At 35.5% G+C, this 72,089-nt stretch overlaps 2 protein-coding genes, 1 non-coding gene and 1 pseudogene across 8 annotated transcripts; all 4 read right to left on the bottom strand.

Moving 5' to 3' along the window:
• Positions 1-3,152: 3,152 nt before the first annotated feature.
• LOC120273434 lies at positions 3,153-3,520 on the bottom strand (annotated as a pseudogene).
• Positions 3,521-16,296: 12,776 nt separating this feature from the next.
• Positions 16,297-16,403, bottom strand: LOC120274340. The gene has a single exon (XR_005540867.1). It is a non-coding gene; the product is annotated as a small nucleolar RNA R71 (small nucleolar RNA).
• Positions 16,404-39,026: 22,623 nt separating this feature from the next.
• On the bottom strand, positions 39,027-43,530 carry LOC120273553 (putative disease resistance protein At3g14460). 6 transcript variants are annotated; one of them, XM_039280189.1, is made up of 7 exons: positions 41,515-43,530; positions 41,336-41,390; positions 41,039-41,194; positions 39,932-40,925; positions 39,783-39,820; positions 39,650-39,695; positions 39,027-39,425 (listed from the first exon to the last, which is right to left on the bottom strand). In XM_039280189.1, exons 1-2 carry the CDS (start codon positions 43,196-43,198, stop codon positions 41,353-41,355), a joined length of 1,722 nt encoding a protein of 573 aa, XP_039136123.1. In that variant the 5' UTR covers positions 43,199-43,530; the 3' UTR covers positions 39,027-39,425; positions 39,650-39,695; positions 39,783-39,820; positions 39,932-40,925; positions 41,039-41,194; positions 41,336-41,352. The 6 variants fall into 6 exon arrangements, with proteins under 6 accessions (XP_039136123.1, XP_039136121.1, XP_039136122.1 ...); XM_039280187.1 differs by lacking the exon at positions 39,650-39,695 and having other exon boundaries at positions 39,932-40,171; positions 40,418-40,925; XM_039280188.1 differs by lacking the exon at positions 39,650-39,695 and having other exon boundaries at positions 39,932-40,633; positions 40,749-40,925.
• A 274-nt stretch (positions 43,531-43,804) lies between these two features.
• On the bottom strand, positions 43,805-44,705 carry LOC120273556 (putative disease resistance protein At1g50180). The gene is made up of 2 exons (XM_039280192.1): positions 44,296-44,705; positions 43,805-44,093 (listed from the first exon to the last, which is right to left on the bottom strand). The coding sequence occupies exons 1-2, from the start codon at positions 44,617-44,619 to the stop codon at positions 43,977-43,979; spliced, it is 441 nt and encodes a 146-aa protein (XP_039136126.1). The 5' UTR covers positions 44,620-44,705; the 3' UTR covers positions 43,805-43,976.
• Between the last annotated feature and the right edge of the window lie 27,384 nt (positions 44,706-72,089).

Raw genomic sequence — 72,089 nt, 5'->3', positions numbered from 1 at the left:
ACTAACTCATACTGTTTTTGTAGTTGTGCATTGACACACCCCTTGCATGTGTGTACCGCAAGTGCACGGGTTATCGAAATAATAAAGTACCCTGGTGAGTGGGTAGTCGTATCTACAAGGAATAGTGCTCGGAAACACAAGAATTGCTATTTAACTATAGTAAAGATGATTCAACAGTGATGTGAACAATATCAATGCAAATAGAAATAAAGAAAAGAAGAAAGAGACACAAGAGAATAATAGGAGAGGCAATTGATAAAAGATGGGGCACCCGGACATTGCTCACCCTAGGATTATTATTACAAGTGCAAGAGTAATCATTATGTCTCCTAACTGATGTTTAATGAGTTATGAAAATCCTTAAACACACAGTCCCAAACCTAAGGTCAACCGTGACTAACCCCACACTATGCCCAGCGAAAAGGAATACTCTTGACGCCTCACACTGTGCAAGGTGTCTTAAAGCTCTAGGGCCTCTAAGTGATAAACTCTATTCCCTAATATAGATCTAACCCTTTGGTCCAGGTGAAAGACCCCTAGTCATAATTAAGCCCCAGCACTAAGGATTACTTTAACACTTCACTCTGTTACTCGTGCAACTAAGCCACAGTGGAGTTTGTCTCTTACCACTTCACTCTATTGTGCCCGCAAAGAACTCTTGAAATATGGAGGTAGGATAAATCACACCAGAAGGGAAAGGGGACATTCTGCTACCTCTCGACTCACCCTCTTGACCCTCTCCAACCAAGCTTTGTCTAACCATAATGAAGTGTCACTCATTCACAAGGATTACCAATGTAGATTCTCAACCCTAGTGTCACTCTAAGGGAAAATCAATTCAACAAGCACTCAAGGTTGGAACTCAATTAAAATATCAATTAAAGAAACATAATAAAAGGTCAATGAAACAAAATCATCTTTGGGTTTACAAGTCCAAGCACCCACTAGGGGTTTAGCTCTCCATGGAGCAAGATACAGTCAATAATGAAATCAAATGTAAAAGCATGGAATCCATAAGTAAAACCCCCTCGTAGTCCGTATCGATGGTCTTGTGGGCTTGCCTCGTATTCTCCAAGGGTCCCCTCGTCAAGCCTAGGGCACACCTCGCCGAATCGATGCCGACGAAAGCTCCCCTAATAACTATCTTCTGAAGGAATGCGGTGTCAAAGGCTGTAGAACCACTCGAAAGACCTAGCCAAAGCCTCTCCAAACCCTAGCCGTGAATGCCTCCATTGATGAGAAAAAGATGAGAAAAGGATCTCCCAAAATGTCTGAAATCGCGGCTTTTATAAAAGCTGGAATCTGGCATCCACACGGGCGTGTGGAATTTTCACAAGTTGAGTTCCTGCGAGCTGTAAACAGTAACTGTTACAGTGGTTTGCTACAGTAACTGCTACAATACTTCGCCAAAATACTCACGAATCCACACTTTTCATCGAGGCCTCATGAATGGGCACACATCCATGCGGTAGATCGCGTCATGTCTTCAATAAAAACCACATTGACGAAGATCTTGCTAGCATTGCACAAGTCAGAACACATGAGTATAACTGTCTTTGTGCCCCTCCAATTTGTATGTTAGCTCAAGCACAATGGAGAATGGCACACACTCACATGTCTTTGAGCACAACTTGTGTCATGTTTGTTCAATCCAAGACTCCATCAAGAATTACATCCATGATCTACTTTTGGTTTCTTTCTTCCACAATCATCTCCACAACCCTACATGCACAAAAGAACACAAATACACATGCATAAGCAATAAAATCTAGGAAAAGTAATGCTCAATGTAAGAAAAGAATACTTCGTATTACTAATACACAAGCACTTATCATGCATGCCTCACCTGCAACTTGGCATAGTTACTTGGGTCATCCGCATCAACAACTACTTCTAACCATTATTAATAAAAATTGACTTCCACTTTCTTGTCATTCCTTAATTATTTTTGCAATGACTGTCAATTAAGAAAATCTTCAAAACTATTTCTTGTATTGATAAATAATAAAAGTAATGTTGTCTTGGATTTTATTTTTAATATGTTTGGGAAGCCTCTCCCTCTTTCTCTAGTGATGGTCATCGTTACTTTGTTATGTTTGTTGATCATTTTAAAATATATTTGGTTTTACCTTCTTACTCAAAAATCTGATGTTTTTCATGTTTTCCACAAATTTTTCTCTATGGTTGGCGCTAGTTTCATACTACAATAAAATACTGTTCAAACCGATTGGGGGGTGATGAATTTAAAAAACTCACAGAATATTTTTCAAAATTAGATACTATTCATCATATTTTTGGCCCTCATACCCATGAACAAAAGGGTATAGTATAACGACGGCATCGTTATATATTAGAAACTAGTTTATCCCTTCTAGCTCATTCTAGTGTTCCTAAAAAATATTGGCACTTTGCTTTTGATAGTGCAATTCACTTAATTAATTGTATGTCATCTAAAGTGTCTTCTTGCATTTCTCCCTTTGAACATATATTTCACTGTCCTCTGGATTATATCCTTTTAAAGGCTTTTGGTTGTCTTTGTTTTTAGTATCTTTGGTCATAAAACAATTATAAAATGGATTTTTCGATCTTCTCTTTGTATTTTCCTGGGTTATAGTCCTACACATCATACTTTTCGGTGTCTTGACCCAAGTATAAACAAGTTGTATATTGCAAGGCATGCACAGTTTCATAAGCATACACTCCCTTTTCACTCCTTCTCTAATCCACCAACAATCATTTCTCCTCTACTGGAAGGCACTTTTCTCATTGGTACTTGTCCTTCTTAGCATGCATCTAATGGCAATTCTCATTTCTCAACCTCTAAACAATCTTCTTTGCCTTTGCTGTTTCCACTACATACACCTAGAGGTGGGCATGGGCCGTTAAAAAAACCGGCCCAGCTTCTTATCTGTCCAGAACCATAACTGGCCCATCTACAAGATGGGCAGGTTGCTAGTTGACCCACTAGGTCAAACCCGATTAAGAACTAGGTTGCAACCCATCTCCAAACAGGGTCAAACCCAGTTAGGAGACTTCGGTTCCAAACCCACCAAGTTACACCTGCCGAGATTGAAGCCATTGGTTCCCCGATGGCTATTACAAATTACATTACAAAATCCTATCATCATAAATTACATTCCAAAATCTTAACCCTAAACCTCATCTTTGTTAAGCAGCATATTAGGAATCATCTTATTAATAGGAAACCTCAGGCCAGTCTCTTGGCACACGAGTGCCCCTTCTTCCACATGGATCTCTAACAAAGCGTGGTTGAATTTCTTCAAGAAATCCTCCGATTTGAGCATGTTGGCTTCAGCAGAGTTAGGCAAAGTGACGTAGCCAACCATCTAGGAAGCACTAAAGAGTGCTGGCCAGTCGATCTTGGGGAATATGTAGCGGAGAAAGTCGGCATTGAAGTTGACCTCCTTCTAGACCCAGGTGGAAGCTTTGAGGCACAACGAGAAGCCATTGACAACCCCTTCACATTGTTGGATAGCATGTTGTGTGTTAGAAGCCTCATCCTTTTTCTCTCATTCTCTAGAAATCTATAAAAAAGAGTGGAGGTGATGGATGGCAAAGGAGAGGAGGAAAGAAACAATGGGGTTTTAGGGTGGCAATATTTCATTTATCTCGTTCTCATTTTGGATAGGGTTTAGGAGGAAAGGAACGAAACTCAACCTGACTAGTTTGCCCGGCGGGTCCACCTGGTGGCTTAGCTTGGTCTGCTGGATCAACAGGGAGCAAGGCCGGTTCTGGGTCTGACTCCCTCTGACCTGGACCAGCCGGGTTATACAATTTAACCTGGCCTGGCAGGTTCTATACCCCTATTTGGCCGGGACCGTGTCAAGGTTTTGGTGAACCATAACCTGGCAAGTCAGGCCCGAGGGTCGGTTAACTGGCCCGTGCCCGCCACTACATACACCTATCCCTACTTCCTCTTCATCTGGCCTTTCCGAGTCCTTATCTATCTCACCATTATATGAGACATCCTTGGCTCTTCCTATGAAAAAACTTCCCATGTAACTTTGTCCTAACCCAAACCCAAAGTCTTATTTTCTCCATTTGTCTCCCAACTACTATATCCATCACTCCCTCTGAAACAAAACCCACATTGTTATTGCTAATAAGTCTGTTGAGTGGTGCAGGGCTATATCTAATGAGTACGAGGCTCTTCTTATGAATGGCGGATGTTTCCATGTTTTAAAATTCCATGAATGTTGTGGGTTGCAAGTCGGCCTACAAGATATAAAAGAAGGGCTAATCAAACTGTGGAGTGCTACAAAGCTGAGTTGGTTGCCAAGGGTTTCATCAACAACCAGGCCTCAGCTTTGGGGAGAGATTTAGTCCGATTGTTAAACTTGCGAGTATTCAAATCATTTTATCTCTTGCTATCACTCAAGGATGGCCCCTTCATTCGCTTGATGTCCAGAATGCCTTCATTCACGGATCTCTTAGTAAAACTGTATACATGTCTCAGCCTTAGCTATTTGTTGATGCTTCTCGTCTAAATCATGTGTGCCAACTTCACTAATTGGTTTATGGATTCCAATACTAACATATCCCTTTTTATTTAAGGTTTGACTAAACTTTTGATTTTAGTTTATATCGGTGAAGTCATTATAACAGGGAACAGTCTGCCCCCACATCACACGGGTTATACATGCTCTATCCTCTAAGTTTGCACTTAAGGATCATGGACCTCTCCATTATTTTCTTGGTATTGAGATTGTTCCATGTGGAGATGATTTATTCCTATCATAATAAAAACACATCCTTGAGCTCCTTTAGCGGGCCGATCTTTCAGATTCCAAGTTGGTATCAGCACCTCTCTCTCCATCATTGACTTTCTTCACTTCATCAGGTTTACTATTCTTTGACCCCACTAAATATTGTCAAATTGTTGGTGCTTTATAGTATGTTACTTTCACCAAACACGACCTGGGTATCACTATTAATAAGACTTGTTAATTCATCACCAAGCTACTGATGCTTACTGGTCAACAGTCAAACTTATTCTTCGTTAATTATGTGGCACCCACACCTATGGACTTTACCTCTACCATAAGTCTCCTCTCTCCCTTGAGGCCTTTTGTGATGCTGATTAGCTAGGTTGTCCTAATAATCGGAAGTCCACTTGTGGGTTTGATATTTTTCTTCAGGCTAAAATGATATCTTGGAGTTTTTGTAAGTAGTGTGCTATCTCTCATTCCTCAATAGAGGTAGAATACAAAGCTATTGTTGACATTGTTGCCAAGCTCTCCTGACTACAATCTCTATTTCGGGAACTCCGACTTTCGCATCGCACTCCTCCGACTCTATGGTGTGATAATCTTGGGGCCACATACCTCGCTGCTAATCCAATATTTCATGCTCCCACCAAACATGTGGAAATTGACTTTCATTTTGTTCATGAAAAGGTAGCATGTCATGATTTATAGTCCAATTCATCTCTAATCATGACAATTGTCTAATATATTTACTAAGTCACTTTCCAATGCACATTTTGACTTTCTTCTGTCCAAGCTTCAAGTTGTGTCTCGCCCTTAACTTGTGGAGGAGTATTGACATATTTAAGGAATTATTATATTTGATATTTTAGGCATTATTGCCAAAAGTATTCCTCTCTTTACTTAATTTCCTTATATAATTAGGTCTAAATTTAGATTTTATTGTCTATATAAATATAATGCCCAGAAAAATATTCATCTTACAATTGTTATACGCTCGAATAATTATGTATATTTTCTTGTGTTGATAGCTCAAAATATGAAATTTATGAATATAACCCTCATGTGGACATATTTTAATATGCACCCTTGTTAAAAATTTATATGCTATTCTATACCCTTGCCAGAGAAGCTTTAGCCACATCCATGACAACTAAAAGTGGAAAAAGATAGATAAAAGAGCCAAAAAAATAACCCCAGAAAACAAAAAAAATGGCACGATTTAATGGGTATAATAAATCACTTTGTATAATATTAGATTATTAAAAAGGACATAAACGACAAAAAAGAGAGATGAAGAATTTTCACATCCTGTTTCGTAGTACTAATTCTTAACTCTTGTAATTTAATAAAATTTACATCAAATATCCCAAATTTCTATAGGGATATAAGAAATAAAAATAAATGATACCGACCTGGAAATGCATCACAAAACAAAGTGGCTACTTGTTGGGCACTTACCTTTTCTTCCACTCAACTTCTATTATCATCATTTAAATAGAAAAATAAAATTAGAAGAAAATTGACATAAAATAGCACATGAATTCAGGATTAATTTCTTGGATGATCACTTAACTTAACTTTATTTTTAAAATGATCATCAAAGTTCAATTTGAATCAAAACAATCATTGAGTTTCAATTTGTTTTCATTGGTGGGTCATCTGGTTGTTGCCTGCCCCCTTTTCTAATGTGGTAGCCAGAGAAAGTTACTGAGTAGTCCAGCCACACACCAGGAGCTGATGTGGCCATCCAAGTCATTTAAAATCCTCCATATCAGTTGCAACCTGCCACATCACTGGAGGATTCTAGGTTGGCCAGTGTTCGTCTTCTTCCAATTGAGTGGCAACAATGGCATAGGTGGCCAACGGATGCCATGGAGAAGAAGATCTCAGTGATTCCATTTGTACAATAGGACAAATCACACATGGAGGAAGGCCTTCACGTGTCTTGGTGGTGGTTAGTGAGGGAATGAAGTGTGGGCAATCATTGTTGGAAGCCCTAATTCCTTCGCGTGTTTCATTGAACAGTTGTAGGGGTATGTATGAAAGGCCGTGAGAGGGAACTGTAGTTTGAGTGGGAAAGTGGGAGGAGGTTGTAATATGGAGGTATTAGGGTAAAGTGTCTGATTTCGGGCTTCTTCTTTGCTTTTTTTCCCCATTTGGTATCGAATGTGTTGATTGTAATCTAAGTTATTAAGATTGAATTGAATATACATTGTCCAGATTATAAACAAGATCCAGAGAAATTTTGATTACCATGAAACACTAAACTTTACTTTATCTTCAAATTGATTGATTTAGAGGTTGTAATTACAACAATGGAATGCATTATGATAGGGTGGGAGAAATTTCTTGAATGTCATTTTTCATATGTACATAATATGTATAATCTGCAGCTATAATATGAATAAAATTGTGAGAATTAATGTGCAAGTATAATCTGCACCTAAATCTGCACATAACTTGGAGATTTTAATCTGCACATAATCTATAGACAAAATATGCACATAACATGGCTACACATAAAAGAAAATGGTCTTAATTTATTTGCAGGAAGCCACATAGATGCAGTTTTGTATCCCCACAACATATTAAATGAGAACAACTTATCTGAATTGATGTAATAACTAAGAAAGGCTTAGAACTTTTGCTGCATTAAAATACAGTATAAAAGATTCACATTGAAGTGTTATCATATAAAACGTGGAAATTTCTATTGCCAAAATACAAAATAAGTTAGGATTGTGCAAAATTAATTCTCCACACACAGGGAAGAATTACAAGTTTGCTGTTAAGAAAAAACAAGTACACAAACATAACCCCCACTTGACTTAGCCATCTCCTTCTTTCCAATAGGCCAATTTAATTCCTTTATGGGACCCAAGATTTCCTTTTCTTTGTAGCATCAGCTGTATCCATGGTTTGTGTCATTTGTAAAGTATTGGCTTTGTCTCCCCTAGTATGCATTTTTTGTCTTAGTATCCTACTCCCTACAGAAAAGCCCCTGGTGGATTGTCCCTGGTTGGCTGCATTTATCACCTGTAATGTAACATAAAAAAATAAGGCTTACTGAAACTGCATTGTATCGAAATTATAGAGATCAAAATTAATATTTCCTTATTTGTGACATGGGTTCTTGAGAGAATAGGGGTTGGTTTGTAGTTGAGTGATGTTGATCACCTTTAATAAAACTAGTAACATGTAAATCATAAGTCACCCCCATTAAACATTTTTTTATTATGGTTATCATCTAAAATAACAGAACAAAAAATAAAATAAGATAAGGAACATACCATGGTGAAATGCTCATCCAGGACTTGTGAATCAATATTGTCCATTGGATTAGTGCACCCTTCTTCAATTTGTCCTGCATTTTGGGATACACCAGCTTCACTTTTCTCCTGGAATTTACAAAGTGTCAATTTTGAATTAATACCACACAACAAATGCAGAAAAATAAAATTCAGTAAAGGGGATATTAACATTTATTTGTGGTTTTCCATGAAATCTTTTATTATAACATCTAGCTCCACAAATGCTGCATTTGATTGTGCCCCCTTGCTTGCTAACTCTCCCATTTGTGTACCCTTTTCTTTCTTCACCTAATTCTCTTCTCCTCAGTATAGTCTTCTTGCTTTTTTTTTTCCTATTAACTGATTGTGGAGGAATCATAGGTCCTTGGGTAGATTTGGGCCAAGAATCCCTGTCATGGGTTGGGTTCAAAGTGTGCCTGTAGGTGTCCATGTAGGTGCTGACCTTGTAACAACTTTGTATATAGGTTTCAGGTCCTTCACTATTATAATCTATAACTGAAATCCCATGGCTACAAGGGATGGCAAACAGTTGCCATCTTCTACAAGAGCATGTGTCAGCACTTTTATCAACAACATATTGCCCATCAGGTCCTAGAACTTGATACTGGGCACCCCTGACCATGTTGTTGTGTAAAGGAAACTTAATTCCTTTAACTTTTCCAATTTCTTAATTATCCTAGGGTAGTGTGTAGATGTGATTTTTTTCATTGCATCTCTTCTTCTTTGTATATTTATCATGAGTTGGCTCCTAATCATTTAATTCATCGTCACAATTCCCTTAATCCTAGGCTCCAAAATATGCCCATTGAAGCATTAACACATATTATTCAGTAGTATATCACACTTGAATCTTGTTTGAAAATGGGAGCTGCTCTAGTGTTTGGGGCAATGTTTTTCATGCATTGACAGGCACCTTCAGACAAGTCTTTCATGTTGTCCATGGTTCACTCAAATGAAGCTAGATTTGTTGATGTCGCACATCTCCAAAGTAGGTCTTTAAGGGTTTTACCTTTATAGGTTTTCTTAAAATTAGTATGTATGTGCCTAACACAGAACCTGTGTTCACTATTAGGGAAAAGTTCTTCTATTGCAGAAATTAATCCCTAATTTTGGCCAACACCCACAGACACAACGGAAATCCCGTCAAAATGAAAACAATTAAAGTGTAAGACATACTATTTAAGAGGCTATAGAGACTTAAATAAATGTACAGTACTATTTTTCAACTAGAAATGTTGATAAATAATCATAACATTCTAATTAAATTTGAATGCATACAAATTGAGCGGATTAATTTCTTGAATGATCACTAAACTTTATTTTATTTCAAATTGATCATTAAAGTTCAATTTAATGTATATTATGTACTGATAAGTGCTTGTGCGATAAGAATGTGAAGCTTTCTTTCCTTATGATGAGCATTACTTTTGTCAGGTTTTAGCGCTAATACGTGTGTATTTATGTACTTTGATGCAGGTTGGGTTGTGACGCCGATTATTTGTGAAAGAAAACATTGTATATCGTTTTACGCATTATTTGGAGGAGATCTTGAGAAGGCTCAAACGCAGAGACATAAGTCGGGTTTAGAATGATAGAATGTATGCCAACCTCCTTGTATTCGAGCTAAGGCCATTCAGAGGGGGCACAAAGGCAGTTACATCCTAGTATTCCGGCTTGTGCATATTTAGCAAGATCTCCACCAACGTGACCGTTCATTGAAGAACCAAGACGATCTACGACGTGAACGTGTGGCCGTTTACGTTACCTCGATGAAAGCATGGTTTTGGAGTATTTCGGGACGTTACTGTAGCAGGGTATTATAGAAATCACTATAGAAATCGCTGTAGCAGGTACTGTTCACAGCCGGCCGAAGAAGGAGCAAAACAGAGGAGCCACACTACTTCCACACGCCCGTGCGTTAATTCCATAGGCCCATGTGGAATATCCACAGAGGCATGTGGAATCCCGATTTTAGCCCTATTTAAGGCCGATTTCAGCCCCGATTTCAAGATTTTTTTCTCCATCTTTTCCCCAACTTGAGAGAGGCCTGCGGCTAGGGTTTTGAGAGGTATTGGCTAGGGATTTGGAGAGGTTCTATGGCTCCGACATCATCATCTATTTGGAAGAAGGTTGGTAAGGGAGCCTCCGCCGGATTGATTCGGCGAGGCGTATCTTATACCGGACAAGGGGATCTTGCGACGAGTAGAGGACTCTCCACAAGACCATCTCCACGACTATCGAGGGGGTTTTCCTATGGATTGCTTTCTTTTACATTTGATTTCATTATCGTTTGTATTGCGCTCCATGGAGAGCTAAACTACTAGTGGGTACTTGTGTATTTGTGAACCCTAGGATGTATTAGTTTCATTGAATCTTTTTATTATGATTTCAATTAATTGATGTTATTGTGAGTTCCAATCTTGAATGTTTGATTTTTTGAATACTCCCTTAGAGTGACACTAGGGTTAATAGTTCATGTGGTAACCCTTGTGAGTGAGTGACACACCACGAGAGTTAGACAAAGCTTGATTGGAGAGGGTTGAGAGGGTGAGTCGAGAGGTATAGGAGCGTCCCCTTTCCCCTCCGGTGTGATAGATTCTACCTCCATTCCTCGAGTTCTTTGCGGCCATAATAGAGCGAATGAGCTAAGGGATGACCCTCCGCTGGGGCTTTGTTGCGAGTGCAACGGAGTGAAGCGTTGAGGTGATTTTAGCATCTAGGGCTTAATTGTGGTTAGGGACCTTTCTTCTGGACCAAGGGTTAGGTCTACAATTAGGAAGAGATTTATCACTTGGAATCCCTAGAGCTTAATGCAATCCTTCTTACGAGTGCGAGGTTGAGAGGTTGTTCAACCTCTCCTCCGGGACATGTAGAGGATTAGGCTTGGTTAACCCTAGATTCGGGGCCATGCATTAAAGGATGTCCCTGACTCACCATTGCATTAGTTAGGAAGCATAATAGAGAGTTCTTGCACTTGAAACGATTTTCCTAGGCGGATCAATACCCGGGTACCCCATCTTTATCGATTGCCTTACCTTCTACTTTACTTTTGCTCTCTTTCGGGTTGTTTTACTTTTGAGAATTGAATCTTATCACACATATCACTATTCATCTTTCATATAGTTAAGAAGCAAATTAAGTATTTTTATTCCCTTTTCCCTGTGGATACGATACCCCACTCACCTGGGATTTATTACTTCGATAAATCCGTACACTTGTGGGGAGCCTTGTCATGTACAAATTCATATTGTGATCAATTTGAAAATAAAGTATAGTTTAGTGATTATTCAAGAAATTAATCCCCAATTTTTACTTTATGTATCAAATAGAAGAAACAAAAAAATATAGAACTCTTGGCATGCTACTTTCATGATGTTGGAGATCTCTTGTTGCTTCCTATTCTAGTCGAGTAGAGAGGTTCATTAATGAGTGGTTTAATTTGGCTTATTTGTCTACTGTGAACTATTTGAGCACTTGATTACTTTTAACTAACCTAACTGCCACTTGACTTTCTTAAAACAGTTATCTCTAAGAATAGGAAGATTAGATTTTGGCATGTAAAGTGATAATGAGATGAAGATTTCTTGGTATTTGAAAGTGAAATTTGGATTTTTTTTTTTAAAGTTTTGATGAGCAATTTGAAAATAAAGTAAAGTTGCCTAAACATCTAATCTAATCTAATCTAATCCAATATAAGAGATTAATCCCCAATTACCCAAACATCTAATCTAATCAAATCCAATACAAGAGAGATTATCTATTTTTAATAGAATAAACAATCACAGGATGTATTAAGATCAAAGTCCTATAGCAAATTATAATCAAGATAGTTGTTTACAAAGAAAAGAAAATCAATAAAGTAGAACTGACCTTCTGCCTATCACTCATGAAGGCCCAGTGATATTTGTTATTCATTTGTAGGTCCTCTACCAGTAATTCCTAGAACATTTCCAGGTTTCCTTGGTTTCTCTACTCACAGTGGGACATGCAATTGGGTACATGGTGTCATTTGCATCCACTCCTACTATTGTCAGCAACTGCCCTCCATAAAGTCCCTTTAAATAGCATCCATCCACATTGATGACATTCCTACAACCTACCAGAAAACCTTCTTTGAGATGTGCCAAGAAACATACATTTCTTGGAATACCCTTGCATCACACTTGAATTTTATTGTTAAATATGGGTGGGTCCTCAACAGTTCCAACCTATAGTTATATAATCCAGCCATTTGACTCTCACCATCACCATCTATATGTCTAGTATATTTCATAAGACAGAACAAGAAATGGTTTAGTTAATTAAAAAAAATATAATGCAGACCATCAGAATAATAGTTACAAACTTTACTTAGAACCATAAAGCTTACCTTAGGGCAATGCATTTGGCCCTATATGTTGTTAACCTACTAATTTGAACTTCCTGATTTGTCTTCACTGCTCGAATGATACCTGCTATCTTCCAAGATGGGTCTACCCGGAATTGTTCCAAATATGCCTTTGTAATCCACTCAGCACTGACATGTCTGTTGTTGTGGTCCCTTATGCATTCAGGATTCAAATAACCTAATTTTATTTGCACTGTGGCCTTATCTTTGACCATTGGTAATGGCTACAAATAGAAAGGGAAACCTTTCTTATAGAATACCCTACACCTTTCCTTATCATTTTGGCTTGAAGTTCATCAACCTGTGCTTAATCCCATAATTCTTGGCTGCTTCCTTGAACTGCTTGAAGCTCCTAAACTTCAACCCAATTTTAAAGTGGGAATCCTTCATGTCACATTCCTCATTGAATTCAAAATAGCTTGGTTTTTTTTGGATTTTAATTCATCTTCATCAGTAGATAAGCATGAATGTAATTCCTCAGATCCTGTATAATCAGACTCCATTCCATTATTACTCCCCAAGTTTGTTAGGTTTCCACTCACAAAAACAATTGTCTTTTTTGTTACTATAATGTCTCTACCTTGGCCATCTGAGTCATAAGTAAAACTCTACTCAAATTCATGTATTTCACTGTCTTCTTCATCATTTTTTTATTATTGTCTTCTCCCATGTTAAGCAACCTGGCCTCTAAGTCACTGTTAGCATCTCTTACTTCTTCTTGTCCATGCTGCTCAACATGACATGCATTGTCTCCATCTCCATGCTCATAAAACCCCCCAACATTAGCACCTTCACTAATTCTAACACACACAAACACCTTCCTAGTTGAGTCACATTCTGGGCGATCATAAGTGCATCCATGTTATTTTTTATTTCCCTCGTAGCTTCGAACTCAGAGAAAGCATCCAACCATCATATACTATAGAGATCAACATTTAATTTGAACTTCCTAATCATACTAAGAAACTCAATCCTGGACATTTGATCAACGCTACAAAAATCCACATAACCTGCCAGTCTTTCTATCCCATCAATGGTATAATGCATTCTTATACTAAACAATTCAGCATCTAGCACTAGAATGGAAGTAATTATGATGTTATGCAGCTTATATGATTTACAAATTTAAGAGATTAATGGCAACACAAGCTAACTAGAGTACAGGACTTGGTAAAAAATAATAATTATGCTATGTAGGAATTGGAAAGATGATTAAAAAAATATGCAGATAGAACATGAATTGTGAACACAATCATGCTATTCAAACACCTATAATTGACCACGTTAATTGTACAGAGTGAACAAAAAAAAATTACCATGATACTTTAACTAACCATATTGACCAACTTTGAAAGATTAATGTAATAACAAACTCAGTAGTACAAAAGATGGGCAGTCACAAAAGATGACCAAAGTGGAATAATTTCAAGGATAAACTTAGTAACACACTATGCTTGGAAAAAGATAAAAAACTTTAAACCTTATGCAGATCATAAGGGAAAAAAAACGAAAACAAGTACATCTGGCATTGCTCTAAAAAAGCAATTTCATTCAAACCAAAGATGGATGACCAAATTACAAAGATAAGTTGAAACAATTTCATGATTACAGGCACAATTTGCGAAAAAAAACATCATAAGCTATGCATAAAAAAAGCCAATTCATCCAGTTATCTTTTAAGAATAAACACCATCTATAAAACATCATAAAGGAATACAACATAAATCAAAATTGGTTTAACACATGGATTGGGAAAAAAAACACCAAAATAACACACATTTATGGCACTATATCTTTACCAATCATATTTTAAATGAGGTATTATCATACTATTTTATAATTATCATACTATTCATGTATAAATCGATGATTTGTTGTTGTTTTATGATTTAATTGGTCTTATTCATGTTATAGGTCTTGAGGATACCCATGTGAGCTCGACAACACAAATGAGAAAGAACAACACCGAAAATGACATTTTAGAGCCCGGTACTACAACAACAATGTTGCAATTATTGTAGCACAAAGGATTTAGGAAACAACAAAGTCTCGAGTTTCGTTGACGGGTTTGCTGATGGGCGTGAAGATGCTAGTGAATCGGTTGAAAAATGCGCAGGTACTATAGTAGTCTTATAGTAGCATTTTACTATAGAGCTTTACAGAATTTTTGGGGAAATCTTGAGGCTCTTATGGATTAATTCACGCTCGTGAACAAGGCCGTGAAGCCAACCTTAGAAGGTCTTTAAAGAGAATTTTTAGGGCATTTTGAGAGAGTTTTATGTTGGAAGTCACCCTTTTGGTGGTGTTGTTGGAAGCTCTCCTTGACTTGTCTCTCCGCATTCACCACTTGAGGGAGTTTCATGTTGCTTTATTTGGTTGTTTTTGTGGATTTTATCATGTATTTTGCTAGTATGAACAACTAAACTCCAAGGTCACCGGATGTCGGTGAACCTTGGGGTGAACTTGTGTAGTTTGATGCTTTGATCTATTCTATTGCATTTGGTGTGTTTGAGATTCAAGCTTGGTGTACTTTGATGTATGGATATGCATGAGAACTCTGTATGTTGATTTCTAGGTTGTACTTGGGTACATGACCATCACCTTTGTACTAGACAAACCTAGCTTAGAACTGATCCATGTACAAATATGCCTTGACCATCGGGTATTTTGTGCCTCTCCAACATTATGGTTGGACCTAATTTGAGTATCGATCCTAATTAGAGAATTCCTTGCTTGCAATTCAATTGTAGGAGGATTTGGTTGGAAGAAATTTCGTATCAATACTCATATTAGATTAGGGGTCAATTGTCATGACCATCGGGTTGACCTATCTTAGGAATCTCTCGGTCCAAACCACCAGTTACACGGTAGACCTAGCATCCTTCTCACTTTAGTCACCCCAGGGGAATTCACATCCAGGACCAGCTTCATCCCTTGATTTGTACCCCGTGATTTACCTTAATTGTAGACATCCATCTTAGAGTTTTTTCTATTTCTTTGTAGTTCAAAACACATCACTTGAATATGTAGGCTAGACAACACATGAAGAGGAAGGGTAGCTCCTTGGGCCATGGGAATACGATCCTTTCGTGCTTGTGTGAGAAGTATTGCTTAACTACCTGTGTACTTGCGAGTGTCACACCAATTTTTTGGCGCCGTTGCCGAGGACCCACGAGGAATACTCAGAAAACTTAGAGCTTGTTGATTTGGCCACTGTTTCTTTTATTTGTTTCTTTTGTTTTTTTTTATTTCGTTTTACATATATCTTTATTTCTTTGCTTTCATTTCCTTTTCTTGTTCTCTTTTTGAATCTTAATTATTAGTTTTAAATATTGTGTAAGGTACCCATCTTATGACACGTGCTAGTCAAGCAAACTTGGTAGAGCCCAACAACAAGATTGAGAGGACCTTGCATCAAAGGTTAAGGGAAGAAGCAGAGTGTTCAAGACAACATGAAATTCAAGTTGAGTGTAGTGAACCCTCAATTATGGCCAAGCTAAGAAAGACACTGTCATATTATGAGAGACCACAGTTTACAGGTGATAAGTTCAGTGTGCAAACCCCGACAGTGCCAGTAAACAACTTTGAAATTAAAGCAAGCATAATCGGGATGGTTTAGAATTTAGTCCAGTTTGATGGGTTAGCTAATGAAGATCCTCATGCTCTCTTATCCTGCTTCCTCCAGATTTTCTCTATCTTCCAAATTAACTCAGTCTTAGATGATGCCATCAAATTGAGGTTATTTCGATTCAGTTTGAGGGGAGCAACGTATAGATGGCTTACTTCCTTGGCTCCTGGATCTATCACTACATGGAAAGAAATGGTGGAGAAGTTCCTTGCTAGGTATTTCCAGTCAAGCAAGGAAGCCAGATTGAGATAAGAGATTTCTGCTTTCGGGCAAGGTGATTTAGAGATACTCTTCGATGCCAATAAAAGGTTTAAGGACCTTTTGAGGAAATGCCCTCACCATGGTTTCTCTTCTTGGATGAGAGTACAAATGATGTGTAATGGTTTGAATTATTAGATTCAATAGCTCAATGATGCTATGGCAAAGGGTTCCTTGAGCAATAAATACCCTGAAGATGTTGAGAAATTAATTGAAGACATGGAAAATAATGAATGCCACTGGAGTACAAGATAGAAACCACCAAGGGCAACATGCACCGCACTGGCCGCAAAGGTTGAAATGTTGACCAAGAGCTTTGATCAGTTCATGATAGGGACAAGATTAAATCATGGGGCAATTTTATCTTGTGAAATATGTGGTACGGGCCATGCAACCGTACAGTGTCCAATTTCTATTGCTTTGGTTACCCCAATGGAGACAATTGACTATGTTGGCTGGGGACCAAGAGGGCCAAGAAAGCACTATGGTATGGTAATACATATAATCCGTGGTGGAGGAGCCACCCGAATTTTTCTTGGAATCAAGGCCCACTACAACAAAGACCTCCATTACCTCAAGGAAATCAATATCAACCACCACCGCGACAAGAGAAAAAAGTATACTACTGAAGATGTTCTCACAAAGTTTATGATCGACATGGAGGTGAAGTTTCAAAACATAAATACCCAATTTGAAGAATTTGGCATAGTGTTGAGAAATGTCCAAAATTTTATTCAAGTACTTGAGAATCAAGAAGGGTAACTTACTAGAGCTAATGCTGAATGTTCTCCTAGTAGCCTACTAAGTAATACCGAAAACAACCCAAGACACATTTGAAATCCATCACTCTTAGGAGTGGGAAGCAAGTAGAGGTAAGGGCCGACTAGGGCCCAAGTGCCAAGAATGAAAGGGTAACCATTCAGGAAGACCCTAAGCCAACTGAACATGTGGGTGAAAAGAGTGGAACAAAGCAAGATGAAGCATGCCCCCCAATCACTAATTTTAAGGGTTCTGGAATACAAGCCTCTTGTGCTTTCTCCGACTAGGCTTAAGCAAGATAAGGAAGATGCTCATTTCAAAAAGTTCCTCAATGTTTTCAAGCAGTTACACATAAAAATTCCTCTTGTTGAAGCCTTGTCTCAAATGCCCAAGTATGTTAAATTCATAAAAGACCTCCTTACCAACAAGAGGAAATTAGAGGACTTAGTGATAAGTGCTTATGCATGCATATTATTGAGCATATTGTAGTTATAATAAGCATTGCTTTTATCAGGTTTTATGGTTCATTTGTGTGTTTTTGTGTTCTTTTGTGCATTTAGGGTTGTGGAGGCAGTATAAGAAGAAAGGAAGTGAATATAGGTCATGAACGCAGTTTTTGAGAATGATCTTTGTGTGGAACAAATGTCAAGAGATGAGCCGTGATCAAACACATGAGAGTGTGAGCTAAATTCCAAGAATGTGCAAGTCTATCTACAAATTGGAAGGGCACAAAGGCAGTCACAATCTCGTATTTCAACTTATGCAGAGTTTTCGAGAGCGTTATTTGACATGACCCACCACACGAGTGTGTGCCCAACCGTGTGGCCTTAAGGGAAGAAAAGGAATTTAGGAATCACTGCATCAGCTACTGTAGCAAAGCACTGATCATGAATACTATAGCAGTTACTGTTTAAAACGTGAAATTCAGGAAACTTGAGAATTCTCACACCCGTGTGGAAAATCCACATGGCGTGTGTGAAATCCCGATTTCACCATTATAAATACTGCCTCAAAGAGTTATTTTAGAGGTCTTTTTCCTATCTTTTGGAGAGAGCACGGTTAGGGTTTAGAGGAGGTTTTCGCAAAGTTTTGGACCGTTTTTACCCAATTCGACGTCGATTTTCTTCGAAGGAAAGTTATTGGGGGAGCTTTCGATGGCATTATTTCGGTGAGGTGTGCCCTAGGCTTGATGGAGGAGGCCTTGGAGAAGGAGAAGTGGCTCTTGGAGACCATCATCACGGACAACAAGGGGGTTATTTTTATGAATAGTTTGCTTTCATCTTTGATTTATTCTTTGATCATGTATTGCTCCATGAAGAGTTAAACCCCTAGTGGGTTCTTGAACTTGTAAACCCTAGGATAATTTTGTTTCTTTGACTATTATTATGTTTCTTTTAATTGAGTTCTTAATTGAGTTTCAATCTTGTATGCTTATAGTTTGATTTTCCCTTAGAGTGACACTAGGGTTGAGAATCCATCTAGAAATCCTTTTGAATAAGTGACAACTTCATTAGGATTAGACTTAGCAAGATTAAAGATGGTTGAGAGGGTGAGTCGAGAGGTAGCAGAGCATCCCCTTTCCCTTCTGATGTGATTTATCCTACCTCTATATTCTATAAGTTCTTTGCAATCACAACCAGAGTGAAGTATTGATAAATCTCCTCCACTGGGGCTTAATTGTGTAGGTACAATAGAGTGAAGTGTTGAGAGATCCCTTCCGCTAGTGCTTAGTTATGATTTCGCTCGGACCAAAGGGTTAGATCTAGATTTGGGAATAGGGTTTATCACTTGGAGTCCCTAGAACCCAAAGCAGTCCCACGCAGTGTGAGGTGTTGAGAGTATTCTTTTCCACAGGAGCATACGTAGAGGACTAGTCAGAGTTGACCTTAGATTTGGGATTGTGTGCTTTTAGATTTCCATGACTCTTTGAAACTTAATTAGGGAATTATTATTTTAGTCTTGCACTTGAAACAATAGTCCTAGGGGGAGCACTGTTCAAGTACCATCTTTATCATTGACTGTTTCCTTCTCTTTACCTTTAGTGTATTTCTTGCTCTTTTATTTCATTAACATCTTAGATACAATAACAATCACCAATTGATAATCTCCTTAGCTAATTAGCAATACTACTTATTTCTAGAGTCTATTCCCTATAGATTCGAGTACCCACCCTTTGGGTACTTTATTACTTTCACACCCGTGCACTTGCGATACACATGCAAGGGTGTGTCACTGAGAGATAGTGACTTTCTCAGGGAATTGTTCAGCGGTGATTCAAAAGAAACTACCTAAGAAACTAACTGATCTAGGTAGTTTCATTATTCCTTGTGTAATTGAGAAAGGAATGCAAGAGAAAGCTCTAGCAGACTCAAGGGCTAGTATAAACGTAATGCCCTACAAGTTATTCTTGAAGCTAGGGTTAGAAGATTTGAGGCCCATGAGGATGAAACTACAGTTAGCAGATCATTCAGTGAGGGAACACCGAGGGTTGTTGAAGATGTTCTTGTGAGAGTGGATAAACTCATCATCTTAGTGGACTCCATAATTCTTGATGTAAATGATGATGTCAAAGTCCCTTTGATCCTAGGGCGCCCATTCCTCAACACTTCGGGTGCCCTTATCGACGTTAAGGGAGGAAAAATGATGCTGAGAGTAGGGAAGGAACAAGTGGCTTTCACTCACCCCGAGGCCATGAAACACACATTAGATCATGATAATACTTTATATTTCATTGATGAGACTGATTTAATCATTTCTGATTGTGCGCAGGAGGTGTTGACCTTAAATCCCTTGGATGATTACTTAGAGGATGTGGATGACAAAAGCAATGAAAGAGTTTCTACTCTCCCCACATCACCACAAGTGAACCAAGTAGAGATAAATTTATCACCTTGTGGTAAGAAAAAGAAAAACTTGAAGAAAATGTGGAGGAAAGCAAACAAATAGCTAAAGAAGAGTATGAATGTCACTATGTTGCCACCCTGAGAGGTAGACCAGTTATACTTCGAGGATCAAGGTAAATGCCAAATTTTTTCATATCTTTCGATGAACTTCCCGTGTGGCAGCATACCCAAGAAGGTCAATGGTAATTCTCCTCCATTTGTTCCATCTTAAGTAAGAAGGTATGTCAAGCTAATGACATTAAACAAGTGCTTCTTGGGGGGAAACCCAAGTTTTCATTCCATTCATGATTTTATCTTCATTATTTTGTGTGTTTAGTAGTTGTGTCTCTTTACTTTCTTTCTTTTGTTGTGTATCATACTTATGCCCTTCTTCTTTGTGTGTTTAATCTTTCAAACTTGTGCTCATTTACTTGTAGTGTTGTCTTCTCCATTGTTTAGAGTTTCATGTTTACGTGATTACCATTCCCATTTTATACATGCGTAGTTGCATGATTATTATCATTTCATGCATGATTGAAGTTTCTTAATGATTATTTATGGAGTTGGTGAGTGTTTGATGAGATTTCATGCTTTATTTGATGTGATCTTAAGTGTATTTAACTTAGTTGATGGTTACATTAGTGTCTTGAGAGGTTTGAGAGCTTTTTAGGGTTTCAAGGGGTGTTTCACGGGTATTTTTACCCGTGAAGGCTAGCCGAGAAGCTTGCTAGGCTTTTCAGCCTAGCAAGCAGGTCATGAAGCTCTTGGGTGAGCTTCAAGGCCTCCTTGACGCCCATCAAGGCTCCCCAAGAGCTTGATAGTTTGCTTGACCCGTCAAGAAACCTGTCAACGGGTCAGGGTACCCATTTATAGGGCACTTATCCACCACATTTTCTCTCTCTATCCTATCCTTCTTCCTTTTCTCATATCTTCCTCATTTCTCCATCTTTTCACTCATTTCTTCACCATTTTTCTCCAAATTTCTTGCTCTATATCACTCTCCTACTCTTGGACACTTGTTTTGCAAGGTTTATTGGGTGTTTCACCATCATTTTCATCAATTATCAAAGGTATGTCTTTCTAAACCCTAGTTTTGAAAATGGTTTTTCTTCTTCTTCCCACTCAATTTCTCTTGTTGAATGGTCTTCTTGTTGGGGAATGAATTTTTATCATTTTGGTGGGTTTTTGAGGCAATTTCAAGGCTTGTAAATTTTTTTTATTCTCTATGAACAAAATAAACACTTGCAAATTATTTTGGGAAATTACTGTAGCAATCCTTGAAAATTTTCATGCTATACTGTCATGATCACTTACTTCTTGTCTTGTAGATATGATGACAAAGTGTATGGCCTCCAAGAGAGCATGGAGGGACAATACACCTCCCATTATCGAACCATGCTTTAAGAATGATGACCACAAGACAATATACACGTTGTTGGCCTGAAAATCATTCGGCATGAACCGTTATATTGATTGGGATGTATTGAGAGCATTGGGCTTGGATGAAACTATCTCAAAGCACATATCACATAACAGTTAGGATAAGGTGTTTAACATCAAAGAACCTACCTACTGCGAGCTTACTTTGGAAGTCTTGAGCACAACTGAGGTGGTTAGGCATTGCAACTTTGTCCGACAAGAAAGCTCATTATCGTTTTAAGCTTTAAGGAAAAGGTACAAGATCGATCATGCCAACTTGGGTGTTTACTTAGGGCTCTATACCGATGCCGATATTCAATCACACGACTTTGTTCCTTACCTGTGGATTTCTCGTCTCACACTTAACCAAAGAGGCATTGGGCCACCATCGCTAATTCTAGGAAGAGGAAAGCATCCCAAAAGACAAACCCCACCCATCGCTACATTCATGAGCTACTAACTAAAGGGGTTGGGGGTCGGTCAGACTCTATAGGGGTTATGTCACGCACTAATCTTCTCATGCTCTATAACATCTTCGAGCGATACCTGATTCATATGCGACACCTTTTCGTAGACATTATCTCTTATTAAGGATAGTACGTGCACCTTGGAACCATCTTTACCGGACCCTATATCATGCAATTGATTAGAGGTATGGGATTGATAGACCTCACTCGAGGAATGCACATCATTGGTAGCACCACTCCTTTTGGGATGTCGACTTTATCTTCTATCAGGATAGTTGAGAGGAGGGATGGCACTTACTATCTAGTGCAACATCAGGGGACGAGAGAGCGCGAGGCTGGAATGTTGCATGAGCATGAGAGAGAGACTGAGACTGAGTCGGAGTGCTAGCCAGATGTTAGACTAGAGTTACTTGAGATTAGGCTCCAAGAGTTACAGGAAGAGACGTAGCGTCAGGTTAGTGTCCTTGAGCAGGGGCAGAGGGAGATTGTTGCATCCCAGGGTTGAGTCTAGCGAGACATGGCTAAGGTTTTAGCTTTCATTTGTAGATCTTCTTCCTTTGTTGGTACCACATTTGCCACCACCACATCTGTAGCACCACCACTCCCACCAGTCACACAACATGCATGAGTTGTTTTTGTGATGGTTTTGATTGACTTTGTAGTATTTTGTGTTATGTTTAATGTTTTGTACTCTATAGTTAGCAAGGGTTCAGTCCCTGCGAAACTCTATCTATTTTGATTCTTGTCAGATTACTTCTCCATATTTATGAGTCTTGAGTTGTGATATGCTTCTTGATCTTTACAGGACTATAATGATAGGAGCTTCACTTTCATCACCCCCATTTGGATAGAAATCTCCCGGTATTCATACACATATTGTTCAATCCTCACCAAAAATGGGGAAGTTTCTTTAGTCCATCTCCTTGTATTTATCTGATATATACTGCTGATTTAGGTACATTAAAGGTAATGTACCACTCAAGGTGTGGGTATGGGGTATCCTAATTAATTGCATGTTTGATTTACCTGTGATAGCTATGATGCTTAGTTTAGAACTTCCTAGCTTGAAAGAATGATAGATGTGAGTTGTATCTATATTTATGCTTTCATGGAAGTCTTGTTTTATCTCTAGTCCACCGTCATGCTTTGCCACGAAAACTTCTACCTTATACCCTCCTGCCAACCCATCACTTAGTTATTGGCATTAATTTGTTAAATTCTATGCTCAATTTTCTTTTAAGAGCTTTTGGTTCCTTTATTATTATTTTTAGATTTAGGTAAAGTTTTGTAGCAGGTTTCTATCCCAGAAGACATGCGATACAATGTATATATATGAAAAAAAGAGAAAAAAAAAAAGAAAAAAGAAAAAAGAAAGAAAAAGAGTCTATGACAGTATTCCTTTGCTAGTAAAGCACGAATGAATCTATGTAGACATGTAATTGAGTAGGTTGGGTGGCTCTTATGCCTAACCAGCATGTGCATCCTTTAGAAAGATTTTTTATGCTTTCTACATTAGTCGGACTCGAAAAAAAAGGAAATATGTATATGCACATTAAATACAATAAAATATCTCTTCTGATCTCCTGAAACCTGTTACACAGTCACTTGAAGGCTAGAGTTTTATTTAGGAACCAAGGGACTCTTAACTGACTATTGAGGATGTGTCTTTAGCAATTCTAACACCAGTTTTCATTGTGAGTAGGGTGAATGGGCACCCTTATGTAATCCAGGGTGTGGAGGATGAGGTTGGAAGTTTACACACACTCTTAGGAGCACTTTAGACAAAAGCAAGACTACTTTTCTACTTGGTTATTCATAGAACAACTCAATATCTTGATTTCTTTTTATTTGTGCTTGTGGAGTTATTTACTTTTGAGCTTGACTTCATACATTTAGCAGTATATCTTCTTGTCCCTATTCTTCATGGTTGTTTGCTTGTGGATAAGCTAACACTTAATTGTGGGAATTTTTGATAAACGCCTAAATGTGTGTATTCTATATGTATAATTATCATACTATTCATGTATAAAATTGATGATTTGTTGTCGTTTTGTTGCTTAATTGGTCTTATTTATGTAATCGATCTCGAGGATACCTAGGTGAGCTCAACAACGCAAATAAAAAGGAAAATGACACTAAAAATAGCCTTTTAGAGCCATGGCACTATAGCAGTACTATAGCACAAAGGAGTTAGGAAATGGGGTAAAAAAGATACAAGAAGACATTATTAAGCGTAGAAACTGAAGGAAGAAGCAAGATTCGGCAAGATCTCCCTTCACCTCCCATCGTAAAAGCTTGTAGAGGGCAAGGAAGTCACCCCTTTGGTTACGTCATTAGAAGTTCTCCTCGACTTGTTTATCCGCATTCACCACTTGAGGGAGTTTCATGTTGTTTTATTTGGTTGTTTTTGTGGATTTTATCATGTATTTTGCTAGTATAAACAACTAAACCCCAAGGTCACCGGATGTCGGTGAACCTTGGGGTGAACTTGTATAGTTTGATGCTTTGATCTTTTCTATTGAATTTGGTGTGTTTGAGATTCAAGCTTGGTGCACTTTGATGTATTGATACTCATGAGAACTCTGTATGTTAATTTCTAGGTTGTACTTGACCATCGCCCTTATACTAGACACACCTAGCTTGGAAGGGATACATGTATAAATACACTGTGACCATCAGGTATTTTGTGCCCCCTCCAACAATTAGGTTGGACCTAGTTTGATTAGAGAATTTGGTTAGACGAAATTCTGTATCAATACTTGTATTGGATTAGGGGTCAATTGTTGTGACCATATGGTTAACCTATATTAGGAATCTCTCTGTCCAAACCACTAGTTGCACCGTAGACCTAGCATCCTACTCACTTTAGTAGCCCTAGGGGAATCCATATCCGGGACCAGCTTCATCCCTTGATTTTACCCCCTGATTTACCTCAACTGTAGGCATCCATCTTAGAGTTCTTTCTATTTTTTTGTAGTTTAGAACACATCAATTGAATCTGTAGGTTAGATAACATGCGAAGAGGAAGTAAGGGTAGCTCCTTGGGCCCTGGGAATATGACCCTCTCATGCTTGCACGAGAGGGTATTACATGACGACCCCGTGCACTTGCTGGTGTCACACCACCACATAGCAGAACAAGTGCATCTAGGGCTAGACTAATTTAAAATAAAGGAAAATCATTTTACAGGATTGCAACCAAACACCAAACATGACTTAAAATAAAATGCATGACATTCATACAGCTAAGCAAAATAACACACCTTCATAATAAACTGGGTCGCTTCCTTCCTAATATCAATTCTAAAAAGAACTTAAACATACTTCTCTTGGAACTTCATAAATGTAATAAGTTCATCATCATCTACATTTTTTGGGCACAAATTTCTTCAAATTCTCAAACCTGACATAGCTAAACCCATTATATATAAGACTTTAAATTGCTTTATTACTTTATGTACACCTTTAGTCATCAAAGTTTAACTTATCAAAGAAATTCATCATATTCTACATTTTTTAAGTTGGGAACTACATTAGAGGGGACAACTCCTCAGTACGCACATGCTTTAGAAGACATTACATCACAAAATTATCACCAATTAGTATAACACACCAAACAAGACCAACACTCCTTAGATATAAAACAAAAAAATATCTTACAAAGCCCTAAATCTTAAAATCATCATTACAATGTAAACTATAAACAACCCTAATGCTAGGGTTTTCAGAAAATAATCCTTATAGTACTCTGAAGCTTCATCTCCTAGTGCCTACTTCTCCCAGTTCATGGCCATCTCCACTTGATGCAAACTCATCTGCTTGATCGCATTAGAGGTTGCAAAACTCAGTTGTCTCCTTCCTCATTTTTGAGCTAATGATGGAAGTCCAAGCAATCTTCAGACTAGTTTGCGGAGAAGTCAATGATCACCAACTTCTATGGCAGTGTATGTGCTCCTCGAAGATGGTGATGTTCGGTGCTGATGTAGCCTCCTTACTGTGCGAATGGAAGGTCATGGCTAACATGGAGCACTCAAATGACGTGGACTAATGAGTGACCTTCTCTAATGGCCACATCATAAAAGGGTTGGTGGGAGACAACCAGATGACCCACTAGTGAAAACAAATTAAAAATCAATGACTGTTTTGATTCAAATTGAACTTTGATGATCATTTTGAAAATAAAGTAAAGTTTAGTGATTATTCAAGAAATTATATGAAGAAAATAAAGTAAAGTAATAACTTCTTGTTACGTTCCCAACTTATAATTTCAAATAATCCAACAATGCACTAGTCTTAGAAAGAAAGAAGGCAAATATATGAAGAACATTGCAGCCATAAAAAAAAATAGAATCTGACCAAAACAGAAAGCAGGCAATGCATCAAGTCAAATTTTTAAGGCATACTCACATTGGCAGGGGTAGCTTCCTACCAAAAATATATGAAAATAAATGAAGCACAATAGCATTCTTTATTAAGATTCTTGGTCTTTCAGTTTCAAAGAAAATTAAAACAACATAAATATCCACAACCATCTCCCTTCCAAACTCATGGTCCATTCAAGTGAACAACTAGAAAAACATTGTGACAACTACCTGCAAGCTGCCTCACTCAAAATTTGGCATAATTTCACAGCAAGTTGTGCCCTTGGATATTTTATCTGCTGGATCAGTAGGTTCAACCGTGGTTGCTTCCTGAAATGCTACCAAAAACTCTATGTGAGCTTTTGTGGATTGAACAAGATGCTTAGCTTTACGATCAGCACTCATATTCACCATCTATCTAAATGCCAAAAAATTAAAATGAATTTACTATGATAATAAACAACATAGGATAGATGTGGGATGGTAAACAGTAAAACTATTGTAGCTCTTAGAAGGATTCTTAGAGTAAATTCTTCCACCATAACTACATTACACCTAGAAAAGCTCAAAAGAAGTATCAATAGATAATGTCAGATAAAAAAGAATAACATATTATTTAAGTTATGCAGAGACGTAAGAAATCATGTGCAAATTGATAAATTGAATTGTGAAACCATCTGGTTGATCTCATCAACAAATGTGATAAGTGCTTGTGTATAAGTAATACGAAGTATTCTTTTCTTACATTAAGCATCACTTTTATTAGATTTTATGGCTTATGCATGTGTATTTGTGTTCTTTTATGCATTGAACAAACGTGAAGACGCAAGTTGTACTCAAAAATATTTGGGTGTGTGCCAACCTCCGTTGTGCTCAAGTGAATACACAATATGGAGGGGGCACAAAGGCAGTCACACTCATATATCCTGACTTGTGCAACATTAGCAAGAGCTCCATTAATGTGGTTTCATTGAAGACACTACGCTATCTACCGAATAGATGTGTGCCCATTCATGTGGCCTTGATGAAAAGAATGCAATCGGGAGCATTTTGGCGAAGCACCGTAGCATTTTACTGTAGCAACAAAATAGATGTAGCAATTACTGTTCACTGCTTGCAGAAAATAGAGTTATGGAAATCCACATGGCCGTGTGGATACCCGATTCTAGCCCTTATAAATACCGCATTTTGAGGATTCTTTGGAACTTTTTTCCATCTTTTGTCGACCTTTGGAGGCGCTTATAGCTAGGGTTTGAAGAGGCTTTGGCTAGGTTTTTGGAGCAGTTCTACGGCCTTTGACATCGCATTCCTTTGGAGGAGATTTATTGGGGAAGCTTTCATCGGCATCAAATCGGCGAGGTGTGCCCTAGGCTTGACAAGGGAACCCTTGGAGAAGACGAGGTGACTCCACAAGTCCATCGATACAAACTACAAGGGGGTTTTATCTATGGATACCACTCTTTTACTTTCGATTTCATTGTTGATTGTGTATTGCTCCATGGAGAGCTAAACCCCTAGTGGGTGTTTGGACTTGTAAACCCTAGGATGATTTTGTTTCATTGACCTTTATTATGCTTCTTTAATTGATGTTTTAATTGAGTTCGATCCTTGAATGCTTGTTGAATTGATTTTCCCTTACAGTGACATTAGGGTTGGGAATCTATGTTGGTAATCCTTGTGAATGAGTGACACTTCATTAGGATTAGACAAAGCAAGGTTGGAGAGGGTTGAGAGGGTGAGTCGAGATGTAGAGGAACGTCCCCTTTCCTTTCCGGTGTGATTTATCCTACCTCCATGTTCCAAGAGTTCTTTGTGGTCACGATAGAGTGAAGTGCTAAGAGACAAACTCTACTAGGGCTTAGTTGCGTAAGCAACAGAGTGAAGTGTTGAAGTAATCCATAGTGTTGGGGCTTAATTGTGACTTGGGGTCTTTCATCTGGACCAAAGGATTAGATCTATATTAGGGAATAGAGTTGATCACTTGGAGTCCCTAGAGCTTTAAGCAACCTTACACAGTATGAGGCGCCGAGAGTATTCTTTTCTGCTTGGGCATAGTGTGGGGTTAGTCACGGTTGACCTTAGGTTTGGGACCGTGTGTATTTAGATTTCCATGACTCATTTAACATCAGTTAGGAGGCATAATGATTAGTCTTGCACTTGAAACAATAGTCCTAGGGTGAGCAATGTCCGGGTGCCGCATCTTTCTATCAATTACCTCTCCTTATTCCTATTGCGCTCTATTTTCTTTTCTTTATTTTTATTTCCATTGATATTATTCACACAACCCTTAAATCATTTTCACTATAGTTAAATAGCAATACTTGTGTTTCCAAGCACTATTCCCAGTGGATACGACTATCCACTCACCGGGGTACTTTATTACTTTGACAACCCGTGCACTTGCGGTACACACATGCAAGGTGTGTTTCAAAATGTTTGGTTGTTTAGTGTTCCAAGTTTCATGCTCAATCTAGAAAATGGCAAAAGTAGCAAAAGTATGAATGATCATGAATTATCTATGTTGAATAAAATTATTCTCAAGTATATATTCCTCTATGGAAAGGTAGGAGCTTGCCTGTTGTTAAGAGCATTGAATTCCTCCAATCATTTCCGAAAACTGGCCTTACATTCTTAGTCACTTAACTTGGCACTAACAACGTGGCAAAGTAGGATGAAGGTCCTTACTATTTCTTGCTTTACTACTTCATGAGAATATAACACTCTTTTCTGAGCTTTTTTTAGGGACAATTACAGTTTTAGCATTTAGATCTCCGATTGTTCTTGATACAAATAAACCACCTGGCCAACACCTAAGAGGGCCAACCTTAAAACCGATATATGATAAAATCATAGAAGACGGGAAACTAACATTATGATGTGAAGTTCAGAATTTTTTCATACTTATGTACCACCAACAATATGAAGACGCCTAACTTGAACTCCGCTTGCTATTAGAAGTTCCACTCTATTGAAATATAAATTTAGTGAACCAAAAAAGTTTGTAATAAAATAACAGAAACTAAACATGTATTGCTTACTATTTTTTATTAAATTGTAGACGATGATCTTTTGAGAGGAAATGAACAAAACCTTCTGCATTTTCTAGTATGCAAAGAGAATCACCAACTCATGCTATAGTTACTACCCACCCGTCTATTATCACAAATGTCACTATTATTCCTAAATGTTGTGCTGAAATGAAACATAAGAGCAACAAATGATTTATTTTACATAAGAATTATGCAAATCTTTCACCAATAACTCTAATGATTACTCCAATGTATTTGTTAGTAATTATAAAGGCAAAAATGTGAAAAGGCCCAGTGTGTCAGTTTATATATATATATATATATATATAAGATACCATCCAATAGACGAGAAGAAGATTTTTATACTAATTTGGAATTTTGGCCACAGAATAGGCATGCAATTGCACACTATCCAAGATATAAGATAATAAGAGTAGGCTTGAAATATTCCAGTGATGAATGAGCATTACTCAACAAGTTATTAAGAAAAATCCAATAACTTACGAGAACAAGACTAATTATTCATGTCATACCTAGAATGCCCATCATCAGAATTATAAGGCCTAACCCAAGTAGCAGCAGTCCGCAATGACCTCATGGAATGAGTGGAATGAGGTTGAGTAGTCTGAAATGATGAACTCTGTGAGAATCCATGGATTTTTTTTTTTATCAAAAGAGTAAGAAGCTAAGAAAGGAAAAAACGAAAAAATAAAAAAGAAAGATTTGAACTTCGGCAAAGCTCTTGAAGCCAACAGGGACGATCTAAGCCCTAGAAGTAGAGAGAAAGTTGTGAATGAGATATGGTATGATTTGCAAGAGCATCAGCAATTTGATTATCTTCAAGGTTGATAGTGATGATGTCTGAGCAAGGAGAAGTGTTCAACTTCAAATGGAGGGAGTCAATATCGGGCTTCAAGATCCAAGCTACACAATTTTTAAAGTGCTTCAACAAATGAGCGATGCCTGGATAATCAGAGAAAATTTTATTTGGAAGCCAACTTCTGGAAAAGCAGTTATCTAAAGTAAAATTGACAGCAACAATCTCAGTAGTAATGGGTGAATCAGTCATTAATCCAAGTGAACCTACAATAAGAATAAACCCAGAGTTAGTGGTTGTAATAAATCCTTGGCCACTACACACCATAAGATCAATCCAAGAAGCATCAGTATAAAGATTAATCAAAGAGGAGGGGCTGGAAGGGTTAGAGAACTCCCTGTGGTTTTTCTAAATAGCATTGAAGTAGTCAGTGCAGTAAGACCAGGCTCTAGAAAAATTAGAATGAAACTTAGGAGCCCATCCTTTGAAGACAAGATTATAGCGATCTTTCCAAATTATCCAGGCAGTAGTAGCAACAAGTGCTTTGATGAAGGCAACAAGGTTTTTGGAGGTGAATCTACAAGTGAGCCAAGCAAAAGAACTAAAATCCACAAAGTGGTTAGTATCCAGATTAAGGGCAACCAAAAGAGATACCCAACTTGGAATAATCTTACTGCAGTTCCAAATGAGATGGGAAGTAGTTTCAGGCTCCAAACTGCAGAAATAAGAAGGGGTTCTAGGACCAATATTTAAATCATAAAGGTAGGCACTAGTAGGGAGTCTTCCATGAGCTAGCTTCCAAACGAAAATTTTAGTCCTAGGAAAAACACATAATTTCCAAATGTGGCCCCAGCTAGACCAAGGATGCAGGTCACAGGAAACCAGATGATCATAAACCACAGAAGCTGTGGAGTTATTAAGGGAATGAGGCCCCAAACCAGTAATTTTGAGCATTTAAATCAATCTTAATGCTATTGATCCAATCCTAACCCATATTAGGGCCAAATATGCTAAGAACAAACTCAATATTAAAATTGCAATTCACTAAGAAATCAGAGAAAACTAGGTTCTCAAAGTTAATGGACATGTTGAGGAAAGTAGGTTTACTCACAATAGGCAGATCCATAAATCAAGGGCCCTTCCACATATCCAGACAATGAGGATTTGCATACACAATTCTAAAATTCATTCACAAACAGAAAGCAGAGTGAGAGATGGATTTAAAAAACCAAAAAAAAGGATGAGAAGGGTCAGTGTCCTAAGGATTCCAATTGGGATATTTAAGCTTAAAGACATTCACCCAGATTTTATTATAAGAGTTTAAGACAAAATATTCTTGGTCATAAGAGAGTGCTTGACATGCCTCAGATTCCTAAGTCCTAGCCCCCCTCCCCTTCAGACTCTTTTGAGTGTAGTAACTGTCCAACTAATAGTGTGGAAACCCCCACCATTGCTGCATTACTCTAAAGAAAAGTTCTAGCAAGTTTGGAGATTTGATCAAGGATTGAATTAGGAAGGTTCATAACAGAAAGAAAATAGTTAGGAAGAGAGAAGATGGAACTGTTAAGAATAATAACTCTGCCATCAGTGGAGATCGAAGCATGATTCCAAGAATTGATGCTACGCTGAACTTTGTTAATTAGGGTATTCAAGTGAGAGGTAAGAATCCTATTTGTGGAAATAGGAATACCCGGGTAGTTAAAAGGGAAAGAACCCTAATTAATACTTAGGATGTGGGAGATTGAATTTGCAAGTTTATTGTTGCACCAAGAAGGAAAGTAGACTGCAGATTTCCTGAGGTTAGGTTTTTGGCCTGTAATAGAGTGGTAAAGGTTAAGACACATAAGACAACTTTGAGCAGTTTTATGAGAGGCTTTAGTGACAAGAAGGAGATTATCGGCAAACATGAGATGGTTGGTATTATGAGAAAGAGACGAGTTGAAACCAGGAACAAGTGTTAACGAGAGAGCTTTTTTAAGAATAGCAGACAGGTTTTGGGTAACCAGGAGAAAAAGAAAGGGAAAGATAGGGTCTCCCTGCCTTATTCCTTTACTACTGGTTATCCAAGCTGAGTTTTGACCATTCAAAAAAAAAGAAAAAGAAGCTGAGGAGAGGCAGATGAATATCCAAGAGATCTAGAGATCCAAGAAAAGCATTCTTCAGAGGGTAGCAATGATGGAGTTCTATTCTACAGTATCAAATGCCTTTTTTATATCCATTTTAATGAGTATCCTAGGGGGACAAGAAACTCAATCTCAATGGAATGAACAATTTCCTGGGTAGCAATAACATTATCGGAAGAGCCACAACCAGAGAGAAAACACGTTTGCTCAAGACCGATAAGTTTATGGATAAACTTTTATAAGACAATTGGCCAAGATTTTTGAAATAGCCTTATAACAGACATTGCAGAGAGAAATAGGCTGGAAATCAGGGATAGAAAGAGGATTTTCCTTTTTTGGGAATAAGGGCAATAAAAGTTTTACCCTAAGGGGGAGGGGGATTATAGGTTTGAAAAAAATAAGAAACCGCTTTAAAAAAAATGGTCTCCCAAAATGTTCCAATAGAAAATGTAGAAATCCACGTTAAAACCATCAAGACCCGGACTTTTGCCTCGAAGCATAGAATTAAGCGTTTGATAGACTTCTCGTTTGGAGATCGGTCTAATCAAATCAACTCTACGCACCTTTACAAGCTCCCACGGAATTTCTTTTTGATTCTCTTGTCCACATACATCTCCACATAATGGAAAGGCTGAACGTATGATCCGAACGATTAATGATGTCCTTCGCACCTTACTTTTTCAAGCTCACATGTCTTCCACTTAGTGGGTTGAAGCTCTTCACACAGCTACCTGTCTCCTCAACTTGCGACCTACCAAAGTGTTCCACTCCCTCACTCCCTATCATCTTTTATTCCAATGTCCACCACATTATGATCACCTTAGAGTGTTTGGATGTTTGTGTTTTCCTAATCTCCTTGACACCTCACCCCACAAATTGGCTCCACGTTCCACACCTTGTGTATTTCTTGGCTATCCGGATGAGCATAAAGGCTATAGGTGCTTTGACATCCGTACTCGCAAAATCATTATAAGCCGACATGTTATTTTTGATGAAACCACGTTTCCCTTTGCTAAAACAGGTGCCACACAGCTGCCTTCCTCTACTGCCGAAGATCCCAATGTGCTATCCTTCTTACATTCAATGCATCTCCTTGCGACTGCCATGACATCACTTAAGCCAATTCAGTCGGCTGTGCAACTCGAGAACACTCCTACCGAGCCTGAAGAACCACCTACAGGCTTACCAGCTTCACTGCAACCTGAAAACCCGAGTGCACCTTCCATGCCCTCTCCTGCTGTTTGCCCCACGCATCCCCTAGCCACCCAACACCCCATGCGAACAGGGGCAAAATCAGGGATCTTTCTCCCTAAGAAAATTTTCAATCTCTCTACTACACAATCCATTTCTCCTATTCCTACATCCTATCGTAATGCCCTTAAAGACCCTAACTGGTACAATGCCATGCTTGATGAATATAATGCTTTGATGAACAACAATACTTGGACTCTTGTCTCTCGTCCTGCAGTTGCTAATGTTGTTACAGGGAAGTGGATTTTTCGGCACAAATATAATCCTAATGGCACGTTGTCTTGCTACAAAGCTCGGTGGGTGGTACGCGGTTTCACGCAACAAGCTGGTGTTGATTATCATGAGACCTTTAGCCCCGTTGTCAAGCCCACCACTATTCGTGTTGTTCTCAGCATTGCAATCTCTTAGTCTTGGCCCATACATCAACTTGACGTCAAAAACGCCTTTCTTCATGGTAACCTTTCTGAAACAGTTTTCTCTCAGCAACCTTCTGGTTTCATTGATTCTTCTCAACCTACTCATGTTTGTCGTCTTAATAAGTCTTTATACGGTCTCAAACAAGCACCTCGCACTTGGTTTCTTCGCTTCATCTCTTTTCTACGATCTATTGGTTTTGTGGCATCCAAATTCGACTCATCTCTTTTTGTGTTTTCCCGTGGTTCTACCATTGCATATCTTCTCCTTTATGTTGATGACATTATTCTCACTGCTAGTTCTTCTACTCTTCTTACTAGCTTTATTTCCTCCCTTCGTCATGAGTTTGCAATGACTGATCTTGGTTCTCTTAAACATTTTCTCGGCATTTCGGTCACACCAAACCAATCTGGCCTTTTTCTCTTCCAAGAACAGTATGCCTTTGATCTCCTAGAACGTGCTAACATGGCCGATTGTAATCCTTGTGCGACTCCAATAGACACAAAGTCTAAACTTTCCTCCTCATCCGGCAAACCAATTCCCAATCCCTCTCTCTACCGAAGCCTAGCTGGGGCTCTTCAATATTTAACTCTTACTCGTCCCGATATCTCCTACGCCATTCACCAAGCTTGTCTTTTCATGCATGATCCTCGTGATGCTCATATGAATCTTGTGAAGCGTATTCTTCGCTATGTTCATGGAACTCTTGACTTTGGTTTACAGCTCTTTCGTTCTTCCTCTACTGACTTGGTGGCCTATTCGGATGCGGATTGGGCTGGTTACCCGGATACCAGGCGCTCAACTTTCGGTTATTGTATATATCTTGGGGATAATCTTGTGTCATGGTCATCTAAACGTCAACCTACTACTTCTCGTTCGAGTGCCGAGACTGAATATCGAGGCATTGCCAATGCTGTTGCTGAAACCTGCTGGCTTCGTCAATTACTTATTGATCTTCATTAGTGACCATCGAAAGCTACAGTCGTCTATTGTGACAATATCAGTGCCATGTACATTGCCAGCAATCCCGTGCAACATCATAGAACCAAACACATTGAGATAGATCTTCATTTTGTAGGGGATAAGGTTTCTCTCGGCGAAGTCAAAGTACTACATGTGCCATCAACAACGCAATTTGCAGATATATTCACTAAAGGTTTGCCGACGAGTCTACTTCATGAATTTCGATCCAGCCTTCACATCTTTTCTGCAGATGCTATGGTTGGCCGGGGGGGAGGGGTGTCAGCAAGTTGTTTCCGTTTCACAATCTAGTCACACAAAGCCTCAACGCATGCGTTAGTGGGCGCATTTCTAGGATCGTAGATCCTCTTCTTCCGCTTCCACTTCTGTACGTTATCTTTATATGTAACATGTAAGCCTATTTAAGGCACCCCTGTGAATGAATACAAACAAGCACAATTGCTCACTTGCAGAAAAGGATGAAGCCGATCAACTCCTCCTCTCACAACTATAGACTGATGCTCAGTCGAGGAGGCCCCCACAGTTGAGCTTCGACCCTTAGCTGGCGGTCGAGCTCTTCTCCTCCTCGAAAGTGACGGTAACTCAACCCAACACCCAGCGAGCCATATGCCCCCCACCCCACATCGTTTACACGTCAAGAGATGTCGGCATTCCGATGGACAATGCCCACAGGCGGGTGGAGACCTTTGTCGTTTGCTACCCACTAATGAGGAACCCACACTTCTCTCGAGCCCGTAGGGCTCCAACGGCTGCCTCAGCCTTCTCTCTCCGGTTGGTAATCGTCACCCATTCCCTGCCTCCGAGTATCCTCAGCCGTCACCTTCACCGACCGACCTTCCTCCTCGCCCCTTAGCTCCCTTGGGTCGGGTCGACGCTTGAGCGAAGGAAGTATCCGACCTTACTAAACTAATTTTTTTGAATCTAGTCGCCCCTCCAAAGACGGTGAGCTCCTCCCGAAGGTTGCATACGTGAGAAACCCTGTCTTCTTCCTTGTCCTCCTCTCCCTCCATGATCCCCGCCTCTCACTTCACCCGAAGGTCGTCGTGGAGCGACATCTCCCTACCTCTGCCGTGTCCACCGCCCGATCAAATTTTTTATCTCATAGTTTAAAAAATTCGTATAAAGTGAATGAAATTTAAATTTTTTATCATTTTGAATTTGTTAATATGAAATTTTAAATTTTAAATTTATTTTATTTATATTGGGTCAATAAATTGGTTAATTTAATGCTTAATCAATTTCATATTTATCCCAACTAATTTTTCCAATACCATATTGTTTCAGACTATTTCTTTCAATATAATATTTCAAAAGTCATGTCATTATAACATAATATTTAATAAGCTATGCAACATCAATAAATTTGAGAGTCTCACGAAGATAACTTGTATGTTTTCATGTGCAGCCGTGATGATCAATTCAATATTTCAGATCATAAAGCTTGTTAAAGGCCAGTTGTAGAATTTATTTTGAATAATATGAATCTAAATTGGATCAGTATTGACGTATGTCAGAGACATCGATGCCGATTAATGTCTTTTTTCCATTATGTCAGAGAAGGAGGGGGCAATCAATTATTGCTAGCTCACCCAAACAACATTTTATCTTATAATCTTGTAATTAAGACATGTCGAATCATCACATAATGTAGCTTTGTCATTCCTATTGAGAACTTGAGGCTAATGTTCATCCAACACTCTTTTTTTTCATAATATCAATAATCAAGCTAAAGAATTATAAGATACAAGCATTATTTGGAATTATTTATAAATACCATTTTTTTTTTTACTCTTTTAACCATGCATGTCACTTTGTTAATTAAAAGGTAGAGATTTTATATGTAATTTGATCTGTGTATATATACATATACTTTGCTTCTGTACTTTTTATTTATTATTATTATTATTATTATTATTTGTTTAGCTTCCTAAATTTATGTATAATTTCACATATTTACTTATTTAATTGATTAAATTTTATTTTGTTTTGGTTGTCTATGTTTCTATTTCTCAAATGAATGGCAGGAAGTGTAACAAATATTTAAATTATATAACTAATAATCAATTATAAAATTTATTTATACCTAATTTATTTATACATATTAAAATTATAAAATTTTATTCTCAAATGCTTGGTTTTTGAATAGTTTCACAATATTTTGGGTTTTTAGTGTGGATTTCTCCATTTTTTTCACGTGGTGTCGGTAGGTTATTACTAAATGATCAGTTAAAAATATAAGTGATAGCTTGGTATGTGGCATGATGGGGGTTTTTGACTATATTCGATTAGGTCATAATTTGTGAGAGATTTGGATCACTTATCATTTTTGGTCATATTAAATTATCGAACTTCTTTGAAAGAAATGGCTTGGAATCAAAATGTTCTTGAGCACTTAAATGGGGATAAAAGAAAATTTCACTTGGAATGTTAACAGGGCAGAGATTCACCAAGATGTATTCCCCAGCCTCAACCCCTACTTGTCAAACCCATCTTTGACCCGTCATTGAACCTGAGTACAGGGAAAAAATTTTCCCCATCTCCGTCCCCGTAAGGATTACCCTGGTTCAAGGATTTTTCGATCATTTTTTTTTTTATCTATTTTGTCACTTTTACTATATACATACATCAAATATATTATCTTTTAATAATATATATTGTTTAATATAAATAATTTTCTAACATTTTATTTATATATACATAATATTTAAATTTTATATTCAAGGGCTGGGAAAGGGATTCCTCATCCCCAACAGGGATTTACATCCCGGTATGGCCCCAACCCATTCTCTGAATTTTAGCCCCACCCTGCCCCGTTGGGATGGGGAATTGGGTCCTGTCGGAAGCAAATTAACAACTCTAAATTTTTAAAGTTCAGCTTGCATAATTGACAATGTCTATAGGACCATGTTTTTTTTTTGTTTGTTTATTGTTGGTTAAAATGCAGAAAGTGTTATTGTCTCCTATTTAGAATCTGATTAATGTATGGGTTGCCAAAAATCAATCTGTTAGAGATGGCTTTCCACGCCTGCAAAGCTTCATTGTCAATAATTCTTCTTGCATGACTTGTCTTGAATAATTTGCAAATGTCTTAACCTTAGGTTTTTTTATCTTTTGCTGATTTTTTTATTGGTCTTTGTTAATTTGTTATTCTAACATTACCCAATTGCGTTGTTTTTCTAGGCCTATGCAGTAGAGGCTAGTAACATTGCAGAAAATGTAATTTCTTGTGCTAGTGTATTCTCTCTTGGCATCATCACCAAATTTTATATTTAATTATGCTAAACAGTATCTTTCTAATGATATGAAATATAAGCCTTCTCTTGTTAACCCTAAATATGTGCACGCATGTTAGCTTCTTGTACATAGCATGTAAGCACGCAAGGATACAGTTTGTTGTATTATGTCTTTTCCTAAATCCTCATCTTTTCTTGGTTTCGTCTTTCCCTCAGTTGATGCTGGCTCAGGTTTGGACTTAGCTGTAATAAACGAGGTTAGGTATTTGAAAGTTTGAATTTGTTTTGGAGGGAAATTTACATACCAAGTTGATTCAAAGTTAGATTGAAATTATAATTAAAAACTATTTTAACTTAATTTATATTACTTCAATTAATGATATATATGTATTGATAATATAATCATCTCCACGGCCCTGGGTTGAGAGTTTGATTCTCCCTCCTTTCGCCATCTCCACCCTCAAAGTGGTTTGTCATCATTTCTCAACAATAATAACCATAATAATTTTTAATATTAATTAATCACTTTACTTATTTAATTAATTAAAATTTATAGCCAAGTTATTCTTTGGAGGATGTTTGATTGGAGGGGTTGAAGTAACTTGTCATAAACTGGATTTTCCCAACTTATTTTTACAACCAAACACATCCTTATTGTGTTATGCATATGACGACTTCAGGGTGATGCTTTTGACCTACTAATATTTCCTATGTGCTAATTCCTATGCGGTACTGCATTTAAACTCGATGATCAAACCCAAAGCAGATGATAATTTACTTGGATAAAAAAAAAAAAATTAGTTGCTTTTCAAGTTTAATATCAATATATCACAACATATGATATCGCAAGACCATCTATTGAGCCGGAATCTGATTACAACATTTACAAAGTGCCTGCTATATATACAGAGACATACACATCTCACAATCAAGCACTTTACATCAGTTCACATATCTTTGTACCTGTTGTCAATCTCTAAATGAAATAAAATTAAAATAAATAAAATTGAGATTTACAACTATAAAATCAGGGACACTGTCTTTGGTTCATGCTTTGCTTACATAAGAAATAAGAGCTTCATATATCCTCTACAACTTGAGAGTTGGTATTTTATTTCATTTTCCAACCAGACTTGAGTTTTATCCATGGTTTCCCCATATTTCTCTTCAAAATAAAAAATAAAAAGGGTTCTGTAATAGATACAAATTCCGCCCCAAAGTAAACACCAACACTTAAAGCAATCCTCTTTTCATCAATTCTGTTGTGAGCCAGAATTAGTGCTGTATCTTGGTTTTGATCATGATGTGCTTGCACATTGGATTCATTTTCATCGTTTTGAAGTTTAGCCAACGAATTGCATAGCCACCAATCAATTCTGTTGTTCAATATCAAATAGACATTTCAATTTTGACATGTGATATTTCCACCAGCTCACACATAAATGAAAAGAATATGTACCATATTCTGTAACATCATGAGTTTCAAAGAAAAAAAGCATTCTATATAATTAACTCGTATGAAACTGTCATTCATTAATGTTCAGAAAAACAAGTATGTTCACAAAAATGAGTAAAGGAAATCAAATATTAAAGAGCTCACATGCCGTTCTATCAATCTCCAAAACTCACGGTGCAAATTAATTAATCTGAAACAAGGAGGTTATCTAGTTTCAAGTTCAACTCACATTGGAAATCAAAGAAATCAGTAAAACAAAAACTAGTACTCTGTTCACCTGAGCCATTCCAAGCATAATATGTATCCACCGAAACTCTGTTCAATAACAAATAGAAGTTTTATTATTATTAGCAGCTGATTTATATATTTTCAGAACATACGAACAAGAAATTGGAATTAATTATTAGGCTGTCTCACATTACTTACAAAGAAACAACCTATCCTTCCCCTCCAGAGAGCTTCGATTCATCAGAATTGCATATACAAAAGCCATGCTCCATAATAATTTCTGAAGTTTCTATTGGACATCCAACACTTAAATATCAGCGAAGATATAACTGCCTCAGAAGAACCCAAGTGATTTGTACTCTCAAACAGCATGTCATGCAGTTGAGTAATAACAAATTCACATATTTGTCATAAAAATTTGTTAATCTACCATTCCACCTGTGAAAAACAATACAGGGTAAACAAAATAGAATTAAATAAGTGATGCGCTTAATTCCAAATCATAAATTATATAAATAAGTAACTCAAAAGTTATTGAATGAATACACATAAGACATACATATGCAGCAGCTATGCAACCATGAGGCATGCATATCATAATTTTGATCCAATTAGACACTTTCAATATATAGGCATGAGAGAGAGAAAAAAATAAATTGAACAAAGAGGTTTCATGGATCATACCAATTGATATATTTTCACCAAGATTTGTTTGATAGAAAAATGTTTACTTGGAGTACTTAAAACACATGCTTCCGCCCTTTGCATAGGCTACAAAACAGGGTACATTCCAGAGGAACAATCAATATGGACACACTTGCAAACACTGATGAAGTGCTCAAGTGGAATTCATTGTCATGAGACTTTTGATATTGTAGTATATGTCCACCAGAGTTAGGCCTGCACCAAAGCACTAGAGTTCTCGGCAAGAACATACATATCACAATTCTAAAGATATGAAGAACTATCTTGTAGTAGAAATGTAATGAGTCATACAATATATATATATACATACTAATCATTATAAATGTCCACATCTCATTATCTGCATAATTAAGCCATCAATCAGACATAAAATTCTCCTGAGAATCCTCTTCATCAGATTGAATTGTTACTGAGGGATCAATCAATAGCACCATTCCTTGCATGTATGCATAGTCGCACATCATATAATTAAATCCACCAATATACTCTGCTCAAGATCAAATTGGAATTTTAATATTATCAACAGTAGATAAACATATATATATATATATATATATATTGGTAAACATGAAAATAAAAATTAATTATTACATTACTTACAAAGAAACAAGAACACTCTCCCTCCAGAGAGCTCCATAAGCTTCATGAGCTCAACTCACTTTGAAAATTGAAGAACACTTGCACATAATCTCAAGTAAGTTGAAACCATCATGTTATTATAAACTTGAGTTTTAATCAAGTCACATATTATTTTGGCTGCGGAAATTAAAACAACAAACACACACATGTTACAATTCATTCTAAAGACAAAAAGAACCAGCTATCTAGCTAGCGATGAGCTCACTTCCTGATCATAAAATAGCTAAATAAATAATTCAAAACAAACTGAATACATACCAGTAATGGATAATGATCTAATTCAAAGAAAGGATTTCATGCTCCTGATCCTCATCTGCATATATAAGCCACCACCAATTAGACATAAAATTACTATAATTCTGATAAACAATTAGGCACTTAAAAGTTGTACAAAGGATAGTAGAGACATTATGAGTAATAAAGTCAATAACATATACCAGTGATGTTGGTTTCATAATAATATGGTTCTTTAGTGTACTTCAAATACATGTCTTGGTTCACTGTATAGGCTGTGAAGCGTGGTACTTGCTGGAGTAACAACCAGTATCTATGACCTTGCAAACAGTCATGCAATGCTTGGGCACTGCACACCAAATGCAAGATGAACCGATCATAATGAGGCCTTTCACGTTGTAGGAGGAAAAGGATGAGCCATTGAGGGAGAATAGTGTTATTCTCTTGTTGATCAAACAGCGTCAAGCTCTGCAGAGACTCGAGCTTCTCCACACACTTCAGCATTGGGCAATCATAAACTTCCAGTTCTTTCAAGGCAGGGAGATAAGAGACCCTTGAAAGACTGTGAGCGCTTCTAATGAACAAATGTGGGATATTAGCCCGATTCAAGCCACTTGGAAGATCTTTCAGCTTGGGGCAGTTGTCAATGAAAAGTTTCCTGAGACGGGGGAAGAGTAATAGCCTGCTGGATTCATGCTCATTGTCTCCTTCTCCACTAGTCAGTGACCATTCCTCCCAATTAATCATGTCCAAGAATACTAAGTATTCAAGATTAGGGAAGGCACTGGCTGCAAGTTCTCCATTGCCGAGAAATTCAGGGCCAATTGATACTACTGCAGTTGCTCCCTTGATCCTTAGATACTTGAGTTGGGGCAGTTGGCCAAGTTGGGGAAGCTGAGGACAATTAGCGCAATCACGAAGTTGCAAATAAGTCAGTTCAAGAAAAGCAGTACTGAAGGAATTTGATAACATCCACCGTGGATATCTCCCACCAAAAAAGTTTTCAATTACTAGATCGTCAAGGCTTGGTGGAGGACATAACTCATCAAAGACTTGTACAATCTCATCCATCTCTTGTTGTTGATTATGACCACCACTATCGGGCGTGCAACGAAGCATTACAGTTTTGAGGCGAGGCTTGTTTAAGAGCACTGGAGTACTTTTACTTGCTTTCTCTAACTTATCTATATCAAGGTGACTGAGGTTTTTAAGCATTTGCAGCTCTTCCAAGTTGCATCCTTCTCCATCACCACCATTGTCTTCAACAATAAATCCTGACACATGATTAAGATGTTCTAACTTACCTATTCCCCTTGGCACATAATTTAGAGGGGTGTATTTAAGATTGAGCCTCCTCAAATTGCACAACCTAGTTATGCTTCTCGGAAGGATGTATAAAGACTCACAATCACTGAGTAACAAGAATTGCAAGTTAATAAGGTTTCCCAAAGAATCCGGTAGCTTGCATATTTTTGTACCCCCTAGATTTAGAAGCCTTAAGTGTAATAAATCCCCAATGCTGTCAGGGATATTCTCAATCTTGTCTCCACAAAGGGTCAATACACGCAAGTGTTTTAGGCCTCCGATCACTTGTGTGTCCAAACTTGGAGGGGTATAAAGCCATAGTCTTCTAAGGCAATCAAGATGTGGAATGCTCACACTCTCCCTATTACTTGAAATTGTTAAATGACGTAATTTTATCATAGAAGTGTTGCTTGGTGCTGCTTGAGGATCTCCTAAAAGACTTTCATCACCTACTAGAAACATAGCAAGAACTCTAAATAAATCATGCATTGTGCATCTCACTTGACGAGCTTCATAAGGAGAAGGTTGTAAGAAACTCCTCCAAATTAGTTCCCTATAATAGCCTTTTGCAACATCCTCCATCGATACATTTCCACTATCTTCTATAAAACCTTCTGCAATCCATTCAGGAACAAGTTCTTCAAGATAAAATTCACGATCATAGGGGATAAGAAAGCAATAGAGGAAACAATGTTTAAGAGCTGAAGGTAAGGATTCATAGCTCAAGTACAACGCTCCTCGGAGCTCTTCTGGAAGTCCTGTAATAGTCCAAGCATTGTTGTTAAGTACATCCTCCCATTCTCGTTTTATCTAGATCTTTTGTTACAAGAACACCTGCAATGGCTTTTATTGCGACAGGAAGACCATCGCATTTTTCAACAATCCGCATCCCTATCTCCTTCATTCTTTGAATATCTCTCGACTCTCACCATTATTTGTGAAAACCTTTTTGCATAATAATTCCCAACCAAAAATTCAACGGCAATTTGTTGACATTATGGATGTGAATTGCCCCCATTTTTTTACAGCAGTATTTCTATCTCTTGTGGTGACCAAGACTCTACATTTAGTTGTTGCGCTTTCTACTGGATTTTTTTAATTAAATTAAGCCATACATCTCCCTCCCAAACATCATCCAAAAACCAGAAATAAGCTCTTCCTATGCAAGACATCACAAAGTATTTTTGTAGCTCCGCAACTGTGGTTGACTCTCCACAAGTACCTCCAACATTTCTTATGAGTTCCTTCAGCAAATCAGACCTTGATGTGTAGAATTTTGAAACACAAATCCATGAATGCAACACAAAATCATCATTTATCTTGGAATCATTATATATCAACTGTGCGAGTGTGGTTTTGCCTATGCCCCCCATGCCGATAATGGCAAAAAGACGGCATTTCTGTTCATGCTGATAGGCCAATAAATCAACAAGACTCTTGGTAGCATCTCTAATATCCCATCCCACAATGTCAGATTCTGGTAAGAAGGAACTATGGAGATAAGAAGCTTCATTCATGACATATGCATCGTTTGATGTAGAAGAAGTTATGAAATTAAATTTATCCTTATCCTCGGATATCTCAGTTAATCTATCATTGAGTCTTTTAATTTTATCAGCAATCTCATAGCGAAATCGCGCACTGCGCGCACAAGAGAGAAATGGAAAGTGCCAGCATACCCTTGTTGAGGCAGTAGCACTTGACTCAGCCAGAGAATGATGATGATCATCTTGCAAAAGCCCAGTACCCTGTATCATGCAAAGATCTATGATGTCATCGGCATCGTACATCAAATCTTTCAGCTCATCAACCCATAATTTGACAGTGTCGTCTTGGATCTTCTTCTTCTCGGCGTCCTTGAGCACGCATGTGATCCTCTTCATCCTTCGCTGAAGCTTTTGGAGGTCATCTTTGACGCCTAACACCATGATGGCCTTCTCTTCAATGACATTTGTGAGCCTCTCCACCAGCTTCCCAGCAAATGCATCCACTATCATCGCCATTGCCTCGCAACTCTCTCTCTCTCTCAAGTCTCAACAAGAAGTCTAACAACAAGTCTCAACAAGAAGTCTAACAACAAAGATTTTGATGGGTGGAATGAATGGATGAGAATGAAAGAGCATATTAGATATACAAAGTGAACAGTGAATTTCAGTAATAATTATTATTCTTGGGCGTGGGTCACACGACACGACTCACACTTGTTCAATTATTTCTTGGGATGGCAAGCCACTGGGCAATAACAAAAATGCTTCGTTTTTTGCAAGGGAACATAAATGCTTCTTTACTTACGACTTTACCTGCCATGAACTTGAAGGTTAGCCAAAGGAAATGACAGGACAGGACGTGGGATTCACTTGATTAATTTTTAAATTTTGTTTAGTTTCTTAAATACCTTTGTTATGTGTGGATATAAATAAATATACAGAAATATATTTTTAAAATATAAATTTATTTTATAATTAATTAAACCAAAATATATATAATTAATTTACATATATATATATATACATGTGTTTTGAATAAAGTGAATGAATTATAATTTAATATATATATATATAACTTTTAAAATTATATGAAATATTAAACAAAAAATTATACATATAAAAGATTAAATGATATTTCATATATCTTCTATCCATTATTATCATATAATAATAAGTTAGCTTATTACTTGTGAGTGTGTATAAAATCTTAAATTATCTTAATTGTATTATATAAGTTTTTTTTTTTTTCATAAAGTAGACAAATCACGTTAGGGCGTGCACAACATTCAGCTAATACCTTAACACATACGTGCATTTACTCTATATAAGCTAAAGTTTGAACTTGCCTTTTTTGAAGACAAACACTTACATATACAGACTATGAGGTTGTTAGTGGGGTTGTTTGGTTATCTATAAGTAAAATTACACGTACGTGCTGCAAGTGAAATTACAGTGTAAGTAAAAATGTTGTATTTCAACTTACATCATTATTGTTTGGTTTGCTGTAACTAAGAATGATACATTTACTTATTTGGTTTGATGTAAGTTTAAAGGTATAGTTGCCATAGTGAGTTGGTGAGATTACTCCATTACCTATTATTATTATTATTATTATTATTATTATTATTATATTAATATTCTTCATTAAAATTAATTTAAATAAAAATAATTAATTGATTTAATTAATTTAAAGTATTTAATATTTCTTTAATTTTATTACTTGAAAAAAAATTATAATTAATTTTATTAAATTTATAAAAATAATTATTATAAATATTAATTATATAAATACTAAATTATAAAAATATAATATTTATTTATTTTTTTATAATTAATTTTTTAAAAACATTATAATATTTTTCATAATAAAAAAATATTTTTTTCATAAAAAAATATTTAATCATATAAATATTATATTATTAAAAATATTTAATAATTATTTAATTTTATTACTTAAAAAAATATTTTTTTATAATTATTTTTTAAAACCATATAATATTTACAATAAAAAAAATATTTTTGTCATAAAATTTTTTAATTATATAAATATTAAATAATAAAAATATTTAATGTTTCTTTAATTTTATAATTTATTACTTAAAAATATTTTTATAATTAAATTTAAAGATAATTTACTCTATTAAATATTTTTATAATTAAATATAATGGTGAGTGGATAACACTTATTTTACTGCATTTCAACTTACAACAAAATTTACTGTAAGTTGAAATGATGTAAAAGTGGGTGAGATGTAAGTCCACTTATATGAGTGGAACTTTTACAGCAAATCAAACAGTCATTTACATGTAAAACGACTTATATTACAAGCTACTTATAGCTTTATAGGTAGCCAAACAAAAATGTAATACATAAGTTGTATAAGTCAAATGAGTTATTCAAATGTAAAAACTTATTTATAAAATTTATAAAAGTATTCATAAATGACACAAATTCATTTTATCTAAAAACCATGTACAAAGATTAGCTTCATTGTTTATAAAGTTTACTACGAATTTTATCTAAAAAGAGCAAAGTACGGGTTCAATTTAGCTCTAAAACCTAATTGAGATTACTCTATCTCATTATACAACTTTTCGAAATCCTTCATAATTAATGTCATGGATAATCAAGCTATATGTTCCTTTGATGATTTCAAATTATATATATATATATATATATTAATCATATTAAATTGCAGATGAGAGTATTTTCATTATTAGTGGCTGTTATGTTATTTGTTTCGCTTCCTCTGTATTTTCTATAATTTTTTCTTTAATGTATATAATTTTTTTTTTTAAATTGTAAATGAGATATTGCACATCATGGCAACATTTGGTTGTTGGATGAGGGTTGGATTGGGGATTTCTTCATTCACAATGAAATAGGACAAATGACGTGACAAGAAATTCATGGAAAACCGTCATCCCATAATTATTTAAAAAATAATTTATTATAATTAATTAAAAAAATATAATCTTTTAAAAAAAAGTACAAAAAGTTTTAAAAATAAATATTATAATCAATTAATTAATCACAGTGAAAAGGTCATTTTTATAAACATAATTATTTTTATTAATTATAGTAGAACAACTAACAAAGCATCAATAGGTATACATTTCATATTTTCATTTATGCTAATAAAATACGTGAAAGTCTTTCACAACCTCATCCAAAAGTATGTTTATCCAAAGATAAACCCATTTAAATAACGGAACACAAACCATGTACAGACCAACATCCTGTTCACACTATTATTATTATTATTATTATTATTATTATTATTATTATTATTATTACAAACAAATAATATGGGCATGTGGGTGGTGAGAGTTTGAATCCTCGTTGAAGAAATTAACTCACTGGTGATGTTGCACCTCCCACGAGGTGAGAGCACGTTCGATGGAATAACTCACCAGTGTATGCCCCTTGATAGGCGCATTCAAGACAACAACTTACACGTGATAGAAATAAAAACAGGTCTTTGTTGCCTTTGACTAAAAAAATAAAAAAAAAATTATTAATTTATATATAGAGATAAATATACACTAGAAAGATTCAGTAGTCGTATTATTTGCGAAATAGGGGGCTTGGCATGCTTCAATCTATTTTGTGAATATCTATTAATCCTTTAATGTGGGAGTCAATGTTTTGAAAACCGGACCGGACCGGCTGGTCGGACAAGAAAAACCAGGAACCGGCCCATAGCCCGGTCCGATTTTAGAATTAATGTTGACCAAATTTTGAACCGGTCAAACCCGGCCAAACCCGGTGAACCGGCCGGTCGGACCAAAACCGGATGGAACCCGGTTTTCAATTTTTTTTAAATTTTTTTTTGTTTTTTTTATTTTTTGTTGTTTTTGTAAGAAATGACTTAGGGCATGAATTGGCTCTTTTTTTCTTTTTGATTTCATGATGCTCTTTGAGTCTTGATTTGTCAAAAATATTGTTTGGATTTTTGGAACTTTGGAGTTTAGAGGTATGAGAAAATAAACAAAAAAAAGAAACTTGTAAATTGTTTAAGAGGTATAGATCATTTAGGACTTATTTTATTTTATACTTTTATTTTAATGGTAATGATAATCAAAAATGAGAATTAAATTAATCATACTTAGTTCTAGTTTTGTTTTGAAGTTTTTTTTTCATGCCTTGTCTCATCCTTACATAATTAGTAATTTAATTAGTGGTTTAATTTATGTAGTTATCATCATCCATTTATGATTAATAGGTTAAGAAATAAAAGGTTTAGGGAGTTGTATTTGTTGCTTTATCTAGATTAATTATTTGAATTTTCAACCATTTTGATGATAAAATCATAATGATATTAAAATAAATATTTAAGATAATTATGATTAAAAATATAATAAAATTTGTTATTATATGTATATAATATATATATAGATATAATATTTAAGATAATTATTTATTTATGACATCATCCTAGTTCGAGCTAAAACGGGTCATCCCGAGTCGAACCGACCGACCGTGACCCAAAATACGAGATCGGTTCACTATCCCGGTCCCGGTTTTAAAAACATTGGTGGGAGTCAAACTCTCTCAATTATTTCTTGAGGGGTTGTCTTTTTATCGCTAGGATTTTTCACTAGATATTATAATAAAATGTACTAACATATTACCGACTATCAAAAGTGCCACAACCAAGTTTAACCCTACATTAGTTATGTGCTACGAGATCTTTTGGGTTTATAAGAGGTTGTACACACTCTTCATCGTGGCGCCTTTTTACAATATGTTCGGATGAGGTAATCATCCCCCAGAGGGGATGATTATTATCCCAATGCACACCCATGTTTGGGTGTGCATTGGATTTTTGATTACCCTCCATGGGGTGATGTTATCACCCCATGGAGGGTGATCATCATTCCCCCCAATTTTGGGGGGAATGAGGGGAAGGGAGAGGGTAATGGACATGAAATGTCAATTTTTACCCTCTCCCAATGTATATATATATATATATATAATATTAATATTAAAAATAATTAATTTATAATAATTAGATAATAATTCTATATTAAATAAATAAATATTTGGGGGTAATGGGTATTTTTTTCACGGAAAATTTTTTATTTTTACCCTAATCCAAATTATTTGTATTAAAAAAATATTAATTTAATTAGGAATTAGTATAATTAATTCCAATAATTATTAAATGAAGATATGTTATTTAAATATTGAATTTAAATATTAAAATTAATAAATGATATTTAAAAATATTTATAATTAAAGAAAAATTTATTAATTAACCGTTAATTATAATAATTAAATCATAAAAGTGAGAAAAACTAATTAAACATTTAAACATAATTAAATATTTTTATAACTAAAATAATTGATTGATTTTAATTAGTTAACTATAATAATTAATATGAATAATACAAAAATATTGTTATAAAATAAAAAAACTATTTATTATTAAAGAAAAAAACTCACTATATTATTTAGTATTATTTGTTTATATTAAGGGCACAAAATGTAATTATACACTATCTTTCTTTTTTTATTTTTATTTCTAATAAATTACTTATATACTTTTCTCATTCCCAATGAATTACTCTCTCAACCAAACAAAGTTTTCATTCCCATCCCCCTCTCCAAAGTTTTCATTCACATCCCCCTCTCTAAAGTTTTCATTCCCCATTCCATCATCCAAACGGTACCTTAGTGTATGGGCACAATCCTCTTACAAGTTGTATCAAAGCAAGCCCCGCAACCTAGAGGTGTGGGCTCAGGGTTCCCTGCAAGGCAGTGCTCATGAACTAGTTCTTGAGGTGGGTCTAGCCATTGTGACCCTAGATGTGGGCATAGGAGACTATGTCAAGGGAATCTGTCATAGTGCCACAACTATGTTTAGTCCCGCAGAAACTGCGTGATGGAAGATTTTTAGACTTATTATTGAACACAGATAGAGCCGAATTTCTTATAAATATTTTCCTAGAACTTTTTATACTATATATAATTTATATAAAAAAGGGCCGAACAATAAATTTTTTGTAAAAAAAATTGTTATCATATAACCTAATTTATAAAATGTTAAGGGAAAAAATAAAATAAAATTTTGTAAAGATTTTTTTCTTCTAAAACTATAAATTTTTTTAGGCTATATTTACTAATTAGTAAAAAAAAATTGGTCAAACAATAGATTTTTACAAAAAAAATTATACTATATAAATCAATTCGTAAATATCAAAGAGCCAAACATTAAACTTTTACAATTTTCTTGTAAAAGTATAATTTCTCCTAGATTATATGCATCAATTTGTAGGAAAAATAATATTTTCAAAAAAAATAGTGAGAAAAGAAGAAAGGGGTGCCATGACCCTCAAGTAAATTTTTTGAGTGGGTACCGAATTTTGCCATGTTTTCAATTTGAGCACTGACTTTCAATTTCTATCAAAATGAGCACAAAGTTTTAATTTTGTTTCTTCACCAGGGAAATTGGGGGATTCCGATCACAATCCAGTGATGTGGACGCCAAAAATGTGACGTGGTTGTCCAGGAACTCCGTTAGCAGCTTGCCACCTCAGTGATTTATATATGGTTGCTTTTTTTCCTTCACATGGTTGCCACATCACCACCCTCTTCTTTCCCTCCTTCTCCCCCTTTTCTTCACCACTTCCCTCCCGACCATCGGGCTGAGCCCCTATGCACCATGCCTCTCTAGACCACCACTGAGAGCACTAACAGGTCGCTTGTTCTGGAACCACACGACCACTTGTCGTAGCTATAGCCTAAGCTATCGCGCAAGCTCCGTCTTCCTCTTGAGGTCTAACTTGTTCTCCTCCTCAAAGCTCCTTTCTAGCAACCGCATCTCTGAAAAATCACAAACAAAAACCACTCCAGTCAGCTCAAGCGGCATTTCATCAAACATATAAACTACAATCTTTGTTCACCCAATCATTACCAATTTTTTAACCAAAAAAAAGGTCAAAGCTTTCCCATCACCATCACTCAGAGAATCTGAAAGAGAACCATAATGGATTTTTTTTAAAAAAAAAATAAAGCCCTCGCAAATTGGAATACTTAATGGCGAGATTTAGACAAGATAGGAGATCTATTCGAGGGTGAGGCGCCGCTTCTTCCAAAGAATGTGAAGAACAACATCGATTTCATCCTGCAACGTAAAGAACGGGTGTTGCCACTTCCCCACCCTATCCTCCACTTCGGCTACAAAACAACACCATCGATTTCACTCACATCCACCATTAATTCACTTAAAAAACCTTATAAAAAGTTCACCATATGGTTGGGAAAAGAAAGAGGTGAAGAAAAGGAGGAAGAAAGAGGGAAAGAAGAGGGTAGTGATAAGTCGCTGAGGTGGCAAGTCGCTGACGGAGTTCCCCGGCATCTACGCTACATTTCGGTATCCACATCAACTGGATTGTGACCATAATCTCCCAATTGCCGCACCGGAGAAACATAATTAAAACTTTGTATTCATTTTGATACAAATTGAAAGTTAGTTCTCAAACTGAAAAACATGACAAAAGTTCGGTACCCACTAAAAAAATTTACTCCATGACCCTCCTTAGTTCTATCTTTGATTATACAGGTTTTTTGGTGTGTGGACCAAATCCTCTTATACTTGCCACCTAAAAATCACATTCTTTGAGAAGACCCATTGAGATAGTTATTCATACATGTAAGAACTAATAATTGGTAAATGCCAATTCACCAAACCTCTTTGTCCATATAATAATAAAAACGTGTAATTATATTAATTTTTTTATTTTATCATAAGAGAATCAATGAATTTTTCTTATATTTTTTTAATAGTTATATTTTTAATATAGAAATAATAAAAAAATAACTTATTAAATATGTAATAAATTTTTCATACTAATAAAAATTATGAATTTCTCAATCTATATATGAGTCACATATTACTTGAGAGCTGGATCCCCACTTAGCATTTGCTCTAGTCTATTATATATATATATATATATATATATCGCGAGAAGTAGGGATGGCAATGGGTAGGGTATGGATAGGGTATGTCAAAACTTTTACCCGTATCCGTAAGCCCTACCCCATACCTGTACCCTTACCCGTATCCTCTAGGATAAAAAAAAAATCATACTCTTACCCTTACCCGCAGGGTACAAGTACACCCGCAGGGTACCCGCTTACCCGTTATTCAAATTATCAAATTAAATATAAATGTAAGTATAAATAATAATAATAATAATAATAATAATAATAATAATAATAATAATAATAATAATACATTACAATACAATCTTTAAACACATGTCCATAAATTCAAAATTGCAAGTTGATATATATTTGTTTATCTTGACTTATATAATCACATAAAAATTATATGTAACAAATTAATTTATATAAAATAACAAGTTTATTGATTTTCATTGGTGTCAATGGTAACTCTATCTATTTTTTTTGTTTATGTTTAACTATCTTGGTTTTTGTTTTTAATTATTTCATATATCTATTATTTATATTTTATATAGTTCCAAATTTTATAAATATCTAGTGAGATTTTGAATATAAAAAACATTATAAGTAATTCTCATATGTTATATTCAATTGATTTTTTATTAGTATCTTATTTTTCAGGATGTTCTTATATTTTATAAAATAAATTATTATAAATTATTTTTTATATTTATTTTATAATGTTTGATTTTTTAAGTTAATTATGATTCTTAATATGTATCCAAAATCCAATTTTGATAATATTATGCTTTTATCAAATATATATATATATATAAATTAAATAAAAATTTAAAATAATATATTAGCTGAAAAATTTAAAGTATTATTTTCAAATTAATCACAATAAAAATAAATCTTGGGTAAATTATGGGTAAATATTTATCTTAATAAAAAATTATATATATATATATATATATGAGGGTAAGGGTAAGGGTATGGGTACGGGTTTTACCTTTACCCTTTTTAATGGGTAAGAGTAAGGGTACAGGTAGGGTAGGGGCATACCCTTACTCGATCCGTACCCACTCAAAAAATTACGGATAATACCCTTACCCGTCAAGTAGGGTACAAATTGCCATCCCTACAGAGAAATCAATGTGGTTGAGTTAAGACTTGGTTGTTTTTGCTATTTTCTGAACCTTTGAGTTTGATTAAAATAAAAATTGTTTTAATAATAGCCATAGCCACTATATTTATATTAAATTGTTTCTTTAGCTTTGATTATCTCAATAAAAAAAAATTCAATGCCACTCGGGGATATTTTGGAACCTCACTTCCCATGGTTGTCTTGTCCTTGTATCTTGTACCTTGTATTTAGGCCTTTTTTTTAATATTGCTTTTGTTTCTTTTTCTTTTTTTGAATGTTTTGTATCTCTTTTTAGTTTCAGTTCATCTAATGCACATGGTTTATTGATTTTTATTTTTTTGAAATGAATTATTTATAAAATATTTTTCATCTTTTTTGTGGATAAAAACCATATATTTATTACTAGAGTTGGAATTTGATTTGTGTAATATTGATTTAATATTTTTTTAAGTATCAGTTTTGAGAAGATTTATTTTTCCACATGCCTATCAGCATATTCATTTTATAATTGGCACTCTCAGATAGAGATATAGATTAGAAGATAATAAAGAAGGCGTGGGATTTGCTCAGTTATTTTGCACACTAGTCTAGACCTGTCTATGGGTCGAGACGGGTCGGGTTCGGGTCAGGCTGAGACTGGTAATTATAAAATTTAAACTCACCCAAACCCGGTCCAGCCCGATAATATGGGCCTTATATTTTGCCAGAACCCGCCCAGATTTTGTAGCCTTAAACCAAGGCCCACCCAAAGCCCGCCCAAATAAATTTTTTAAACAAATAATAAATTAATTATTAAATGTTCAATGCCTGAGACATTATTCTATAACGCATTACACTGCCAAAAATTATTCATATGTAGATTTAAATATATAATTATACATATATAAAAACCATTATCACATATTTGGGAACTAAAAAAAATTATCCTTGCAGAACATTACATATGGAACAACATCAACAAACATTTACAAACTTACCAGTATCATACATATATCTACATCATTCAACTTAAATAGCAAAACCATTATCATATGAGATAATATTATCCAGACTTTAAATAACAAACATTGCACAAAAACTGGGTATCAAAAAGCCAAATGTAACTAATATATATTCTTATTGGCATCCATATGAGATTAGAAGTTGATACTTGTTTCTTCCCAAAATTTGTTGCAGAAAAACATTACTTGCAAGACAAATAATAACCAACATCAGATTAATCAAATAGAGCAAAGAGAAACAAATTGATCAATAAGAGGAAAAAGAAACAAGTATCAACTGAGAAAGTCAGGTTATCCAACTTATCCAATCTGAGAAAGTCACTAACTTTTTCTCTTCTTCTTCTTTTTTTTTTTTGTTTTTGTTTTTTTTATCTTCACATAAAGTGGATTATATGACAAAAAAACGATCATCCAAACATTTCAATATTAAGAGAACAATCAAATTAAGGAAAAAATAATGGAACAATGATAGCAATGCATGATACACATATCTGAAAAAATCAAGAAAGAAAGAAACCATGAGCTTTTTACATCATTCAATGTACTTCAAAATTAAATAAATCAAACTAAACTTCAAATACATCACAAAGCTATTTTACCTATGAAATCATTGCAACGGCTTCATTTTCCTCATCATTTTCATTATCACTAGAGTCATATGCTTCATCTTCAAATCCTAATATAATTGTAAAATAACAAACTAAGGAATCAATAAGTAAAAATAACATATCAGTACATGGAAAAAAAATCAAAAGATTAACCTGCTGAAAAACCTCTAGCGCTCATCCAATCATCCAAACAAACAACAGCTTGAACAGTTTTTGGTTTAAGTGAACTCCTCATATAGTTGATGACTTTCTTTCCAATACTAAACACCGACTATGATGCCATGGTAGATATAGGAATTGCCAAAAGATCACGGGCCAATAGTGAAAGTTAAGGATATCTCATTGAGCTTCCACTCCAATAGTCCAAGATATCAATATCAGTGTTCAACTCAAGTGCTTTTTCCTCCAAGTAAAGATTCAATTGTGAAATTTCAATTTCTGATGTAGATTTGCTCAAATACTCTTTTGTAATCTTCACCTCATCACAACTATCAAATTCAACCCTAGCAATATTAGAATTCGAAGTCGAATTCAAAGAAAACTCAGCTCACGTAACACTTGAACTTCCAATCTAAAGATGAAGAATTGAATTTGGAGTTCTTTAAGTATTCATCAAATAAGGTTCTAAGTGTATTAAGAATAGTTTGCACAAATTCTGATGCATGACTGTCATAGAGTTTTGTATAACAATAGTCCACATACTTCAACTTGTAACAAGGATCTAAAATAGCTGCACAAGACAATACCACACTATATTCTCGCCCAAAGATTTGTTGAATTTCTCTTGCATCTCCTTAACCATAGGGCTCAAGAATGAATGCGGACCTTTAATAGGTGTCTATCAATACATTGTGGATTTTTCCAACACTTCTAAAAATAGATATTTGAAGTGGGATATTTCGAATCAGAGAACATACAAGCCACATCATATAAAACTTGCAAAAAAATCAAAAACAGATCCCCACTCTTCACCAAAAAGTGTAAAACAATGAAAATCTTTATCTCACTGCCCCCAAAAATCTAACACATCTTTGTAATAAATAGCGATTCAAGCATTAAATATGTAGAGTTCAACCCGACACACACATCATGATGCAATTTTTTAGTTCCATTCAAGTGAAAAATTTTTCAGCCGTTTCATAAAATCTTTTCATGTGAGGACCAGCTTTTTATGTACTTTATCCCATCATGAATTTTATTAACAACAACATCAATCAGTTTCAAACCAGCTTGAACAATGAGATTCACAATATGTACATCCGCAACATCTGATTTGGAAAAAAGCCCCATCACATAAAAGTGCCATGTTAGCCCGAAAATGACTTTTAATAGAATAAACCATGAGATCATTATAAAAAGCATTATCCAAAGTAATGTTGAAAATTTTCTTGCCTATTTTCCATTGAGCTAAGCACAAAACAAGTTCATATGCGATGTTTAAACCATCATAAGGAGGGGTCAAGGCTCTAAATCTGATTATTCTTTTTTGTAATTTCTAGTCACTATTAATCCAATGGGCTGTAACACAAATATATTCATCAATAGTATGCTCAGATTTCCAATTATCATAAGTTAGGCATATTCGACCTGGGGCTTTAGCCAACTCTTCTATGACAAGCTCTCTTTCTTTTGTATAATAACGTAAAACATCCCTCGTAGGTGTTTGTCTACTTATATTTTTATAGTTGGGACTTGCAGTACTCATCAAATATTTAAACCCCGGTTCTTCAACCTGTTTCTAAAACGAATGCTTACCACATGCAAGGAAAAATTGAAATAGCTCTCACGACATTCTTCTTCGTCATACTTATAATTCTTGATGAGTGACCCACCACTTGCAGTTGGCTGCCTTGCTATTGTATATTGTTTAATATTTTTGTTATGTTTTTTAAGACAACCTTGTAAATGACGTCTCAAATGAGATATTCCACTAGAGGATTTAGTAGATAGAATGCCCTTACAGTGGTTGCATTGAGCCTTTATTAGCTCTTTGTCCTCGCATTCAAGTTTTGTCATATCACTCCACATCTTTGATGTAGCAACTTTTTGATGCTTGGAAGCATTTTCATACTCAGTATACACATCATCCACATTTATGGGAGCATTTGAACTTTCCATTGTCAAGTCCTATAACAATATAAAGTGTTAAAATGAATAAGAGTACTAGAAAATATACAAAAGCACAATTTGACTTTTCTAAATTAATTTGTTGCACAATGAACTTAAGCATTAGAACCCAAAAAACCTGTGTGTATATATATTGTATATTGTGTGTGTGTATATATATATATATATATCAAAGCACTAATGAAATACAAATATATATAAAAATAAATTAAATTAGAGATAATAAACATTATTTGAACTATGAATGTGATTGGTGTAGCTTTTGAGATGTAACGAACAAGGAGATTAATCCGATTCGTTAAGTTTCAAGCATTGGTTTCTTCAAATTTCATTCTATAGAAATAAAAGTTTCAGCTTGATGGTTTCATGGCAAAGCAATAGTCCTCCAAAGAATGCACTTTGAAGCATTCCAAAAAGTTAATTTAAGAAAAGAAAAATCACCAAATCATGCTACACAAAAATTCAAAAAGGAGGAGACTTTCTCCAAAAATCACAATCGAAAAATCCCAACCCACGATAAAAACCCTAACATTAGAATCCAATCCATATGAAACCCTAATAAATGGAGAAGATTTATTATGGCTGAACAAAGAAATTAATATATAATACAATAAATTAAGCAAATCTTTGGAGAACTCTAATTCCTAAATTAAAGTTGGTTATGAAACCTTAAATCGAACAACAAAAGAAGAAAAACTTACTTTGCACTTTCAAATTTGAGCTTGACTTGAGAAAAGAGATTGAGCTCTTTGATGAGCGATGACACTCTTCTGGCCTTAGGAAGTTCTTCCTCCGGTTGAGATCCAAGAACCCTCTTGATTTGTAAAGATTGGAAGCTTTTCAGTGGATTTTGAAAAACTTCATGGCTGTGGTTTAGAAGAGAGACTAACGGCTAGCTCTAAACCAAAGGAGAGAAACATTAGCTTTTATATTTTCAGGATATGAATATTTAATTTTATTAATATCTAATATATTTATATTATATTTATAACTAAAACTACAATTACATGACCTATCGCATTACTCTTCTTGCTTCTCTTTAGTAACACACACACACACACACACACACATATATATAATTAATATATATATTATATATTTGGGCCGGGGCGAGTCGGGCTCGGGCTTAAAACCATAAACCCAAGACTCAACCATTTTTAAAATGGGCTATTTTTCTTGTCCAAGGCCCGGTCATCGAGCCTTATATATGTGTCCAAGCCCTCCCATTTTTCGGGCGGATCTTCTGGCTTGGGCAGGTAGCCCAGCCCTTGGACAGGTCTACGCACCACTAACATATAACACAAGATGTACTAGCATTATAACTAACCGCACAAAGACTATATAATCTTTGGGAAGAAGAGATATATGTTGGAGCAAGTAAGTTGTTAGCTGTCAATTCACCAATTCCCTTAGTCCAGGTAAAAATATAAATATTAATTTTTTTATTTATAAGAAGAAGAAAATTAATGTTTTTTTTTTTGGGTATATTTTTAATAGTTATAACCTAATATAATATATATATATACCTTCACAAAGGTTTTTTCATAAATATGCTTTTGAAAAATTATGATATTATATATATATATATATATATTTATATTTTTTTTTCTTGATATTTACCAATTGGATATTGTGTTGAATTATTAAACTAACTAAATTTAATTTTTTGAGAAGAGTGGATAAACCATAATTTCTTTTAAATAGAAGATCAGTTTATTTGTGTATACCTTGCATTCAAGTATGAGGTTTATGAGTGGATGGGTAAATTTTTCATGTGGTCACCGTGTTATAGCTGATTTTCATTTTGGTCATTGTGTTTCAATTTGTATCTTTTTGGTCATTAGATATTGATTTGTTTTCAACTGGGGAGGCCACTTGGGTTTTCTAGCCAATTTTTCATGGGTAAATTTGTGTATGCCACGTCCCTTACTTTATTTTCTGGATTAAGTAAGCTGAGTCAACATCCGATTGATGTGCTTTCTCCAGTTGGGATGAGAGAAAATATTAAAATAAAGCTACGTGGCATTTACAGCTGCACGTCATTTAAAATTGGCCGGAAAACCCCAAGTGACCTCCTGGTGAAAATAAATCAATATCTAATGACCAAAAAGATACAAATTGAAACACAATCACCAAAATGGAAATCAGACATAACACGGTGACCACATGAAAAATTTACCCCAACCATCACCACACTTTATTTTGCATCATTTTAATTCGCTATTCTATTAATTTAGAGGCAAGCAAAGAGAGCGTTGGAGGCAACGGTGATGGCAGTATACTGTTGGTGAGAATTCTTTCCTTCTCTGTTTTGTTTCTCATAACAAAGCTTAGAAATGAAAGCCTTAGATATATCATCATCAGTTCCTCATCCAATCCCAAATCCCTAAAAACTGGGGAAAATCCCCTTTCTAGATCAAAGCATAGATTCTACCATCTCCTCCCCTATCCTCACTACCACCGCCACCACCGCCACCGCCTTTACCTCTTCTGCCCCATCCTCCAATGCCTGATCAATTACCCCTTCGTCTTTGCCTCCCTTGCTTATATAGATGTCGTCATGCTGATACAAGTTCTATTGAGAAGAGGTTGATGAAGAGGAACTGGAGACAAGAAGGAAGAGAGAGTGAGGAAGAAAAGGAAAATGAGAAAGAGATAGGAGAAATTATAAGAGGATCCAATGGACTCCCCTTTGTCATCTTCTCTATTTAATATCATCCATGTAACATTCTTAGACTAATATTAACAAACATCACAGGGGCGCACTCATTCCCCACAACCTAAAGATACTACCATAGTACCACCATATCTCTAATTACATCATGTTTCTTAAACATAAACATAACTAGTAATTAACCTAGTAATTAAACTTCTACAAGAGCTGATTAAACCATCATAATTACATGATCACAAAGTCTTCATATTTGCCAGCACCCATACTTCCTTTGTTTCAGCATCTTCTGCGATGAACAAAGGAGTCTTGTCCTGCACTAATGGTCTTCTTCCCCACAAGAACCTTATCCTCAAGGTTAAATTTAGGATAGTCATGGCGAAATTCTTAGAGATTTTCCCAAGTGGCATTAGCAGCTAGTTGAGTCTCCTAGTGGAATAACAATTGAGAGATAGGACTATCTTTAACCAGAACTTGGCTGGAGCTGAGAACATATGTAGGGCGCATGATTAGACTGTGCAATGGAGTAGCCTATGTAACTAGGTCCCCATGGCAATGTTTCACGTGAAAAACATTGTGCTATAGTGCAGTTGGTGGTAAATCCAACTTATATGCAGCATAACCAATTCAATCAAGAATTTTAAAAGGTCCATAGAAATGCCAAGAGAGTTGATGTGTTGCTGATGTGCTAGGGAGGTTCGCCGATAAGGCTGTAGGCGAAGGAACACCCAATCACCAATTGCAAAGGTGATGTCTCGACACCCTTTATCCACTTTGGTGTGCATACGTTCTTGAGCCTTTTGTAAGTTAGTACGGATGGTTTGTAGGATAATGGTGCTAGTAGTAAGGAGTTAATCGACCGAGACCACATGTGAAGTTCTATTTAAGTAGTCAACCAGAGATGGAGGTGGTTGTTCGTACACAGCTTCATACGGTGTTTTTTGTATCGATGAATGCCAACTAGTGTTGTAGTGCCATTCAACCCATGTTAAATACTGTAGCCATCAACAGGGCTGGTCTGCAATAAAGCACCAAAGGTCATCTTGCGAGCAATGGATAAGGACCTTCGTTTGTCCGTTGGTTTGTGAGTGATAGGTGCCATTTGTAACCAAGGTTGTCCCCTGTAGTCAGAACAATTCCTTCCAAAATGCACTCATAAAGAGTGGATCTCGGTCAGAGATGATCATGGAGGGGAATCCATGAAGTCGCATGATGTCATAAATAAAAATGTCACCTGAGGTGGTGTGAATTGTATCTCTTTTAAAAAGAAGTGAGCACTTTTAGAAAGATAGTCTATCACCACCAGGACAGTCATCTTACCAAAGGATGGAGGTAAATGAGTGATGAAATCCATAGACAAAGAATTCCATATCTTTCCTGGGATCGGTAAGTGAAAGAGTAGGCCTTGTGGGGAAATGTTGAAGGATTGGTGGTTTGGCATATAGCATCAGACAAACTCATGGACGGATCGTTGTAGCTCCAGCCAATAGAAAGTGTGTGAGAGCCGTACAAAAGTCCCCTCAATTTCAGCATGCCCTCCAATGGGAGAGTTATGTGACCTGGCTAGAAGCAACGATTGGAGTGATAATTCAGCAGGAATATAGATGCGATTGTGAAGCAATAAGTTACCATCTTTTATAGTATAGTTAGGGTGGTCGTCGGGATTATTATGCACCTTGCTATCGGAGGACGCCGACTTTTGGATGCAATTTGTATGGCATTGTGGAGGGCTTCCTATAATGCTAACACCAGTCTTGATACTATGAATAGGGCATTGAAGGAAAGGTGTAGCATGCCGAGACAAAGCATCTGCAGGCCTGTTAAGAACTCTTGGTTTGTGTATAATGTCAAAGTCATAACCCATCATGATATGAGCTATTTTTGTTGTTTCAATGTTTGTATGGTCGCGATGCGACAAGGAGCGTAGACTTTGATGGCTAGTGACGATGGTGAAACATCGATCAAGCCGATATTGGCGCCACATGCACACAACTCGATAATTGTGAACATCTCGAGAGCATAGGTTGATGATGAGCGCAGTCATAGACTTAATTGTTTACTAAAATACGCAAGAGGGTGTCTAGCCTGTGTTAACATCGTACCTACTCCTAATCCTGATACATCAGTTTGAATTTCAAATGGTTGATTGAAGTTTGTGCAATTATAACACGAGTGTGCAAGCCATGATTTTCCTTTAGCTTTTTGGAAGTCATGGTGGCATCGATTGACCCGGAGAAAAGAAGCCTTTAGGTAACATATCCGTCAAGGGAGTAAAGCAGAGATGTGTTGAGTGAGTTGTCCTCCAGGGATTAGTGGAGAAAGTATTTTTTTGGATATACTCCATCAATTTAATTGATTGATTGAGGCATGATACATGTAGCCATATTTAGATTTTTACATTCTTTTATATATACGAATGTATTCTTGTAAAGAGAAGAATAAGAAAGAAGAGATCTTCTACTTCTATACTTTCTTACATGGCATCAGAGCCAGTGATCCTCCCTATCTACTTTCTAATCCACCTAGCCACCCCTTCATGGCCAATCCGGACTCTATGGGTCGAATCTTCACCGTCCTCCATCCTCGCTGAGTTGACCATGACAATGATTGAAGTTCACGACAAAACTTTAATTCTAACCCAAACCTGCGAAAATGCCTACATTGGTTGGCATCAAGTTGGATGGCACCAACTATGCCCTTTGGTCCCAGGTGATCGAGATGTATATCTCATACAAAGACAAACTGGGATACATCAACGATGATCTCTTTCAAACTCCTCCAACAGATCCTTCTTTTCGATGATGGCGCACAGACAACACTATTTTTAAAGGCTGGTTGATTAATTCCATGGACTTCTCTCTTATCGGTAATTTTATCTGCTTCCTCACAGCTAAGCAGGTGTGGGATGCAATTGCTACTACCTATTTTGATGGAAGCGACACCTCCCATGTGTATGACCTCCGGTGACGCTTGACCTACCTTAAACAGGCTGGCGGCTCTCTTGAAAAGTTCTACACCAACCTCCAAGGTCTTTGGCGTGAAATCAACTTTCGTCGGCCCAACCCGATGGAATGCCCAACTGATATTCAGCATTACAACTCCCTCATTATTCAAGAAGATCGGGTCTATGCATTCTTGGATGGTCTAGATGACTGCATGGACCACATCAGAAGTGATGTTCTGAAGCTAAAGCCCTTCCCAACAGTGGATCAAGCTTATGTACATGTTCAGAGGAAAGTTCTTCGTCAAGCAGTGATGACTATGAGTAGCCTTGATGCTATACTAGGAGCAGGTCTGGCGTCTAAGAGTCTCCCACATGGCTCATCATCTCTCTCTTTACATGGTGGCAAATTCGTTTCTACCTCTAAGTCCTGTGCTTACTCTAGTAACTCTAAATTCTCTCACTATGGGGGTACATAGCTTATCCGTGAGACCTGTTTCAAGCTTTATGGGTATCCTAATTGGTGGCACGAACTACAGAATTAGAAACGGAGTGGAGTTGGGATTGATGCAAGTGTCGGCAAGGCTGTAGTGGCTGCTACAACACCACATCTTTCTTTTATTCTCGCCAATAGCTCCAACATTGATCAAGCTAATGCTTCTTTGTTTCTAATCGGGAAGCTGGCTGTAGTGCGTGTGTACTTAATTCCAGAGCAACAGATCATATGACATTTGACACCACTGATTTTTCTCAATACTCCCCTCCTCGGGCAAACTAGCATTGCCAATACTAATGGAGGCATCTCTTCGGTTATAAGGGGTGTGATTGTGATGTTGTTCCCAGCCCTACCATTGTCTAATACTTTACTTGTGCCTTCTCTTTGTCACAAGTTACTATCTGTGAGTCAAGTTACTAAAGACTTGAATTGTGGCCCTCTAATTTATCCTAGTTTTTGTCTTCTTCAGGATATTCTCACTAAGGAGATCATTGGGCGTGGTATTGAAAAAGGGGGCTCTAATATATGGAAGATTTCATTGTTGGCCGTGCACACCACATGCATTGCCCACGCAACCTCAAAGTGGAATAGATTTTACTTTGACACCATTGGTTAGGCCATTTATCATTCGCTTATCTACAACATGTGTTTCCTGATTTATTTATGGGTATGCCACCTTTGGATTTTGAATGTAAGACTTGTACTCTAGCTAAAATTCATCGGGTTCCTTACCCATTGAGTATAACTAAGAGTGATGTTCCTTTTGCCTTGATTCACTCGGATGTTTGGGGTTCTTCCCCCAAACCCACTCTGTCTGGTTTCCGCTGGTTTCTAATATTTGTTGATTACTTGCATCTACATACGACTTGGATTTGTTGTTGTGACATAAACATGAGGTTTTAATGTCTTTCAATCATTTCATACAATGATTCAAACCCAGTTCTTGGCGAAACTCTAAACATTCCACTCGGATAATGGTTAGGAATATGTGAATCAACAGTTCCATGATTATTTCCAACATCATGGACTTATTCATGAGACCCCATACTCCCAGACTCCGTAACAAAATGGTATTACTGAGTGCAAGAATCGCCACATCTTTGAAGTTGCTCATGCGTTGTTACTTGGAACTCATGTACCTAGCCTTCTTTGGGGTGATGTGGTTGCCCATGACTATTCATCTCATTAACGCATACCATCTAAAGTCCTTAAGTTCAAGACTCCACTCCAGGCCTTGTCAACCTATGTTTTATTACCCATATCCTGATGCTTCTGCCTCGTGTCATTGGTTGTGTTGCATTTGTTCACTTTCACAAGAACCAACGAATGAATGTTGTTCACCTCCAGGCCTTGAATCTGACACTTGTTTTGGGCTATGCCATACATAAAAAAGGGTCTTGTTGTTATGACCCAACTACTCAATACACCTATGTAACTATGGATGCCATGTTCCTTGAATCCGACACTTTCAACTCTCCTGTTGCATCTAATTCTTCTCTTCAGGGGGAGATACCAGTAGAAAAGATGAATTGGTTAACATTTGACTGGTTCAAGGACACTGATATGACACCTAATCCATAGCCGACATCTCCAGAAGCTGACATAGCAATACCCCCCACTTCTTAGTATCCAATGACCCATCTTCTGAGAATATCTTTGAGTTAAGATCCCACATCACACCTCACATTTCTAATGGTCCTGTTAGCTATGAGTTACCTTTCAGGCACAATCAAGGCAAACCACCAAATAGATATTCCCCTGAATTTGAGGACCATATATTGAGATATCCAATTGCTAATTATGTTTCTATAAATTCTACAAAGGGATTGTCAGAACCCCTCAAGAACTTTGTGAATGAACTCTTCTCATATCATATTTCGATAAGTGTTGACAAGGCTCTGGAAGACCCTAAGTGGATCAAAGCTATGAAGGAAGAAATGGAGGCATTACTAAAAATGGGACATGGAATCTTGTTCCCCTACGAGAAAAGAGCGTAGAGGTGTGAGAGTGGGTATTCTCCATCAAGTTTAAAAGCCGATGGGTTAGTTACAAAAGCAAGGCTGGTAGCAAAAAGGTTATACACAACCCCTATGGAATAGACTACCAAGAGACATTCTCACCATGGCCAAGTTGAATATTGTTAGAGTCCGACTATCTGTTGCAATGAATCTTGATTGGCCATTACACTAGTTTGATGTAAAAAACGCGTTTCTTCATGGAGATCTTGAAGAAGAAACCTATATGGATGTTCCCCCAGGATATATAGCAAACTCTAAAGATAAGATTGTATGCAAACTACAATGAACTTTGTACGGCTTGAAGTAATTTCCTAGAGCGTGGTTCGAGTGTTGAATTCAGCAATGAGAAAATAAGGCTTTCAGCAAAGCAACTCAAATCATACACTATTTTTGAAGCATCACTGGAGCAAGATAACAACATTGATAGTCTATGTCGATGATATGATCATTACAGGAGATGACCCTGAAGAAATAGTAAGACTTCAAAAATAATTAGCCACAGGTTTTGAATTCTAGGAGGTCTCAAATATTTACTGGGAATTGAAGTTGCTAGATCAAAGCAAGGCATATTTCTTTCATAATGAAAATATATCCTAGATTTATTATCAGAAGTTGGGTTGTTTGATTGTAAACAAGCAGATACACCGATAATTCAAAATCACAAACTTGGAGAATATCCAAACCAAGTGCCAGCAGACAAAGGAAGGTATCAAAGATTAGTTGGAAAAATTATTTATCTCTCTCATAAATAGCATGATATTGCCTATGCAGTGAGGGTGGTAAGCCAATTCATGCATTGCCACTACAACACAAATGGGACATAGTGGCTTATATATTGGTCTCAAAAGCTTAATTTTTTGTCTCTAAATGATTTTGAGGCATTTAAAATATCTATCCAGAAAAGTCCAGTCATTAATTATATTTAGCGAATTATTAGAGGCAATTAAATAATTGCATCTGATTGTATAAATAGAGGCTAATTCAAAGGTTTTTAAATGTGGTATATAGGGACCATTTATTTGACTCTATACAACCCTTTCAAAGCAAATATATTTGCCTTTAATCACATTATTTAGAGACAGATATGTGTGCCTCTAATATTACATAAATAGATGCAAATTCAAATGTCTTTAAATATACTCTATAGCAACAATTTATTTGTTTTTAATACAACCCTTCAAAAACAAATATATTTTTCTTTAATCACCTCATTTAGAGACAAATAAATATGCTTCTAATATTACATAAATAGGGGCAAATACAAATGCCTTTACATATACTCTATAGCAACAATTTATTTGCCTTTATACAACCATTTGAAAGCAAATATATTTGCCTTTAATTACCTTTTTAGAGACATATTTTTGTGCCTCTAATATTGCATTAATAGTGGCAAATATAAAAAAATATTGTCTCCTTTAATTAACACTATTTGAGACATATATGTGTGCCTCTAATAGTGCATAAATAGAGGCAAATTCAAAAGTCTTTAAACATAGTGTATAGGAAAATTTCATTAGTCTTTATTCAACCTTTTGAAAATAAATATATTTTTCCTTAATCATACTTTTAGAGACACATGCGTGTCTTTAATATTATAGAATACAAATATTTTTATATTGGCCACTAAACATATTAAGTTTTTTTTTAATTTCTTAATTTGACCATATAATAGGCATAAATTACACATATTACACGTATAGATAGTTGACTTGCATAAAATAAAATATAATTAATAACAAAACCAAAATGTTATTTTTTTCCAATGTGTAACTGTTACAAATGAACTTTAATTTAATTCAATAGTCTGCACCAATCGAACATATAATACTAAAGTTCAAAGCTCAATATGACAAGAAAAATTACCGTAAAATATGTTTTAAATGTACATATCCAAATGTTATTCTACAAAGTACCTCCATGCTAGATAACATTAATATTCTTTATTTAAATCACTATTGTCATATGCAAATTAATCTTTTACGCCATCCACCTGTTTTTGAAAGCATAAGCAAATAAAACAAAAATCAATCATAGTATATTATATAAATAATCAAATAGTTATTTAATAGATAATATTATCAAGCTAATTAGTACTATACATTAATGAGAAGGCCATGCAATGACTCTTCTAATAACATCCCCAATTGTTTTGTAACTTCCATATGATCTTATTAAAGGCTCATCCTTCTTGATAGCTACCTCAACATATGCTTCAAAGAAACCAGGTTCTAATTCCTCACCTTCCGCACTTATATCAAGATTCTTACTAATTTATCCCTTTTTCTACATGAAAAGTGTGATCTTTAATACTTTTTAATGCAACAGATAACATATATTGTTCCATAAACAAGTGAATTTAAATAAATATTATACAACCTCATATATGCCAAAACACATGCTATTATATGCATTATTAAAAAAAATCTTAAAGTAATAAAAAATTATTTATCCAACATTCTACCTAATTTTCTTGAGACATTGATGCCTGATTCTGTACAAATATAGAGATCTAAAGTTAGCAAAATATCTACATTTCAATTTGAAATACAAACAAACCATTGAAAAAAGCCTATCACTTGCTTCCCTAGACTGCAACTGATTTCTTGATGCTGAAGTACCTATCTCCTGAAATAGACGTTTAATTATTGAAATATTCCTATCATCCCACTTTAAAAAATGGATTATCTGAGACAAATAGATAAAGAAGTATGTAGTAAAGGCAAGATATAGCATAAAATTCACCTCATTTAAACGGGTGCATCCAATTCTTTCCATTGCATCCATTCGAACCTAAATGTTCATTATATTTAAGTAATTAATATAAGTAAATTTAGAAGCTAATAAGATAAAACAAGCTAAAGTTTTTATTTGAAATGTTACAACAATGATTTGATACCTATGCATTGGTATTGAAGATATAAGATTTGGTAACAACAAGTGTAGAACATTGTTGACACGATCCGAACCTCACCTAGATGTTTGAGATATGGAATGATTGATATTTTCTATCTTACCCTAGAGCAATAAAAGTAATAACAAATCATAAATATTCAAATATCCAATGGAAGAAAAATTAATGGATTACAATAGTTGAGTACTCTATTTAGTATTAGAAAATTTAAAATTAAGCATTTTATTTGTCAAAAACAACATAAAAATTCACAAGTAAAGGTTACTATAGTGATAGTAAAACACAAGCAAGTAGAATTGGCAATTGTATGAAATACCTAAATCATAAATAGATAAGTCAAGCATGTACATAGTATCAAATTTCACATTAATGTGACTACTAACCAAATAATTAATTAACATAGACTTTTAAATAAGAAAATTAATTTCAATTAAACATTTTACTTACATGATGGAATTCAAAGAAATTACGTAAAGAATGAATTTGTTGTTGTGAATCAAATGTTGTATGTTCCTAGTTAAAAGAAGAGGAAAATAATATATTAAAGTCATATCAAAATATTTGAACCAAATAATTTTATACTATATATATATAAAGGTCAAACCATCACCTTATTTAACAGGCCAATACTAATCATATCTAGTTCAACCACCCATGCTAAATATTTATTTAATATTAGCAATTTACGTGAGTAAATAAAGAAGCTAACAAGATAAAAGAAACTAAAGTTTTTATTATATATCATACATCAATGGTTTGATGTTTATGCACTGATGTTGAATGAAGAATTGGTGATAGTGAGTGTTGAACATCATTGATGGGATCTGAACCTCGCTTAGATGGTTGAAATGAGGAAATTTGAATATTTTCTATTTTATTTTGCAATAATAAAGGTAATGATGAAATATTAATATTTTTGTTAATTACTAATTAAAATTGATAGACAAGAATGGCTTAATGCTAAACTTATTATTGGAAAAAACCTAAATTATGAGGTTTCTTTATTAAAAACAAAGAAAAAAGTCACAAGGAAAAGCTACTATAGCAATAGCAACAACATGCTAGATAGTCAACACTACAAATTGTATGAAATACATAAATCATAAATAACAAAGATTCTTTTATCAAACATATTACTTACACAACAGACTTTACAACAATTAGTTATTGAATGAATTTGTTATTGTGAGAAATTACTAGGAGAATCAAAGGTTGTATGTTTCTAATTAAATGACCAAAATATATATTCAAATCATAACCAAATATTTACAGTAAATAATTAAAATTGTATTAAAATATACAAGTCACCTCATTTAAATTGTTACTGCTAATTCTATCCATTGTAACCATTTGAACCTAAATATTTATTAAATTAAAACAATTTATGTGAGTGAATAATGAAGTTTGTAGGATGTAAGTGGCTAAAGTTTTTATTGGAGAATTTACATCACTGGTTTGTAGCTTATGCATTGGTGCTGAAGAATGAAGAATTGGTAAGAATGAGTGTAGAACATCATTGACAAGATCTAAACCTTGTATAGACATTTGAGATGAGAAATTTTGGATATTATCTGCCTGGTCCTAAAGCAAAAAAAGAAATAACAAAGTACTAATATTTTGTTAATAACTAATTAAAATTGATAAATAAGAATGATTAAGTGCTTAACTTATTAGTAGAAGAGCTAAATTATGGATATGTTTATTAAATATAATGAAAGCATTCACAAGAGTATGTTATTAAAGCAATAGTAAAATACAAGCTAAGTAGAAATGCAGATTGTGTGTTACTTTTAATCAAATATTTCAGTTGATGAATTTCCCGACAATTAGGTTCAGAGTGAATTTGTTGTTGTGAGGAACCACTTGGAGAATCAAAGATTGTATGTTCCTAAATAAAAGAGAAAACAAAATATTAACATTTACATCAAAGATTGTATGCACTACATAATCAAAAATGTATAAGAAAAACTCTAAATAAATTATTCCTACACAAACTTACCCTATCTGATTGCCTTGCTATATCATTTACATTTACATCTAGGCACTTAGTTTGTAGCAAAGAGGACATTCTAACAACACAACTTGTTAATGTATCAATCTGTTTCTCCATCTGGCTCATCCTTTCTTTAAATGATTTTTTAGTATTGGAGACAATCTTCCTTAGCACTAAACAAGTATCCTTGTGACCCCACAAATCTGCAGGAGAAGGACCTAAACCATATGTGTGCACGTAGTTTCTTTTATCTTCTACCATAACTTGAGAAAAAAATAACATTAGGACCAGAGGAATTTATAAATTCTGGACCTTGATTTTGAACAACTTCTTGTAGCTTGTCCTGTGCAAAATAAATATTCACACAACAAACATTTATAATATTATAAAAAATGTTTAATATGTGCATCCAAAAATAAATTTAATAAAATTCTTTAACTTATAATTGTTATTGCAGTTTCATGATCAATAGGTCTTCCATCTTTACGTGTGTGAGTTGCAATGTATACATCAGCTCAAGATGGCTCAAACCCTTCTGTTAATTTTCAATAAAAGAATAATAATTATAATAAATAAATACAATTAATTATAATTTACATTAAATGAATAAATTACCATTTCCTCTCGTTGTCTTGCAAAACTTTTGGTGCCTGAAGTATGAACAGACTTTAATTTGAGTATGTTTCTTTTACCAACAACTCCCTTTTCTATAAATATAGACAGTGGCAGACCCAGGAATTTAGTTCAGCCAGGGCTTAAATAAAAGTCAATGTTCTCATATTCGTCACCCTTTAATTTTCCTGTGTTCTTAGCCCAACCATGGCCTCTCCTCAGTCCAACCATTACCAGTGGCAGAACCATAACTCATCGGTAAAGGGGTTGAAATCAACTACTATCATTGTGAGGGATGTTTTGAACAATTTTTCAAATTTTATTAAACCTTACAAATTTAGAAAGTTTTAAATAAAATAATTTTCATTACTAAAATTTTTTACATTTAGTCATGCCACATTATCAATTTAATCTTTTCTTAATTATTAAAAAAATTATAAAGTTTAGAACATTGTTTTTTTTATATTTTTTAAAATTTTCACAATTTTTTGAAAAAAAAATTTGTTTTTTTTACTAAAATTATTAAAAACTTAACATTGCAAACTCTTGGATTTGAACCATGGTGGGCTCCTATCATCCAATTCCCACAAACCACTCAAGCACATGCCCATTATATATTGGCTACATACAAACAAAATATTATTAAACATTAATATTCATATAAAAATTCTTAGGCTTAACTTTCATTGGACACGGTTCTTCTAAGGTTTTTTCGGCCAGCCCCAGTCGCCACCCATGTGGGTCCACCCTCGAATATAGAAAACAAAGAAAAATACAATTTCTCACATGAAAGAAATACATTACTAGTTCTTTAGTAAGGAAAAAAGTCTTTTTTTTTTTGTAGTATTTTTTTGTAGTATGTACCTTTGCTTTAGTTGATTCTCAAGATTTTAATAGCCAATCAAATTGGTCCTTTAGTACCTTGTTATCACGTTGCCTTGTCTTGAACCAATGATCTTTTACCTTTGACTTGAAGTCCTTCCATTTTTTAGCAAGAGACATCATTATCCAATCCTTAGCTAAGGGATCAATGTCAAACTTAGCCTGAAGTTTATAAATACTAAATATTAAATAGTTTGAAATAATTTTAAATGTGGCATAATAGTTGTAATTGAACATAATTCTACATGTAGAAAAAAAAAATTAAATACCTCAATCATTTTCCACATATCCTCTTTGTAATCATTTGGCATTAACCTCCATTCAATGGTGCATAGACGCCATTTCGTGCCAATGTACAAACATCTTTGCACATAGTCGGGCCTCTATTTCTTTTTCTTGCATTGTTTGATTCTGTTAAATATTGTCAATATTATCTTGTTAAATAATTTAATAGTGATAAGAAACCTTTTTATAACATGGATATTATAATTATGTAAATACTTGAGTAATTTTGATTTGTGTCGCAGTCTTGATTTTTATAATTAGTTTGATTATACTGGAATTGCCGCAATTGAGCTAGTGGCAAACATGTTACTAAATCACCTTGCATTTGATGACTCTTTGTTGCTGGACTTTGTCTGAATTTATGCTTGTTGATAGCCAT

The sequence above is a fragment of the Dioscorea cayenensis genome, chromosome 12 (assembly GCF_009730915.1).
Source record: "Dioscorea cayenensis subsp. rotundata cultivar TDr96_F1 chromosome 12, TDr96_F1_v2_PseudoChromosome.rev07_lg8_w22 25.fasta, whole genome shotgun sequence".
NCBI lineage: Eukaryota > Viridiplantae > Streptophyta > Magnoliopsida > Dioscoreales > Dioscoreaceae > Dioscorea > Dioscorea cayenensis.
The sequence above is the reverse complement of the archived record's forward strand: the minus strand, read 5'-3'. Positions and strand labels throughout refer to the sequence as shown.

Excerpts from the sequence above, each read along its gene's own strand:
- LOC120273553 (XM_039280190.1), bottom strand. The coding sequence starts at position 43,198 with ATGGAGGATGTTGCAAAAGGCTATTATAGGGAACTAATTTGGAGGAGT. Across the intron at positions 41,391-41,514 it reads TTATGAAACCAACATCACTG|ATGAGGATCAGGAGCATGAA; the intron begins GTATATGTTATT and ends TTATATATGCAG.
- LOC120273556 (XM_039280192.1), bottom strand. The coding sequence starts at position 44,619 with ATGGCGATGATAGTGGATGCATTTGCTGGGAAGCTGGTGGAGAGGCTC. Across the intron at positions 44,094-44,295 it reads GTGCTACTGCCTCAACAAGG|AATCTGACATTGTGGGATGG; the intron begins GTATGCTGGCAC and ends CCTTCTTACCAG.